This window comes from Notamacropus eugenii, chromosome Y (assembly GCF_028372415.1).
Source record: "Notamacropus eugenii isolate mMacEug1 chromosome Y, mMacEug1.pri_v2, whole genome shotgun sequence".
In the NCBI taxonomy this organism is placed as follows: domain Eukaryota; kingdom Metazoa; phylum Chordata; class Mammalia; order Diprotodontia; family Macropodidae; genus Notamacropus; species Notamacropus eugenii.
Genome location: NC_092880.1, coordinates 1668246 through 1735385, shown reverse-complemented (window position 1 = coordinate 1735385; position 67140 = coordinate 1668246). Strand labels below are relative to the sequence as shown.

The following is a 67140-nucleotide window of genomic DNA, read 5'->3' as shown; positions in this document are numbered from 1 at the left end:
CTAGCCTCTAATGGATAAATAAATGGTCACAGATTTTGAACATATAATTCTTAAAAGAAAAAAAATGGTAATCTTTGAAGAATTTAAGAATTTTAATAAAGATGCAAATTGAAACAAATTTGAGTCATCATCTCACATTTTCCAATAGGCCCCCCAAAATAAAAGCAATGAAATTACTAGTCAGACTTACTTCTTCATTGCTGGTGGAAAACTGAAAATAGAGAATTTTGAAGGGCAGTATGCTGTACTAGCTTAAAAACAATTGTACTTCTTGACCCATTCTTTTGTTGACAATATACAACTTGAAAGTATTTTTTTATAACTATCCAAAGATCTACAGTTTTGCAAAAAAAAAAAAAATGAAACTGGTAACAGTCTAAATGTTTAACAGATAGTGAATGAAACACCACATTGCAATTAGGATGACACAAATACGCAAACTATATAGGAATCTGGAAGGACTCTTATGAAGTCATGCAAAATAAAAAAATCAGAGGGAAGCAGAAAAGTGGGGATTTTTGCAACTGGTGTCCGTGATAAAGGCCTCATTTCTAAAATATATAGAGCACTGAGTCAAATGTTCAAGAATACAAGTCATTCCCCAGTTGATAAATGGTCAAAGGATATGGACAGTTTTCAGAGGAAGAAATTAAAGCTGTCTATAGTCATATGAAAAAATGTTCTAAATCACTATTGATTAGAGAGATGCAATCCAAAAACTCTGAGGTACCACATCACACCTGTCAGATTGGCTAACATGACAAAACAGGAAGATGACAAATGTTGGAGAAAATGTGGGACAGTTGGAACACTAACTCATTGGTGGAGCTGTGAGCTGATCCAACCACTCTGGAGAGCAATTTGGAACTATGCTCAAAGGGCTACAAAAATGTGCATACCCTTTGACCCATCAATATTGCTTCTAGGACTGTATCCCAAAGAGATCATAAAAATGGGAAAGGGTCCCACCTGTACAAAAATATTTATAGTAGCTCCCTTGGTGTTGGCCAAGAACTGGAAATCAAGGAGATGCCCATCAGTTGGGGAATGATTGACCAAGCTGTGAAATATGAATCTAATGGAATACTATTGTGCTATAAGAAATGATGAACAGGAAGACTTCAGAGAGGCCTAGAAGGACTTATATGAACTGATGCTGAGTGAAAGCAGAACCAGGAGATCACTGTACACAGTAACAACCACAGTGTGCAAGGAATTTTTCTGGTAGACTTAGCCCTTCACAGCAATGCAAGATCCTAAAAAATTTTCAATAGACTCTTGAGGCAAAAAGCCTTCCGCATCCAGAGAAAGAACTATGGAATTGGATTGCAGAATGAAGCAAACTCTTGTGTTATATTTTGTTTTGTTTTCATGGTTTCTCCCATTCATTTTAATTCTTCTATGCAACATGACGAAGGTGAAAATGTATTTAGCAAGAATGTATATGTAGAACCCATATCAAATTACATGCTGCTTCAGGGAGGGGAGATGGAAGAGGGAAGGGAGCAGAGAAGGAAAAGAAGAAAAATCTAAGATTTATGGAAGTGATTGGAGAAAACTGAACACATAAATCAATTTTTAAACAAATCAGAACCGATAGAATTTTGACCTTTGACTGTATAAAAAGAAAGCTGTCCAAGATAGGAAATGGCTGGAAAGTTATGCTATGTTGTCTGCTGAAATTCATGAAATTCATTTATTTAAAATGTAAATAGGTGCAAAACAAGTTTGATTGATGGAATGTAAATTTCTAGAGAGTAGAAGTTGTTCCATGTCTGTATCCTCTGAACCCAGCACAGAGCCTGGTAGGTACTCGATAAATAGCTTGTTGATGGCTTGGATTGGTTGTATGGATGTTTACCATGTTTATAATAAATTATTTTTTAGATTGCTTTACAGTCAAGTGTCCCAGTACATGTCTGAATTCATTGGTACCAGAGGAAAATGAGCCTGGTGGATTCAACTTGACTTCAGATATTTTGAACTAAAGCCCACCTGGTGTCCCAAGAGTCTAGCATCAATACGATGATCCCCCAGGAGGGGTTAGGGTGGGCTGCCTAAAGAGGGGCAAACTGACCCAGGCTGGAGGCAGCATAGGTTAAAACTTCCATGCCTGTTGGCAGTGGAGTAGGACTTTTTGCACTTTCAGCCTTGGAAAGAGACAAATCCAAGCTCAAAAATTTAAAACAATCCCACTCCCCACCCCAAATAACCTTCACAATGTTAAAGTTTTTTCCAAAATATCACAGCAAAAAAAGGGTTTAAATGGGGGTCAAAGGCACCCACATAAAACCTAATAAAGTGATCTTTAGAAATTGATCTTTGTGTGTACTTAAACAAATTATTTTGAATATTAGGATTGCCAGAGGATGTAGAAGCAGAAAAGTTTGCTTCTCTTCAAGCACACACACACAACCCCCTCCACCCCACTGCCAAGCCTCATAATACATGTTTCTATATAGACACATTTAGATAAAACACTTTATTATTTTTTTGAAAGCAAAAAAGCTTTTAATGAAATAACAAGTCAGGAAAAATGACAAAGTTTCCCCCATGGACACAAGGGTAAACTCACCTACAATTTACTACTCTACAAAGACGGGGATGATGCATACATAGGAAACACATATAACAACTCAAACATCAGTATGTAGATGCTGCAGAGTTATTGATGTCCTCTACTGATGTCAATAGAATTGGCTGATCGGAGGAACAGTTTTCTTGGCTACATTTTTACAATTTATTTAATATTTAATTTTTTCTGAATTACATATAAAAAGAATTTTTAACATTCTTTTTAAAAAAAATTTTTTGAGTTCCAAATTCTCTCCCTTCCTCTCCCTTCTCATTGAGAAGGCAAGCAATTTGATACAGATTGTGCTAGTGCAGTCATGCAACATGTATTTTCATATTAGTCATATTGTGAAAGAAAATAGGCCCCCCCCAAAAGCAAAAAAAAAAAAATATTCTTTGTGGAGTTCAGAAACCAATTCATTCTCTACAGATGGATAGCATATTTTTTTCATTCTTTTTTATTTAATTAGTTTATTTGTTTTCAGATTTCAACAATCACTTCCATAAGTTTTAAATTTTCTCCTCCTCCCTTCCCCCTCCCTCCCCAAGATGGCATGCAATCTTATATGGTTCTACACATACATTCTTATTCAACACATTTTCATATTAGTCATGTTGCATAGAAAAAATGAAACTAATGGGAAAAACTATGAGAAAAACCAAACCAAAACACAATATAACATGAGAAAATAGTCTGCTTCATTCTGAATTCCGATTCAATAGTCCTTTCTCTGGATGTGGATGGCATTTTACCTCAAGTCCTTAGGGAATGTTTTAGGTCCTTGCATTGCTGTGAAGGGCCAAGAAGCAGGAACATATGACCAGTGCATGGAAAGTACATTTTCAAACAAACAAATTTTCAAAAATGGAATGGGTTACCTCAGGGGAGTGGTAACTTCCCATGCACTGGTCATATGTTCCTGCTTCTTGGGCCTAGGTAAAAGTCTCTCTTCCCAGAAACAGAATTTCAGATATTTGAAGATTATTATGATCCCTCTTCTCATGGAATCCCTAGTTTCCCTGTTTTTATTGTTTTTCAGTCATGTCCAACTCTTCATGATCCAGAGGACCATACTGTCCGTGGATTTTTCTTGTCAAAGATACTGGAGTGTTTTGGCATTTCCTTCTCCAGCTCACATTACAGAAGAGGAAACTGAGGCAAACAGGGTTAAGTGATTTGCTCAGGGTCACAAAGCTCGGGGGCTGAGGCTGGATTTGAACTCATGTCTTCCTGAATCCTGACCCAGGGTTTGATTTATTGAGCCCCCTAGCTGCCTAATTCCCTCAGATAGTCATAAAATCTTAGCATTCAAAGGGATTGTGGAGGTCGTCCATTTTGGTATTCTCCCAACTTTTTTGATCAAGCACACCCAATCAGTAGAAAATTTTTTGCATGTACCCTAATATGTTTGTATAACAAATTATATAATATACCACTATCCTAATAATTGTGTGTATTATAAAGCTTCTTCAAAATAGATATTTTTATATGGATGAGATGGAGATTAATAGTTGATCTTAGGGCCAGGAAGTGGTACTGGAATTTATAGAGCAGATGGTCAGGACTGTGCTGTAGGAAAATCTCTTTGAAAGCTATGTGAATGATAGATTGGAGAGAGGGAAGACTGAAGCAGAGAGACTAATTGAGGGACTGTCACAATAGCTTCAGTGAGAAGTGATGGGGGCCTGAAGCTAAGATGGGTTGTGTTATGAGAGAAGGTAGAAGCATTTGAAAGAGGTGGAGGTAGAAGTAACAGGACTTGGAAGCTAGATATCAGGAGTAGAGAATGACTCTGAGGTTGTATACCTGGGTGGCTGAACTTATAGTCCCCCAAAACTCCTGCATTGTTTTACATAAACCATTATCTACCTGACATCCCATGAGATACCGCTAGTCTGTATTAATTCCATGAACTAAAGTATAAAAACTTGAATTTATACCAAGCAAAATTTCATCTTACAAGATTTGGGCCATTGTCTTAGCTTGTTGAGATCTTTTTGGATCTTGACTAATCATTCAAAATATTAGCCATTGCTTCATATTGCCTTCTTTGATATCTTCATACTTTGATGAGCATATCATCACTCAAGCAATGCCTTTATTCAAGTGAGTGGGCGCTGAACAGCTTAAGACCATGGATAGTTCCTTGGAGAGCTATGATAATCTCTCTCCCAGTTTATTTTTTTTATTTTTAATTTAGCTTTCTTTTTTCTTCTTTAATGTTTATTTATTTATTTTTACTTTGCAACATTCATATCCACAAAATTTTGAGGCCCAAATTTCCTCCCCATCTCTTCCCTCCTCCCACCCCAAAAGGCGGTGCATTCTGATTACCCCTTCCCTCAATATGCCCTCCCTTCTATCACACCCCTCCCTTCCCTTATCCTATCTTCTCTCTTTTCTTGTAGGGCAAGATAGATTTCTCTCCCCCGTTACCTGTATTTCTTATTTCCCAGTTGCATGCAGAAACAATTCTCAACATTCATTCCTAAAACTTGGAGTTCCAACTTCTCTCCCTTCCTCCCTCTCCACCCATTTCCACTGAGAAGACAAGCAATTCGATATAGGCTATCTATAGATAGTTTTGCAAAACACTTCCATAATAGTCATGTTGTGTAAGACTAACTGTATTTCCTTCCATCCTATCCTGTTCCTCATTTATTCTATTCTCTCTTTTGACCTTGTCCCTCCCCAAAAGAGTTTACTTCTAATTACTCCCTGCTCCCACTTGCTGTCCCTTCTATCATCCTCCCTCACACCACTTCTCCTCTTCTCCCCTACTTTCCTGTAGTGTAAGGCAGATTTTCATACCAAATTGAGTGTGCATGTTATTCCCTCCTTAAGCCAAACGTGATGAGAGTAAACTTCACTTTTTCCCTCTCACCTCCTTCCTTTTCTCTTCCATTAAAAAAAGCTTTTTCTTGTCTCTTTTATGAGAGATAATTTGCCCCATTCCATTTCTGCCTTTCTCCTCCCAATATATTCCTCTCACCCCTTAATTATATTTTTTTAGATATTATCCCCATCTATTCAACTCGCCCTGTGCTCTCTGTCTATATATGTGTGTATAATCCCTCCAACTACCCAAATACTAAGAAAAGTTTCAAGAGTTAAAAATATTATCTTTCCACGTAGGAAGGTAAACAGTTCATCTTTAGTAAGTCCCTTAGGATTTCTCTTTCCTGTTTCCCTTTTTGTGCTTCTCTTCATTCTTGTGTTTGAAAGTCAGATTTTCTTTTCATCTCTGGTCTTTTCATCAAAAATGCTTGAAAGTCCTCTATTTCATTGAATGACCATTTTTTCCCTGAAGTATTATACTCAGTTTTGCTGGATAGGTGATTCTTGGTTTTAATCCTAGTTCTTTTGACTTCAGGAATATCCTATGCCATGCCCTTTGATCCCTTAATATAGAAGCTGCTAGATCTTGTGTTATCCTGATTGTATTTCCACAATACTTGAATTGTTTCTTTCTAACTGCTTGCAATATTTTCTCCTTGACCTGGGAGCTCTGGAATTTGGCTACAATATTCCTAGGAGTTCCTCTTTTTGGATGTCTTTCAGGAGGTAATCAGTGAATTCTTTCAATATTTATTTTACCCTCTCATTCTAGAATATTAGGGCAGTTTTCCTTGATAATTTCATGAAAGATAATGTCTAGGCTCCTTTTTTGATCATGGCTTTCAGGTAGTCCCATAATTTTAAAATTGTCTCTGTAGGATTTATTTTCCAGGTCATTTATTTTTCAAATGAGATATTTCATATTATCTTCCATTTTTCATTTTTTGGTATTGTTTTGTAATTTTTTGGTTTCTCATAAAGTCATTCGCTTCCATCTGTTCCATTCTAGTTTTTAAAAATCTATTTTCTTCAATGAGCTTTTGAACCTCCTTTTCCACTTGGCTAATTCTGCTTTTTAAACCATTCTTCTCCTCATTGGTTTTTTGGACCTCTTTTGCCATTTGGGTTAGTTTATTTTTTAAAAGGTGTTATTTTCTTCAGCATTTTTTGGGTCTCCTTTAGCAAGCTGTTGACTTGCTTTTCATGATTTTCTTGCATCACTGTCATTTCTCTTTCTAGTTTTTCCTCCACCTCTCTTACTTGATTTTCAAAATCCTTTTTGAGCTCTTCCATGGCCTGAGATCATTGCATATTTATTTTGGAGGTTTTGGATGCAGAAGGCTTGACTTTTATGTCTTTCTCTGATGATATGCATTGTTCTTCCTCATCTGAAAGGATGGAAGAAAATACCTGTTCACCAAGAAAGTAGTCTTCTATAGTCTTATTTTTCCCCCCTTTATTGGGCATTTTCCTAGCCAGTTACTTGACTTCTGAGTCCTTTGTCAAGAGGAAGGTGTACTCTGGGGACCTGTAAGTTCTCAGTTCCTCCAAGGTGGCACAATTAAGGGAGAGGAGTTTACTCCTCTCCTGGCCTGTGCTGTGGTATGGGAGCAACCACAAGCACTCTTCTGTCCAGGATCTGCGAGTAGGAATCCCTGTCCAGAACCTCCACCGCCAGCGCTCCTCCTCACCCCAGGACCTCCACTCAGGGCTGAAACCCCGATCAACTGCTCAGTTCCCCCAGGGTCTTTAAGCCAAGGGCTCCAAAAATGGCTGCTGCTGGTGGGGCCAGGCCACATTCCCTTTTCCCCGAGATGAAAGAGTTTTCTCACTGACCTCTGAAGCTGTCTGTGGCGTTTGTGGGTTGAATAACATGGGAACCGCAGCTGCTGCTGCTGGGGATTCCACCCCTTGAGGCCTGCTCCAATCCTATTCCTGTTGGTGCCCTGCGGCCAAGGCTGGGCTGTGCCTGGTGCGATAGACCTTTCCTGTCTGCCTTCCAGGCTACCTTGGGCTGGAAATCTCTTTCGCTGTGTCATTTTGTGGCTTCTACTGCTCTAGAATTTGTTTAGAATAATTTTTTACAGACATTTTATGGGCAATGGCGGGGAGCTTCTACAGGTTTGTTCTTCTACTCCACCATCTTGGCTCTTCCTCCTCTCTCCCATTTTGACACCAACCCATACACTACTTTTTGGGTCCAGCCATTCATTTCGTTCTGAAAATCCACCTTTTCTCTTCTAGACCACATATCTCTTCACTTTATAATAGGTAGCATATATATATACATATATATATACCTATATAGGTAGCTTATATATACCTATGTAGGTAGCTTATATATACCTCTAGTATATATAAGGATATTGTCAAATATTTTTCTGGGTCTCTACTGTATTCTGATTTATTAGACTAGTAACCATGTTTTTTAAAAATTTTGTTAAATTTGTGTGTGTCCAAGCTTTAATTTCTCCCAAGCTGGCTTGACATGTATTGCATGGCAGTTACAGTGCACAACTGGGCCCCCCTAAGGGGACCAGTTCAGAATTGGCTCAATTTGGGATTTAGGGATACAGATTGTATGCCCTTTGAGTAACCCTGTTTTTCAAAAAAGCAATATTGGCTTAGCATAACTGATTTATCGGTGAAGCCACAGTGGCTCAGAGATCACTGCTTCTGTCACTAATATTTTAATAGTCCCAGCATCTCACAGATGAAAGTACTCACTCTTATCAATATAATGTGCAGCCTGCTCATTGTCCTTTTCCTTCCCCCATGGATACCCTACAAAAGATCCACCCCAACATGCCAAAGGTTCCCCTCCTAGGTTTTGTCACATTGTGTAAGGACCACTGTAGCACCTGGGCTGTTGATCTGCTCTCTTTGCATTCCAGGATCTCCCTCCCCTTTCTTTGCCCACCTCTTTCCTGGACATAGATTTCATGGGTATAGTTGTTGCCACCTATTTCACATAGGTCCATCAATGGATATGTACTACAGCCTACTTTCACCCATTATATTTCTCTCCAATGCTTTTTTGGATTACCTGCAATTTTTCCTTTTGTATATGGTGGTCCAAGATGTATATCCACAAAACATCTCCAGGAAAATACCACTTAAAAAAGATTGTTCCTTGTGTCAGGTTATCCGCTTGGGATCATTAAAAGCACTGCATTCATCTCCCAAATTTGATTTAACCTGCTCTTTTTCAATTTAATTCTGGGCATACAGTAGCTTATTATCTTGGGCTGTATATAATACAATGGTACCCTCAAGGGCTAAGGTAAATATTTCCAACTCATTGGCTTTTATACTTCATTGAATATAGATTTAGAGCTTGAAAATGCCTTTGAGGCCATCTACTCAAGCTTCTAAAGTTACAGAGAGAGCAAATAGCAGGGATGGGATTTGGTCCAAAGTCCTCTCACTCCAAATCCAGCGTCTTTCCAAAACACACTTCTGTTGTCCTTTTCTAATTCTTTTCCTTTTGGTATCTGTTTTACCTTCTAGATGCTAGGATGACTGTTATTACTTTTCTAATCTACTGTCTTCTTTTATTGTTGTTCAGTCATATTTGTCTCTTCATGACCCCATTTGAGGTTTTCTTGGCAAAGATACTAGAGTGGTTTGACATTTCCTTTTCCAGATGAGGAAACTGAGACAAAGAGGGTTAAATGACTTGCCCAGGGTCATATAGCTATAGTGTCTGAGACTGTATTTGAACATGGGAAGATGGGTCTTTTTGACTCCAGGTCCAGCACTCCATCCACCATCCCTACCTTCCTGTCCTTTATACGTAAGTCTAAATCGATGAGCTTGGAAGTGAGGCCTTGACTCAGCTTACATAAAGTGCATTGGCTTTGTGAAAGTCATGTTCCTTATAGCTGTGGGCTTCCCCCCCACTCCTAACTCTGTTCATGTCTATATTGTAGATAGTTAAGGTGACCAGAAATTAAAAACATTCAAATGAAAATTTAGTGATACATATGTTATATAATTACAAGGCCAATTTAATTTAATCACCATGGACTTTCTTCTGCAATGTGCTTTCAAGATACATGTAAAAACACAAAATAGCAAAACATTTAGTGAATTTAACCAGAGCATATAAGAATACTTTATAAACTGTGTACATTGACACTTAACATTATATTGTAAATACAGATATGAAGCTTTAAGAATTTTTGCTATGTGTATTTCCATTCTATTGCTTTAAATGAAAGGGAGGAAAATGGAGACATTAACAGGTGCCCCTCCATGCCAATTAACTAGCATAGAGTACCCTCAAATCAAGTGCTAACAGCAGTAGGAAAAGCTGGGGAAAATCAGCCCTGTTGGACAAAACTTGAATCTTCATGAGTTATCTCCTAGTGAACCATGATAACTCATTTGTCTTTACAGTGTAGTGATATAGAATACAGTTATGCAGAAAAAGCAAATTGCTTCTCTTAGGAGCTTAGATCATTTGGTTCCTTTCTACGTGGCCCCCTTTTTTTCTTTTTCTTTTTCTGTGCTTTTAAGCACTCACCAGTTTCAAGGCACAATCGTATAGACTCAACATGGTCTCCATGCCTTGTGAGCATTTTTCAATGTGACAAGAACAGTTAAAGAAATGAATTCACTTCTGTGTTGAGTTTCTCAGAGATGTTTGGCTCACCAGAAGTAGGTGGTATTTTTCTCATTTGTTACAGCGATCAAATTCCATTATGGTGGTAACCCTAGGGAACTTGATCCGAACACCCTGGCCACACCTCTAAAATGAGATTTCTTTGAAAATACACTGGTGTGCAATGAAAAGCCACAATCCATTAGGGGCCACACCCAAGTCTTATACAAACCTGGATTCAGAACAATACTTTTCTGGTACTTAATATTGTGTTGTGTTTTGAGTATTGCTTGAAATATTACAACAGAGATTTCCCTTATTGTAAAGCTATCCTTTACGATAAAGTCAGCTGCAATGGTACTTACGGTTAACATACTATTTTCCAAGCACCAATAATAACAACACAGCAGTAAGAACGTTTGGCTCAGTAAAGCCATTGCTTTTAGATTTATTTACTGACTTAAATATGAACACTCTACAACTGAGTTGCTTGTGAATGGAGATGGCATGGCTCCAGGATCCTACATAGCTTCGCAGTAGGGGCCTACAGTAGCATTGTGCTCCTAAAATCCTACCCCTATGGATCCATTTGGTACTGTAGGCCCTTTGTCAATTCATTGGTGAATCTACCACATTCCTCATAACACCGCTAATGGCATTAGTTCCTAGACAGCTTGCCCTTGGTATTTTTCTACAATCTGCACCCTTCATATGACCTCTCCATCTTCTGCCAGAATTCCTGACCTCTATAATTTTAGCACGCCAAACAGTCTGAGAAGCAGGTCCAAACTGGGAGGACAGACGAAGACTCTACTGTAAGCACTAAGGAAAGCTAAAGGAGAAAAGACTGGCTAGTCGTTTAAAAGAAAAGAAAAGAAAAACAAAAACCGATCCATTGTTCTGAGTTCGGTGAGACAGCATCTGACCTTACCCTGACGTAGTGACTAGTAATCTTGCCAAAACCTGTTTCTGTATTTTACCCTGGCCCTGTCAGCCAATGTAACTTTAGATTTTGACCAATAATTCTAGCATTGATTTCTCTAAACCCTAAAAACAATCTTTGTAGTCTCTGTACCACCAGCCTCTACCACTTGGGCCAAGGCCTTGCAGGCAACCTTAAATGTTAATTGATTGATTTTGATCTCATTCTTATGAATTCACTTAGGAATTTCCATTTTATTGGGCAAAGTGGGTTCCATTTTTTTCCTTAGAGGAACTACTTTGTATTCATTTTTATGTTACATAATGATATCTATAGACCCCATCTCAGAATAATATATTTTTAAAACTAATTGAAGTAAATGTTAAATTTCAGTTAGAGTTCAGTGAAAATATTTAATCCTTTCCCCACCCCCCATCTCAAGTTTATGACCTCCTGAAATCTAAACATGCAAGTGTGTCAACCCTAACTTAAGACGTTCTGTTCTAAAGGCTGAAGAATGAGAAGTCATTCAGAGGTCAGAGCTCCCAAGTGACAAGATGGAAATACACTTTGCTGGACCAGATGACAGATGGTCAAGACCTCATTTGGCAGGTTTGATAGACCAGGAGATGATTCTTGTCTCCTCCAAACCCTGCTTAGCTGTGATGAAGCCATCAGGTTCTGTTGGTGAAAGTTGAGGAAAGACCTAGAGTTTTCTGATCCACCTTAACAGGTAATTGAAATTCCATTTTGGAATTTCTGAGCAGCATCATTATTGGCATGATTCTGGCATGATTTTATGGGTATCTTAAATATTATTGAGGCTTTTCCAGATACTTTGAGTGATTCAGGAATATCCAGTTCTGTAGGAAAGAGATGCCCCCATCTTAGGGAAAAGTCCATGGAGACCAGGCAGCTGACAAGACAGAGTGGGCAAAGTTGAACTGGCCTGGCTTGTTCATTACACATCCTGGAATGGGGGTGGAGGGTGGGGAGCGAAGTTCTGATGGTTTACTTTACGTGAAGGATAGATACAAAAGTCAATAAAAATAAGGGGATAAAATGTGACGTCAGTCTATCAGAATGGCTTCTAAGATACATGTAAAGAGGAACCTCAGAACATGAAACCCGGGTGATCACATTATAATCTGATTTCACTTGGAATGGAAAATGAAAGTCCACCCTGAGTGCACTGAAGTTTTGCGTGTTCTCTGGTATGGTCACTTGCTTTAGGATTGTTTTATGTCCAGGGACTGTAGCCTAAGGAGAAAAAAGAAACGTCATTTGACTCAGTTCAGATGTCCCACCTTGTCAACATGTTCTACATCAAGAGATAAAAATATTATTTTTGTGTAGTTTCCACAAAGCTTTGCTTGGGCTCCTCCCTAGTCAAGGTCAGAATCCTTCCTGAGAACTCAATGAGCTTTCCAGGGATCCTGGATAGGAATTGATAATGTTTAATATAAAATTTTGGAATAATCTCTTTGTTCTCTCTGAAGCAAACTCAGAGAGTTTCTTCCTATGTCAGCAAAAGCCAGCCAAAGCTGACTCTGCATTCCTTGGAGACCTTTAACCTATGACATATCTTGAATAATGGGTCTTTCCTTTGTATCTTATTATCTATAGACACATACTATGTTATGGCATATTAATGGTAAAGAAAATATAGACATCTTAGGTCATAATTTCTATTGAACATTGTTTGCCCCTTCCTGTGTCAGTTATCTGTGGTGGGATTTCCTTCCTTGTCACCGAGACATATGTTTACCCAGCTTGGAATCTCAACATTTGATTGACATTGCTTTGTTAATTGTCTTGTCCTACTAAATTTATGATTTGTTCAACTAGGAGAGTTCCTTTCTCACGGCAAAATGTATATAAGCCAGAAGATTTCTGCACTGGGTAGCCAGAACATTTCTGGCTCCATAATGCATTATGTTACCGTTATCTTTAATGGGGAATTGATTAATTAATTAAATCATAAAATGTATGCATTCAGCCTGTTGCCTTTCTTTTTAAGTTTTTAGGTCAACAGTTATGGCGCCCAAACGTGGATTGGAACTGAGGAACAGGACGGGCATTGCCTCATCTCGCCAACGCCAGGACTCCGGCGCCAGTAGGAACTGTTTTTCCTAGAGTCCTGGGCCTTGACGGGTCGGGGTAAGTCCTTCCATTCCCAGCTTCCAAAGGACTCAAAAATTCCCTTTAAAGATAACCGCAGGACAGAGACCACTCTGCGTGAAAACGCCTCTGTATTAATTAGGTCTCCTCTGAAGATCGATCTTGGGTAATCAGCTAGCTATGGGTCAGTCAAAAACTAGAAGTAGAAATCTGGCTGACAAGACCCATGCCTCTTGTGTGTCAAGCCGTTACCAACCTGATGATCACAGGTATTACTAGCACTAGTGTTAATCAACTAAAAATAGCCCTAAATGACGTTGGCCACCACAGGGCTCTTTTGGACCGGTCAAAGTTACTTTATCTTACAGCCAAATTAAGAAAGGCCAACAAAACAACTAGCCAGCAGCGAGGACGTTTCATCCTGGGCTTGCTGACTTGGCTGAGCGAGAACAAAAGACAGGTAGCCTCTTCCCTCTAAGGCTGGGAGCTGCTTCAGCACCTAGCCGTATCCTGGCAAAAATCCTTTCTTCTTCAAGGGCTCCAGTCTGTCCTTCCCTTCACTCCCTCCATCCTATTCCTCACCCCTTTCCTTCCTCCCCCTCCCCTTGAAGGCCCCTGATCTGGGGAAACTGACGGCACCTAGATGCAATCTTTCCCCCTCTCTTTCCCCTACCTTAGACCTGAGAAAGGCAGCCTCTGTTCAAGCCTCTGTTGCCTCCCTCCTCCCCATTCCCCCTCCCCGCTTTCCCGTAAGGGCTCTGGTCCTGAAGAGGACAGTTACAATCCACCTAAGAGCTAGAGGCCTGAACCTATTCCCATGGGGCCTGTTTAAGACAGTCAGAAACTTTGGGGCACCAAGGCTCCCCACCCCTCCAACAACTGCAGGGGTGCTCTGAGCAAAGGCTGCAGGATTCCCCTTGGATTCTTGCAACATCCTTTCCTCAGAATGATAATAGCCAATTCATGATGGGGATTTTTAGCAAGCTTCTAATTGCCTTCTCTCTCTGGGTTGTTTTTTGTGAGCTACGTTTGTATTTGTCCTGTTGTCAGTTTGTCTGTTGGTGTATGTCCCTGTCCATATCATGTGTGCTGTGAATGAGTGTGTTATCTTGTAAGATTTAAACGCAAGCAGCCAGACTTCAAGGGCTGCAGCTAGGGTAATAAATTAACAAACAAAACTTTAACACTTTTCCTTGTTGTTCTGGTCTGGCCAACCTGGAATTACAATGGAAAGTTAGATCATCTTAGGTAAAAGCATTTTAGCAGATTTGTATGTTGTGAAATTAATCAGAAATATTTCGGGAACTGATCATTTGAAATTACTCCTAAGATTGTGAGTAGCCCACCTTTCTAGGTCCTAGACATTCCGCCCACCCTGTCCCAGCACCTGCATATCGCCTTAGGGGCTCAGTAAATTCTGCTGCTGTGGGGGGGATTGGTAAACGTGGACGAATCAGGCCTGTAGCGAGCATTCTCTAAACTCTGCCTGCGAAACTCGCCACTGGGACATCAGTTTCTCTGCTCTTGGTAAGCTTCACTTCTTTGTTCTAGTTGCAAAAAGTATTTTATCTCTGTTTGACCCATTTTTCTGATTTGTAAAAATAATTGTGCTTGTTGTTATGGGATCAAAATGATAAAATGATTGTAAAATGCTTAACATAATGACTGGTATATGTTACATTATTATCTCTCCAAGGTAATTGTTATCTTCAAAGTGGTTTTAATTGCTAAAAGTAATAAGATCAATAATTTCTGGAAATGCAAATGATACCATCTGCAGTTATTGTTGTGTTAAAACTGTATTTCTAGGATTGTATTTCTGAATTTCTCTTAGATTGTGAAAATTGAGTGACCACTGTAATCTAGAAATAGTGTTAGAACAATTTTTAATATGAATTTTGTTGAAACTAAAAGATGTTGGGAAAATTGTGTAACATCAGTTATGTTACTTTATCACTCCTGCTAACTTTGTCTTTTAATGTTTTGTAACTGTCATTTAAAAAACCAGGTATTTTCACCCTTGTCTGTTAAAAAAAAAAAAGTTAAAGCTAAAGAATTTGGCTATCTTCTATGAAGTTGTAGGATTGTTAACTAAGCTATTTGGGATTATTGTTTTAATGCTGAAACCTAAAATTGTTAAATGATTCCTATGTATGGAAAGGAGGGAATGGAGTGAAAGCTTTATTTAAATTCCTTCTGTTCATTCAGAACAGTCCTCCCATTCCTGTGGGTAAGATCATCAGTCTTAGTAAAGGAATTTGGTTGGTTAATGCAAATTCTAAACAATGAATATTACTTGCTCAGAAGTTGTAATAGATAGAGAGAATTTTTAATAATTGGCTTTTACATCAGTAAAGTTTTAAATCTGAGAAGGAAAGATATTAAATGGAATCCCTTATGTGTGTGTGTTTTCTGGTAAATCTTTATTGTTTATTGTAACTCCAAGAGAGTGGAAATAACTGTTATCTGATTCTAAGTTGTGATTGGTGAGACTTGCTGTTTAAGGTAAAAGGCATTTGGGACCGTAACTATTTTTGGTTTTGAGTTTGAATTTGGGTATAGTTGTCTGCATTAAATCAGTGTCTGAGACAAATGCCACAAGCTACTCAGAGGGAATGTGATCCTGTACTGTTAACAGGTGAAGTTTGTATCTGGAAAGGAAACACCAAGGGGACAGTTCTAGACTCAATCTAGGATGGGATCCCCCTGGCTCAGTTTTCCTATTGTGTTCCTTTAAAAAGGAATGTTTTTCACCTGACTATTCCTGAGCCTGGCTATGAAACAGATACTGCATGATTGGAGAATTTCACTCCTATCTGAATTCAAACAGAGTAAGGGATGTTTTATCCTGCCATATTTTATATGTCACATGTCCCTGCTTTTTCCTTCTATAGCAATTTCTATGGTCAATAACAAGTGACCAGCAAAACATGTGAGCCTTTTGTGTAATCTTAATGGGAAATCTAATATTATTTTTATCTGAAATTAGAATATATCCAGAAGTTTATGTAAACTACTTAAGACTCATCTTAAGATGTTCTCATTGTTTAAAAGGATTTTAAAAGCAACAGCATTTTTCTGTGAGTCGGTCTCGTATCTAAGAATACTGTAATAATTAAGAATTCAGTTTGTTATAATACTTTGGAAATTCATATTACTTAAGAACATTTTTGTAACAACTCAGCTTTAATGAATTCCAGTTTTAAAGGTTTATTTTTGCTTAAGAACAAAAAGAAAGAGATATCAAGCATTTTAAGAGTTTCCAACTAGTTTTCTTCATAAGAGTTTAGTGAACATCAGAGTAAATTTTAAACTGTTTTCAAAGAAGGGAAATACTTTTAGAAGAAAATGTTTTGGAAAATCATGTGTGATTCTTAGAAGGCCTACTAAAGTTTCAAAATAATATACTGTTAAATTAAGCTGTTTTGATCTGAATATGTAGTCATTCTATGGCCTAAGTCAGAGTTAAAGTTTGCTTTTGAATTTATTATGTAAAAGATTTAATTCCTGAAGTATCTCATTCTTCCAGAGTGAGTATAATTAGGGAAGAATAACAACTTGTGAAACAAAGACATAATTCCATCAAACTATAAATTTAGTCATTAACCTCTTTGTTTTGTTTAAGCTGGAATGAGATTCCAGTACAGTTATGCTAGCAAAAAGTAATAACTTGTGAGCTATCTTGTCTTATGGTTAAAATGTAAAAGCAAGTGGGAGAATAGGATTGAGAGATTTGGAAAGATAAATTAAGTTCTGATTGAAACTATGAAAGGTAGATAAGATTTGGGAATAAATATTGGTTATCCAAACCCCTCTTGGTCCTAGATAGTTGTTCTGGATACTTTTGTGTCAGTTTCAGATGGTTTAAAGAGTGAGGAAGTATTTTATCTGAGGGATACCTGCCAATATTGATTTGCTATATAAGACTGGGACTGCAATTTACTATTGTTTGAAGCTCTGATTACAGGAATACTTGTCTAAGTTATCATAAAGCCAATTGACATGTGCTGCAGGCTAATGGTGGATGCTTGGAAAGGTTTTGAAGACGACCTTGGACACGGCCTAGGTAGGATCTTCCTAACTTTATTTCCCAAATGTTCTATTTCCTTTATGATAAAGGAAATTCCCCACCTGATTACCTCTAAGCCCTGCTTTCAGCACCTGGTAACCTCATGATTGCATGTCAGATAATGGCTTATTCCTGGAATCAACCAGAACTAAGGAGATCCTTTCCTTCTGTTAACATTGTCCCTCTTTTTCTTTTATAGCAAATCTTTATAATCAAGAAGTTCTGAAAGTACAGTACTAAGTCTATCAAATAATAAATGGAAATTGGAGCATCTCTGAATTATTATAATGGGGTGCAGGAATGAATAGCTTACAACTTTAACCTATATTCCTGGCCAAATAAATAAATATAATATAGAGATAATATCAAGGAAATGATTAGACCAAGTAATAAGAGCAAATTTTGAGGAAAAGCAACAGGATCAGACTGATTCCTCTAAGAATTATATACAGGAGTATATGATTGGCTTCTAAAATTTATCCTGCTTTTGATAATAAGATCTCAAATCTGGATTTTTGCACAAGATTGTATAAGATAGTGGTAAAATTATTTCTTGTCTGTTAAAGTACCTGTCCAATCATTTAAAAGGCAGATGAGTTCATTTTATGGTTGAACCCTCACATTTTAAAAGATTCTTATTCCAGGTGGAAGATTTAGGTAGAAACAGAAACAGCAAATAAGATAAACTGAAATTTTCTGAAACTTCAAAAATGGAGAACAAATTTTAAGTAATTGTACTAATTTATATTGTCAGAAGTATCTGGGAACTTCTAGATTTGAACCAGAAAGGCACAATTCTCTTTTTGAATTGTCCCAAGAATAAAACCTATTGTCAAAGAAAAGATATCTAGGTATCAGATAACTACATGATATCTACAGATAACTACAGATATCTACAGTAACTACATCTGGGATTCAAATTTAAATGAAAATTAAGAATGGATTACTGGGATACAAGGAACTTAATGTTAATTAACTTTGAAATAATAATTGCATTGATTTGTATGGTTCATGTTTAATTTTCTTGTTTATATTGGTGACATGTAAATCTCCCTTTCAAAACTAGTCTATTGTGAGCCATCTAAGTTTTAATCTGTACCTGACTTAATGTAAAAATGCAATTTGTGAACTGTAAAAAAAAACTTCATTGTGTTATTTGAACCTAGCCCTGCATGGCTGGGAAACTGAACTAAGTGTCTTTAGCCAAGTTAACTATGTTGTATTGTTTCATTTCAATTATCAAATCATGTTTTCTGGGAGACCTTGTCAAGTTTTCTGTATAGACTCTTGGATCCATCTGTCACCTCCGTTGCTCCTGCTCCTGAGTGGATCATGCCCTCCAATTTTGAAGAGGCCTGAAGAAGATGCCATCAGACATAGACAACTGTCCCAAGAGCCTGGACCAGACTTGCATGAAGAGTAAAACTCTCACACTACTGGTTATTTAGAGGTCTTTTCATATCTTTGTTGGTCTACAGGCGAAGCCTTCGGCTTGCCTTTGACCAAAAGGAGGGAATGATAATGTTTAATATAAAATTTTGGAATAATCCCTTTGTTCTCTCTGAAGCAAACTCAGAGAGTTTCTTCCTATGTCAGCAAAAGCCAGCCAAAGCTGACTCTGCATTCCTTGGAGACCTTTAACCTATGACATATCTTGAATAATGGGTCTTTCCTTTGTATCTTATTATCTATAGACACATACTATGTTATGGCATATTAATGGTAAAGAAAATATAGACATCTTAGGTCATAATTTCTATTGAACATTGTTTGCCCCTTCCTGTGTCAGTTATCTGTGGTGGGATTTCCTTCCTTGTCACCGAGACATATGTTTACCCAGCTTGGAATCTCACCATTTGATTGACATTGCTTTGTTAATTGTCTTGTCCTACTAAATTTATGATTTGTTCAACTAGGAGAGTTCCTTTCTCACGGCAAAATGTATATAAGCCAGAAGATTTCTGCACTGGGTAGCCAGAACATTTCTGGCTCCATAATGCATTATGTTACCGTTATCTTTAATGGGGAATTGATTAATTAATTAAATCATAAAATGTATGTGAGTGGGATAGACTTGGTGAAGACTCCTCAGATTGTGGTTTTCTCCCAAGGATGAGGTGGGGCCTGGAGGCTCGGGGCTGCAGTGCTTTTGGAATAGAATATTTCCATATAAGGTATAAAACTGTGTGGTGTACTGGGGTCTCAATGATTGGACAAAACGTGCGTAATTCCTCGATGTCTCCATTTCAAAGGGATTGGTTAAATTTCGTGTCTAGAATGTAAGACCATATCCTCAGCTAATGAGGATAATGGTCAGTGGGGGGAGGAGGGACTTGCGTTAGGGTTTATAAATCACTGTCCTTATTTTTGTCTTCGGCTTTCCTACTCCTACAGGTGAGCCCCGCTTCTCGAAAATCGAATAAATCACTTTTCTGTCATCACTTTGAGAGGCCTCTGAGTAATTGATTTATGTAGGGACCTGAGCCATCCCAAACAGTTTGGGGGCTCGTCCGGGATCTGTGACCTTTCTGAGAGACGGCTGACAGCTCAGTCCAAGGACTTGGGCGCCCGTGGGGAGATTTCCAAGCTCATCGATTTAGACTTACGTATAAAGGACAGGAAGGTAGGGATGGTGGATGGAGTGCTGGACCTGGAGTCAAAAAGACCCATCTTCCCATGTTCAAATACAGTCTCAGACACTATAGCTATATGACCCTGGGCAAGTCATTTAACCCTCTTTGTCTCAGTTTCCTCATCTGGAAAAGGAAATGTCAAACCACTCTAGTATCTTTGCCAAGAAAACCTCAAATGGGGTCATGAAGAGACAAATATGACTGAACAACAATAAAAGAAGACAGTAGATTAGAAAAGTAATAACAGTCATCCTAGCATCTAGAAGGTAAAACAGATACCAAAAGGAAAAGAATTAGAAAAGGACAACAGAAGTGTGTTTTGGAAAGACGCTGGATTTGGAGTGAGAGGACTTTGGACCAAATCCCATCCCTGCTATTTGCTCTCTCTGTAACTTTAGAAGCTTGAGTAGATGGCCTCAAAGGCATTTTCAAGCTCTAAATCTATATTCAATGAAGTATAAAAGCCAATGAGTTGGAAATATTTACCTTAGCCCTTGAGGGTACCATTGTATTATATACAGCCCAAGATAATAAGCTACTGTATGCCCAGAATTAAATTGAAAAAGAGCAGGTTAAATCAAATTTGGGAGATGAATGCAGTGCTTTTAATGATCCCAAGCAGATAACCTGACACAAGGAACAATCTTTTTTAAGTGGTATTTTCCTGGAGATGTTTTGTGGATATACATCTTGGACCACCATATATAAAAGGAAAAATTGCAGGTAATCCAAAAAAGCATTGGAGAGAAATATAATGGGTGAAAGTAGGCTGTAGTACATATCCATTGATGGACCTATGTGAAATAGGTGGCAACAACTATACCCATGAAATCTATGTCCAGGAAAGAGGTGGGCAAAGAAAGGGGAGGGAGATCCTGGAATGCAAAGAGAGCAGATCAACAGCCCAGGTGCTACAGTGGTCCTTACACAATGTGAAAAAACCTAGAAGGGGAACCTTTGGCGTGTTGGGGTGGATCTTTTGTAGGGTATCCATGGGGGAAGGAAAAGGACAATGAGCAGGCTGCACATTATATTGATACGAGTGAGTACTTTCATCTGTGAGATGCTGGGACTATTAAAATATTAGTGACAGAAGCAGTGATCTCTGAGCCACTGTGGCTTCACCGATAAATCAGTTATGCTAAGCCAATATTGCTTTTTTGAAAAACAGGGTTACTCAAAGGGCATACAATCTGTATCCCTAAATCCCAAATTGAGCCAATTCTGAACTGGTCCCTTAGGGGGGCCCAGTTGTGCACTGTAACTGCCATGCAATACATGTCAAGCCAGCTTGGGAGAAATTAAAGCTTGAACACACACAAATTTAACAAAATTTTTCAAAAACATGGTTACTAGTCTAATAAATCAGAATACAGTAGAGACCCAGAAAAATATTTGACAATATCCTTATATATACTAGAGGTATATATAAGCTACCTATATAGGTATATATATATATGTATATATATATATGCTACCTATTATAAAGTGAAGAGATATGTGGTCTAGAAGAGAAAAGGTGGATTTTCAGAACGAAATGAATGGCTGGACCCAAAAAGTAGTGTATGGGTTGGTGTCAAAATGGGAGAGAGGAGGAAGAGCCAAGATGGTGGAGTAGAAGAACAAACCTGTAGAAGCTCCCCCCCATTGCCCATAAAATATCTGTAAAAAATTATTCTAAACAAATTCTAGAGCAGCAGAAGCCACAAAATGACACAGCGAAAGAGATTTCCAGCCTAAGGTAGCCTGGAAGGCAGACAGGAAAGGTCTATCGCACCAGGCACAGCCCAGCCTTGGCCGCAGGGCACCAACAGGAATAGGATTGGAGCAGGCCTCAAGGGGTGGAATCCCCAGCAGCAGCAGCTGCGGTTCCCATGTTATTCAACCCACAAACGCCACAGACAGCTTCAGAGGTCAGTGAGAAAACTCTTTCATCTCGGGGAAAAGGGAATGTGGCCTGGCCCCACCAGCAGCAGCCATTTTTGGAGCCCTTGGCTTAAAGACCCTGGGGGAACTGAGCAGTTGATCTGGGTTTCAGCCCTGAGTGGTGGTCCTGGGGTGAGGAGGAGCGCTGGCGGTGGAGGTTCTGGACAGGGATTCCTACTCGCAGATCCTGGACAGAAGAGTGCTTGTGGTTGCTCCCATACCACAGCACAGGCCAGGAGAGGAGTAACCTCCTCTCCCTTAATTGTGCCACCGTGGAGGAACTGAGAACTTACAGGTCCCCAGAGTATACCTTCCTCTTGACAAAGGACTCAGAAGTCAAGTAACTGGCTAGGAAAATGCCCAATAAAGGGGGAACAAAATAAGACTATAGAAGACTACTTTCTTGGTGAACAGGTATTTTCTTCCATCCTTTCAGATGAGGAAGAACAATGCATATCATCAGAGAAAGACATAAAAGTCAAGCCTTCTGCATCCAAAACCTCCAAAATAAATATGCAATGATCTCAGGCCATGGAAGAGCTCAAAAAGGATTTTGAAAATCAAGTAAGAGAGGTGGAGGAAAAACTAGGAAGAGAAATGACAGTGATGCAAGAAAATCATGAAAAGCAAGTCAACAGCTTGCTAAAGGAGACCCAAAAAATGCTGAAGAAAATAACACCTTTTAAAAAATAAACTAACCCAAATGGCAAAAGAGATCCAAAAAACCAATGAGGAGAAGAATGGTTTAAAAAGCAGAATTAGCCAAGTGTAAAAGGAGGTTCAAAAGCTCATTGAAGAAAATAGTTTTTTTAAAAACTAGAATGGAACAGATGGAAGCGAATGACTTTATGAGAAACCAAAAAATTGCAAAACAAAACCAAAAAATGAAAAATGGAAGATAATGTGAAATATCTCATTGGAAAAATAAATGACCTGGAAAATAAATCCTAGAGAGACAATTTTAAAATTATGGGACTACCTGAAAGCCATGATCAAAAAAGCAGCCTAGACATTATCTTTCATGGAAATTATCAAGGAAAACTGCCCTAATATTCTAGAATGAGAGGGTAAAATAAATATTGAAAGAATTCATTGATTACCTCCTGAAAGACATCCAAAAAGAGAAGCTCCTAGGAATATTGTAGCCAAATTCCAGAGTTCCCAGGTCAAGGAGAAAATATTGCAAGCAGTTAGAAAGAAACAATTCAAGTATTGTGGAAATACAATCAGGATAACACAAGATCTAGCAGCTTCTATATTAAGGGATCAAAGGGCATGGCATAGGATATTCCAGAAGTCAAAAGAACTAGGATTAAAACCAAGAATCACCTATCCAGCAAAACTGAGTATAATACTTCAGGGGAAAAAATGGTCATTCAATGAAATAGAGGACTTTCAAGCATTTTTAATGAAAAGACCAGAGATGAAAAGAAAATCTCACTTTCAAACACAAGAATGAAGAGAAGCACGAAAAGGTAAACAGGAAAGAGAAATCCTAAGGGACTTACTAAAGATGAACTGTTTACCTTCCTACATGGAAAGATAATATTTTTAACTCTTGAAACTTTTCTTAGTATTTGGGTAGTTGGAGGGATTATACACATATATATATATATAGACAGAGAGCACAGGGCGATTTGAATAGATGGGGATAATATCTAAAAAAATAAAATTAAGGGGTGAGAGGAATATATTGGGAGGAGAAAGGCAGAAATGGAATGGGGCAAATTATCTCTCATAAAAGAGACAAGAAAAAGCTTTTTTTAATGGAAGAGAAAAGGAGGGAGGTGAGAGGGAAAAAGTGAAGTTTACTCTCATCACGTTTGGCTTAAGGAGGGAATAACATGCACACTCAATTTGGTATGAAAATCTGCCTTACACTACAGGAAAGTAGGGGAGAAGAGGAGAAGTGGTGTGAGGGAGGATGATAGAAGGGACAGCAAGTGGGAGCAGGGAGTAATTAGAAGTAAACTCTTTTGGGGAGGGACAAGGTCAAAAGAGAGAATAGAATAAATGAGGAACAAGATAGGATGGAAGGAAATATAGTTAGTCTTACACAACATGACTATTATGGAAGTGTTTTGCAAAACTATCTATAGATAGCCTATATCGAATTGCTTGTCTTCTCAGTGGAAATGGGTGGAGAGGGAGGAAGGGAGAGAAGTTGGAACTCCAGGTTTTAGGAATGAATGTTGAGAATTGTTTTTGCATGGAACTGGGAAATAAGAAATACAGGTAATGGGGTATAGAAATCTATCTTGCCCTACAAGAAAAGAGAGAAGATAGGGTAAGGGAAGGGAGGGGTGTGATAGAAGGGAAGGCATATTGAGGCAAGGGGTAATCAGAATGCACCGCCTTTTGGGGTGGGAGGAGGGAAGAGATGGGGAGGAAATTTGGGCCTCAAAATTTTGTGGATATGAATGTTGCAAAGTAAAAATAAATAAATAAACATTAAAGAAGAAAAAAGAAAGCTAAATTAAAAATAAAAAAAATAAACTGGGAGAGAGATTATCATAGCTCTCCAAGGAACTATCCATGGTCTTAAGCTGTTCAGCGCCCACTCACTTGAATAAAGGCATTGCTTGAGTGATGATATGCTCATCAAAGCATGAAGATATCAAAGAAGGCAATATGAAGCAATGGCTAATATTTTGAATGATTAGTCAAGATCCAAAAAGATCTCAACAAGCTAAGACAATGGCCCAAATCTTGTAAGATGAAATTTTGCTTGGTATAAATTCAAGTTTTTATACTTTAGTTCATGGAATTAATACAGACTAGCGGTATCTCATGGGATGTCAGGTAGATAATGGTTTATATAAAACAATCCAGGAGTTTTGGGGGACTATAAGTTCAGCCACCCAGGTATACAACCTCAGAGTCATTCTCTACTCCTGATATCTAGCTTCCAAGTCCTGTTACTTCTACCTCCACCTCTTTCAAATGCTTCTACCTTCTCTCATAACACAACCCATCTTAGCTTCAGGCCCCCATCACTTCTCACTGAAGCTATTGTGACAGTCCCTCAATTAGTCTCTCTGCTTCAGTCTTCCCTCTCTCCAATCTATCATCCACATAGCTTTCAAAGAGATTTTCCTACAGCACAGTCCTGACCATCTGCTCTATAAATTCCAGCACCACCTCCTGGCCCTAAGATCAACTATTAATCTCCATCTCATCCATATAAAAATATCTATTTTGAAGAAGCTTTATAATACACACAATTATTAGGATAGTGGTATATTATATAATTTGTTATACAAACATATTAGGGTACATGCAAAAAATTTTCTACTGATTGGGTGTGCTTGATCAAAAAAGTTGGGAGAATACCAAAATGGACGACCTCCACAATCCCTTTGAATGCTAAGATTTTATGACTATCTGAGGGAATTAGGCAGCTAGGGGGCTCAATAAATCAAACCCTGGGTCAGGATTCAGGAAGACATGAGTTCAAATCCAGCCTCAGCCCCCGAGCTTTGTGACCCTGAGCAAATCACTTAACCCTGTTTGCCTCAGTTTCCTCTTCTGTAATGTGAGCTGGAGAAGGAAATGCCAAAACACTCCAGTATCTTTGACAAGAAAAATCCACGGACAGTATGGTCCTCTGGATCATGAAGAGTTGGACATGACTGAAAAACAATAAAAACAGGGAAACTAGGGATTCCATGAGAAGAGGGATCATAATAATCTTCAAATATCTGAAATTCTGTTTCTGGGAAGAGAGACTTTTAACTAGGCCCAAGAAGCAGGAACATATGACCAGTGCATGGGAAGTTACCACTCCCCTGAGGTAACCCATTCCATTTTTGAAAATTTGTTTGTTTGAAAATGTACTTTCCATGCACTGGTCATATGTTCCTGCTTCTTGGCCCTTCACAGCAATGCAAGGACCTAAAACATTCCCTAAGGACTTGAGGTAAAATGCCATCCACATCCAGAGAAAGGACTATTGAATCGGAATTCAGAATGAAGCAGACTATTTTCTCGTGTTATATTGTGTTTTGGTTTGGTTTTTCTCATAGTTTTTCCCATTAGTTTTATTTTTTCTGTGCAACATGACTAATATGAAAATGTGTTGAATAAGAATGTATGTGTAGAACCATATAAGATTGCATGCCATCTTGGGGAGGGAGGGGGAAGGGAGGAGGAGAAAATTTAAAACTTATGGAAGTGATTGTTGAAATCTGAAAACAAATAAACTAATTAAATAAAAAAGAATGAAAAAAATATGCTATCCATCTGTAGAGAAAGAATTGGATTCTGAACTCCACAAAGAATATTTTTTTTTTTTGCTTTTGGGGGGGGCCTATTTTCTTTCACAATATGACTAATATGAAAATACATGTTGCATGCCTGCACTAGTACAATCTGTATCAAATTGCTTGCCTTCTCAATGAGAAGGGAGAGGAAGGGAGAGAATTTGGAACTCAAAAAAATTTTTTTAAAAAGAATGTTAAAAATTCTTTTTATATGTAATTCAGAAAAAATTAAATATTAAATAAATTGTAAAAATGTAGCCAAGAAAACTGTTCCTCTGATCAGTCAATTCTATTGACATCAGTAGAGGACATCAATAACTCTGCAGCATCTACATACTGATGTTTGAGTTGTTATATGTGTTTCCTATGTATGCATCATCCCCGTCTTTGTAGAGTAGTAAATTGTAGGTGAGTTTACCCTTGTGTCCATGGGGGAAACTTTGTCATTTTTCCTGACTTGTTATTTCATTAAAAGCTTTTTTGCTTTCAAAAAAATAATAAAGTGTTTTATCTAAATGTGTATATATAGAAACATGTACTATGAGGCTCGGCAGTGGGGTGGAGGGGGGTTGTGTGTGTGTGCTTGAAGAGAAGCAAACTTTTCTGCTTCTACATCCTCTGGCAATCCTAATATTCAAAATAATTTGTTTAAGTACACACAAAGATCAATTTCTAAAGATCACTTTATTAGGTTTTATGTGGGTGCCTTTGACCCCCATTTAAACCCTTTTTTTGCTGTGATATTCTAGAAAAAACTTTAACATTGTGAAGGTTATTTGGGGTGGGGAGTGGGATTGTTTTAAATTTTTGAGCTTGGATTTGTCTCTTTCCAAGGCTGAAAGTGCAAAAAGTCCTACTCCACTGCCAACAGGCATGGAAGTTTTAACCTATGCTGCCTCCAGCCTGGGTCAGTTTGCCCCTCTTTAGGCAGCCCACCCTAACCCCTCCTGGGGGATCATCGTATTGATGCTAGACTCTTGGGACACCAGGTGGGCTTTAGTTCAAAATATCTGAAGTCAAGTTGAATCCACCAGGCTCATTTTCCTCTGGTACCAATGAATTCAGACATGTACTGGGACACTTGACTGTAAAGCAATCTAAAAAATAACTTATTATAATCATGGTAAACATCCATACAACCAATCCAAGCCATCAACAAGCTATTTATCGAGTACCTACCAGGCTCTGTGCTGGGTTCAGAGGATACAGACATGGAACAACTTCTACTCTCAAGAAATTTACATTCCATCAATCAAACTTGTTTTGCACCTATTTACATTTTAAATAAATGAATTTCATGAATTTCAGCAGACAACATAGCATAACTTTCCAGCCATTTCCTATCTTGGACAGCTTTCTTTTTATGCAGTCAAAGGTCAAAATTCTATCGGTTCTGATTTTTTTAAAAATTGATTTATGTGTTCAGTTTTCTCCAATCACTTCCATAAATCTTAGATTTTTCTTCTTTTCCTTCTCTGCTCCCTTCCCTCTTCCATCTCCCCTCCCTGAAGCAGCATGTAATTTGATATGGGTTCTACATATACATTCTTGCTAAATACATTTTCACCTTCATCACGTTGCATAGAAGAATTAAAATGAATGGGAGAAACCATGAAAACAAAAGAAAACAAAACAAAATATAACACAAGAGTTTGCTTCATTCTGCAATCCAATTCCATAGTTCTTTCTCTGGATGCGGAAGGCTTTTTGCCTCAAGAGTCTATTGGAAATTTTTTAGGATCTTGCATTGCTGTGAAGGGCTAAGTCTACCAGAAAAATTCCTTGCACACTGTGGTTGTTACTGTGTACAGTGATCTCCTGGTTCTGCTTTCACTCAGCATCAGTTCATATAAGTCCTTCTAGGCCTCTCTGAAGTCTTCCTGTTCATCATTTCTTATAGCACAATAGTATTCCATTAGATTCATATTTCACAGCTTGGTCAATCATTCCCCAACTGATGGGCATCTCCTTGATTTCCAGTTCTTGGCCAACACCAAGGGAGCTACTATAAATATTTTTGTACAGGTGGGACCCTTTCCCATTTTTATGATCTCTTTGGGATACAGTCCTAGAAGCAATATTGATGGGTCAAAGGGTATGCACATTTTTGTAGCCCTTTGAGCATAGTTCCAAATTGCTCTCCAGAGTGGTTGGATCAGCTCACAGCTCCACCAATGAGTTAGTGTTCCAACTGTCCCACATTTTCTCCAACATTTGTCATCTTCCTGTTTTGTCATGTTAGCCAATCTGACAGGTGTGATGTGGTACCTCAGAGTTTTTGGATTGCATCTCTCTAATCAATAGTGATTTAGAACATTTTTTCATATGACTATAGACAGCTTTAATTTCTTCCTCTGAAAACTGTCCATATCCTTTGACCATTTATCAACTGGGGAATGACTTGTATTCTTGAACATTTGACTCAGTGCTCTATATATTTTAGAAATGAGGCCTTTATCACGGACACCAGTTGCAAAAATCCCCACTTTTCTGCTTCCCTCTGATTTTTTTATTTTGCATGACTTCATAAGAGTCCTTCCAGATTCCTATATAGTTTGCGTATTTGTGTCATCCTAATTGCAATGTGGTGTTTCATTCACTATCTGTTAAACATTTAGACTGTTACCAGTTTCATTTTTTTTTTTTTTGCAAAACTGTAGATCTTTGGATAGTTATAAAAAAATACTTTCAAGTTGTATATTGTCAACAAAAGAATGGGTCAAGAAGTACAATTGTTTTTAAGCTAGTACAGCATACTGCCCTTCAAAATTCTCTATTTTCAGTTTTCCACCAGCAATGAAGAAGTAAGTCTGACTAGTAATTTCATTGCTTTTATTTTGGGGGGCCTATTGGAAAATGTGAGATGATGACTCAAATTTGTTTCAATTTGCATCTTTATTAAAATTCTTAAATTCTTCAAAGATTACCATTTTTTTTCTTTTAAGAATTATATGTTCAAAATCTGTGACCATTTATTTATCCATTAGAGGCTAGGAATTGCTTTTGAAAATTTTTACCAGTTCCTGATATAGTTAAGATGAAAGTTTTATCACAAATTTTACATACTTTCCCCAGTGGTACTTTCATGTTTTTCTTGTTAAAAAAATGCTCAAAATAATCCAACATTTATGATGTTGCTAATATTTCCTGTTTATTTCTTTTTTACATGTTTTATATTATCCAGTTGGAGATCATCAAGGTAGATATCTAGGAGATATAGGTCTAAATTCATTTCCCACCCATCATGAAAACAGCCTTCCCAAATAATCTGTGAAATAATGGATTTTTTTCCCCTTATCCTAAAGTGTATTGGGTGGGGCACCTGGAATCTCTATTCTGTTCTATTTATTTATTTTTGGACTTTATTTATAGTGCTGTTGAAAGACTACTTCTACAAGTTTTTTTTTTAATTATTGTAAGATAATTTTAATTATCATTCTGAGAAAAGTGCACAGTGCTATTGAGTTAGCATGCTTCAAATATCTGAGGTCAGAAATTATACTGTTACTCTGTCCTTTATTTAGTCTTTACTATATAGAGAGTATTGGAATGGAGATAAAAGAGAAGACAATCTAGGCCCCAAGAATCTAGTTGGAGAAATACAAATATATACAGAAGATTTCTGAAGTAATTTTCAACCTAGTTTGGAAGTAGGTATATAGATGAATTTAATGTTAGAGCTAGGTGGCTCAGTGCATACTCAGCTGTGTGTAGACATAACTGTGTGACCCTGGGCAAGTCACTTAATCTGTTGGCCTTAATCCACGGGAGAAGAAAATGGCAAAGCACTCCAGTATCTTTGCCAAGAAAACACCATGGACAATTTTGGTGTGCTACAGTCCACAAGTTACAAAGAGTCAGACAAGACTGAAAGGAGTGAACAGTGTGGATGATTTGACAAAGAGAAAGGAAATTCCACAAAGACAGGTGCAAAGGTAAGAATAATCTAGGCATATGCATGGTGTGGAATCACAGACTCTCAAACAAGATTTAGTTCAATCCTTACTCAAATTTTGACAGGCTTCTCAGCTTGGCTAGGGCAGTGAATCTAAGTCAAGATGGACCTTATAAGTTTCAGGGGCCGGTAGAATACTCCAATGGATAAGTCCAAGACACCACTGAAAATATGTTCTTCCTGTAAGCAAAGATCTTAAATTTCTTTTGCAATCACAAAAAATCAGAGTTGGAAGGCATCCCCGAAATCATACAGTCCAATCCACAGTTAAAGATGAAGCATTAAAAATAGCTTTTTAAGGAAAGCAGTGTTCATTTTTCCAAATTTCAAAAGAATATAAATATAGAAGAAAATGACAAATGTTGGAGAGGTTAACAAGTTCATTAATGTACTATTGGTAGAACTTTTTCCAGATCAGTCATAATGGAAAGTATTTTGGAACTAAGTCCCAAAAGTTACTAAACTGCATCCTCTTTGATCCAGCAATATGACCACTAAGTCCATATACCAAAGAGATAAAAGAAATAAGGACCCAAATGTTCAAAAATACAACAATCCTTTTTGTGTTAAGAACTAAGGAAATATTCACCAACTGAGGAGTGGCTGAACAAATTATGGTATATGAGTGCATAATGGAATTGCAATTGTGCTATAAGAAATATTAAAAGGATAATAAAAGAAATGATTTCAGAGAAACCTAGGAAGACTTCTATGAAATAATGCAAAGTTAAGTGACTAGAACCAGGAGAAAAAATTATATATTCACAACATTGTAAAGACAAGTCTGAAAGACTTAAAGCGCTCCTATCAACGTAATGACTAAACCCACTTCCAGAGGACTTTATGATGAAACTGCTACCTAACTCCTGGCAGAAAGGTGATGGACTTAGGGTGCAGACTGAGACCTATTTATTGGACTTGACCAATGCAAGATCAGTTCTGCTTGACTATGCATAAAAGGTTTGCTTTTCTTTTTTTTCTCAAGGGGGAAAGTGGGAGGAAAGATAACTTTAATGGAAAAATTTTTTTTCTAATTTTCTTAAAGCATACTGTATTTAGCTTCAAGTCAATTACAATCCCATTTTAGCCCAATTCATATCATGCTATGTCTAGAGAGAGAAGCTGGTAAATATTTAATAAATGACTCTAAAAAACAAAAAAACTGTGCCTAAACTGTGTATGTGCATATGTTTGTATTCATCCATACATATCATACCATGTACATGCATACACACGTGTGTATACACACACGTCTTTTTGACCATTTTATATTGCAGTCATGGAATTACAAAGCTCAAGCATCATCTCCAGCCATGAAGAACTCACTACAACTCCAGGTAGTCAAGTCTGACTTTTAGACTACTCTAGTTGTCAAGACATTTTCCTTTCTGTTAAACAGAAATCTGCCATCCTTTAAGGCATCCCTAGTCCTGCCTTAGTTCTGCCCTCTGTGGTTTAACCACTATCTACTGGCATGCAGAGATAACTGAATCTTAATCAAGTAATACCTATAGTAACAAGTTTTTTTTTTTTAAATGTGAATTTCACTTCCATCTTTTCCAACAGTCTCCTGTACCAAAATTTCAAATTCAAAAATTTATGCAGGCATTTAAAAAAAACCATAGTAGTACCATTTGATGCTTACAGCTTAGCTTTTGTATCAATAAGAACTTCTCATGTTTAAAAATTACCCTGAAAAGAATCTGGAGATATTATCACTGAATACTCCTTTGTACGAGCAATCTAAAGCTGTCAGGGAAAGCTGAGAGGCATGATGCATCAAACAAAATATAGCAAACTCCCACGTCTTCAGCATCCAACCCCACCCCCACTAATTCTAGTAAGTCCTAGGAGTTTAGAATTACTTCACAGTACCAACACTGGTGACAGACATTTATAATAATGCTCCTAGGCCATTCCATAAAGTCTGGAAATACATCTTCTAAATCAAAGATTAAATGAAGCGTAAGCTCCAACTTTCCAGCTTTATTTCACAGTTCTCTCCTTAATCCATTCAATGCTCGGTTCTACATCAGACTACATCCCCACCCCAATACCCACCCACCCATGCTCTCACAATTTTATACCTCTTAGAATCCTCAATGCACTTCAGATACCCTTATCACGTCCAATCTCTCATGCTAATTTGCACTAAAACTTATAGTGTACCTGTCTCATCCACTGGACTAGACTGTAGAGTCCGTTAAAGAGAGAAACTTTTATTTTTCAACATATCTTCTCACTGTCTAAAAAAGTGCTGTGCAAATCAAAATATTTAGCAAATGAATACCGAATTGAATGCTCCCCTGGCCAAGATCCTTTAAATACAGTTCCCACTCCTATCCAGTCCTTGCCTGCTTCGCCACCCTGATCCCAGCAGCCCGACTGCTGCCCAACATCACTTAGAGTAGCTGCCTGTCTGGCACAGGACTCAATTCAGATGTTACCTTCTGCAAGTGGTTCTAGTTTTCCTAGATGAGGGCACAACACCATGATTTTCTTCTTTCTGCTTTCTATGTACATTTCTTATTTGCATGTTTTCTCCCATTAAACTGCTGGCTCCTTGAGGGCAAAGATTGTTGTTTTTGCCTTTCTGTGTATCCCCAGCACTTAGAAGTGTTCTAGGCATTTCTAATAAATGCTTGTTGACCTGTAATTGACTTTCTTCTGGTTTCAAAACATGAGTTGATACTTCCTGCTTGGAACAACTCCTTTATTTACTCTCTTGATCCCATCCTGGGGCAGCTAGGTGGTGCAATGGATAGAGTACCAACGCAGGAGTCAGGAGGATCGGAGTTCAAATCTCACCTCAGACACTTGACACTCACTAGCTCTGTGACCTTGGGCAAGTCACTTAACCCCAATTGCCTCATCCTGGGTCATCTCCAATCATCCTGATGAATATCTAGTCACTAGATTCAGATGGCTCTGGAGGGGCAGTGAAGCTGGTGATGTGCACAGCCCTCCCTCACGCAAAACAAAGTCAAGTGCAAGTCATGTCATCATTTCTCTGATGACATGGTCTTCTTCAGTAACAAAGGACGAACACATACACACACAACTGCCACTTTTAGCACCACAGCAAGTGATCACCAACAGTGAGCCCAGCATGGGGCAGCACCACTGAGTGGTACAAGCTGCAACACTTTGATTCCAGTCCAAGTTGGACTCAACAGCATTGTCACACACACCAGGCTGGGCAGCCACGGGGGTTGAGTAGGCCCAGTCTGAGCAAGAGTTGGAGCAGACATTCTAGGGAAATGATCCAGATGTACAGCTATCTGGTTCACTACCAGTCTTCAATACAAGCAGAAATGGACTCCAGTTTATTTTATTTCCTTATCTTAACTTGCACAAACACGTTAGTCACCTAAATTGGTGCAATAAAATTTCAAATTTAAATTAGCTTTCCAGTCAGCAAATAATCTGCAGTTCGAAGAATTCACAAACTAAGCAACAATAGTTATGAAGGTAAATCTGCTTCCAAAAAAACCAAATCATAATCTATTTGCTTTGGAGGTGCCCCTATGCAAAATCTTAAAAATGGATCACCTTGATTTGCATGGAAGAGCAGAAATTCATGTTAATATCAGTTTTATGTAATTGTGACTGATGTCCCCAACTTTTAAAACATTAAATTCAAGCATGTACCAATGGTTTAACTACATCTAGTAAATATTTTGACAGCCTAAAAAAACCAAAAGATTCTTTAAGAACATGCTTTCATTTGTGTAATTCCTGAATTTTTTTTAAAAACTGGACCTGGTTGTTGAAACCAAGACACCTACCTGGGGCCATATGTCCAGATTAAGATAACATAATGAGTTACATCTGAATTATGTTCAACTTGGTAGAAACAGATTTTCCCAATTCTAATCCTAATTTGAAGGGTGAAAAAGGTCTGGGGTAAGCTATCATTCATCCAAAGGGGCATTGCTACATTGTACTTGAGGCCCTTAAAAAGACCTGCCTGGTATGGTCCTGGTGGCAAAGGAGTATAGAAAGAATTATGATGGCCCCAACGATACCATTTTTAGGGCTGTATCCCAAAGGGATCATACAAATGGAAAAAGGACCCACATGTACAAAAACATTTACAGCAACTTCTTGTGGTGGCAAAGAATTGGAAATTGAGGGGATTGTCATCAATTGGGGAACAGCTGAACAAGTTGTGGTATATGAAAGTAATGGAATACTATTGTGCTATAAAATAATGAGCACAGGAACTTCAGGAAAACCTGGACTTAAATGAACTGATGCTAAGTGAAGGGAGCAGAACCAGGAGAATATGCTACGTACAGTTACAGTCATATTGTATTTTGACTAACTTTGATAGACTTGGCTAGTCTCAGCAATGCAAGGTTCTAAGACAACTCCAAAAGGCTCATGATGGTAAAGGCTATCCACATCCAGAGATGGAATTAGAGTCTGAATGCATAGTATTTGTTCTGTTTTGTTTCTTCTTTCTTGTGGCTCATTCCATTCATTCTAATTCTTCTTTACCACATGACTAATGTGAAAATGTTTAATATGAATGTATATATAACTTATATCAGATTGCATGCCATCTTGGGGGAGAGGGGAAAATTTAAAACTCAAAAGCTTGTGGAACTGAATGTTGTAAACTACAAATAAATTTTAAAAATTTATAAAAGAACTATGATGGGCTCTAAAAAACATAAAGCCACCCTTTCTTTTGTATTTGTCTGTGCAATATAAAAAGATCTCTAAATAACAAATGAAAACTATCAGGTTTTTCCTAGGAGATTTTCCCTAAGATTCTTGGAAGTAAGGACAGATAAAACTTCAAAGAATCAGAAACCTGAACTTATTTGCAACTCAAAAACAATCATTTTCATGAATCATCATCACATTTCACCAACAGTATGCAACTTAAATAATATTTATTAAATTTACTATTTACACAATTTTTTCAAAAAATTTCACACTCCCAAACTAGATAAGGAAATTACTTAACAAAAAGAAAGTCAATCTTCAAAATAACTAGTGATTCTTAACAGATGCAAACAGTAAAGGATCTATAGATTCAATATAACCCAGTATGAGTGTTTATGACTTACTCTCAAATGATCTGACTTGGCACATAAGTTTTGGGAACCAACTAAAGCACAAAGAGGTTAAATGATTCATCCGGGGTCAAACGAGCTGTAAGTGTCCCATGCAGTATCTGACCCGCACTCTATCCACTATACCTGGCTGCCTCTATAAATAATACAAATGAAAACTAATAAAAATGCAAAAATGGAAAAAATAGTAATTAAAATGTTTTTTCCCAAAGGAAGAGAATAAAAAAATTCTTCCAAAAAGTAAATTGCATGAGATTTAACTAATATGGATTAGAAGTCATCCCAGAAAAAAATGTACAAAAATAAAATTTTAAATAAAGTTCACAAGTCGTGTGAACATTCTTTAAGAGTTTCATACACAAGGTTCATACATGGTTCCATTTTTAGTACATCACATTTAGAGAAAATAAGTTAACACAATCATCTGAATTGGCTGCCTACACACTGGACAAGGCTTATTTCTCTTTTTCAGCTTCTTAGCACATGTAAAACATGCCATAAGATGTCCTGTCCTTCCATGAACAATGCATCCATTTTTAGGTCGGCTCTGACAGATGACACAGGGCTCTACTGTACTAGGGGGAAGAATGGATTCCACACTTGCTTCTTTGTCTTGCACTTCTTCCCTCTCAAATTCTCCAGCATCTTCCTGACTACTACAGATGATACTTTTAGATGTCGATGGCTGAGAATAATCCTCACTTTCTTGGGAGTCTGACATCTGTACTATTTTTTCATCACTTTCCTCAACACATGAATCTTGAGAGTCATTCATTTTATTTTTCTTACAATCTGGAACATCAAAGCCCTCTTCCTCCCCTTGCGTGGGGCGTTCTAGTCTGCCTTTATCTGACACGTCACCTTTCCCCTCAGAAAGCCAATTCTCTCGCAAAGCCCAGCATCTATGGCAACGTGGTGGAAGTGGAGGGTTCATTTTATCACAGGAAGTACACTTCCAATAGTCCTGCAATGAAAAAAGAAGTAGAACTAGTTTCAATAGTTCTTAAATAACCAGAAATAACAATGCTAGTCATGCCAATTTATTCAGCTTGTTTGTTAAAAATCAGGTTTTGCAATAAAAGGATTTGGTAGCTTATTTTGTAAAACATTTCAAATTCTACCCCATCTTTAACTCTTAGCAACTTCTCCTGAAACCTGAAATTGTGGGTAAGTGGTCTTTTCACCTTTTGGAGATTCTGACGTGAGGCATTCTATTTCTCTTAGTTGTAGACCTTTTTTTAATAGGAATCCATCCTTATCCGTATCTGTCAGGAACCATCTGCTACCATGTCTATTTTGATTGGGTAGTATTCAGAAGAATCTGTTTTAACTATTGCCCCCCCCTCCCCCTTTTTGTAAAATAGAGAGTAATGCAATTTATAGGAAACTAGCCAACTTACATTTGTAGCCAGTTCCCACCTTACAAATGATTTTTGTTATTTTACAAATCAGGTTTTTTTGAAAGTGAAAATGAATGTCTTCATAGAAATATTGCTAGAAACAGAAGTTAGGTTCCCAGGCCAAACTCAGAAAAGTCTACTTTATAATACAGCCTAATTAATAATACTAGATATTGAGAACACTGAACAATGGAGAGGTGGAAAAGGCTGAGAGGATGGCTGGAATTATGAATGAAAATCATCTAATGGATCCCCCTCTAGTTCTCTTGCCCTGTGGAGAAGGTTAACCCTAGATGAAACCTGTCTTTGACATCTTCATTACCATTGTACTTTCTCTCATTTCTCCCTCTATGTATCCTAATGTGATTCCCCCTTAGCATTTCCTTATATTATCCTCAACTCATATGTGCCCGCCAATGTTCTTCATGTCCCCAAATTACCTATAATCCTTTCACTCTAAACAAAATTCTTATTTCAAATATCAAGCTGTGTTAGGAAGAAAACCTAAATTAAAAGAAATTAATTCTGAGCCTCAGCAAACCTCCCAGGAGTGATAGCTCCATTTTTTTTCAAAAGGCTTGCAAATTCAAACGAATCCCTGGTAGTCATTTCAGGGACAAAGTGAAATGAAAATATTTAGTAAGCATACGTTTGGAAGAGAAAATATTTTGGAATGGGTACAGAGGTTACTAAACAGTCTGTTATCTTTAAGTTTGTCAACTGCTTAGCTCTAGAGAGCTAAACTAGAGAAAGAAGCCATAGTAATTCAGCAGTCTCTCTTCTTAACACTAAGCCTAACTTTTACTTGTTTCTTATGCCTCGAAGATCTATGATTTCACTCATGTGAGCATATTCTCACTGTATTGACGTACATATGCTGCACCTTAGCACAGGGTTTCCGACTTATCACTTCTGGTGATAAACTTCTCTGATCTTCAGAGATCTTGGGTTGATCTTGAGAGAACAGACTAATAGTGCTTCACTTGGCCTAGACTTCTCACCTTGGTAGGAATTTACTAAATTTGCTAAAAAGTCTGAGTCTCACTGGAATAACTTGAAAATTCAGGATTACCTGAATTATATAACAAGACATTAAGCTAGGATTTTAGTGAAGGTCCCTCACTACCATCTTATGAGAAACAATACAGAAAACAAGTTTCAGTAAAAGGCTTTGTCTGCAGGTTTGGTGTTTGTTGAGATGGGGTCAAAGAGAGAAGCAAGAGAGAAACAAAAAGCAACCTTCCCTCCTGACTCTTTTGTTTCTGCTAATAATACCAAACTCTCAAAGGAGTGGAACCACCTCTGACTCCCCCCATTTCCTTCTACCCCCAAATTCAGTCATTATAGTCTCCTCATACTTCCTCTGAAACACAACATCCAAAAATTCTTCCCATTCTTATTGCCATTCACGATCTTTATTATCTAGAGTAATGAAATGATTTAAACGAGCTTTCCACCAATCCATCCTGCACATTAGAGCCAGTGTTTCCCATGTCATTTCCCTATTCCAAAGCATCCAATGGTTTTCACTACCTACAACATAAAAGTCCAGACTCCTCAGCCCACCATTCCAAGGCCTCCACAACAGACAATATTTAATAAGTGAAGTATTAACAGTGAACACAGCATTGTGCAAGATCCTGAGGAAGGTATGAAGTTTAGAGAAAACATAGCCCTCACAGAGCTATTCTAGAAGAGGCATAAGACATACATACTACTAGAATGCAAAAAAGTACATAAAACACTTGTGTATTAAGGAAAGATTTCATAACCAAGTGCTATGTAAAATTTGAGGGGAGAAAGTCATTGAGGGGAAATTAGAAAAATCTTTATGAATGATGAGCATTCTAAACTGAATTGGAAAGGATAGGTAGAAAGTCAAAAGTGAGGAGGAAGGGAAGGGAAGAGAATAAGCATTTATACAGCACCTACAATACGCCAGGGGCTGTGCTAAGCACTTTACAAATATTATCTCACTTGATCTTCACAACAACTCTGCAAGGTAGGTGCTATTTGTTATCCCTATTTTAGAGTAGGGGAAGACTGAGGCAAGCAAAGATTAGGTGATTTACCCAGGGACACAAACCTAATAAGTGTTTGAGAATGGATTTGAACTCAGTTCCTCCTGACTCTAGTAAACCCTCTATTCACTGAGTCACTTAGCTAGATAGACATGCTAGGTAGAGAAAATGGCTTGAACAAAGGCAATGAGGTACAAGACACATTCAAGAGATACCAAATAATCCAGTTTAGCTGGAGCATTGAGTCCATGAAGGGAAACAGTATGAGGTACAGGTAGAAAAGTAGGGTGATCAGTATTCAGCACTTTTTATGATGGTAAAGCAGAGTGTCCAGCAAATGGACAATGACTAAATTGCAGTACATGAATGTAATAGTATAGTGTTACACAATAAGAAATAGTAACTATGAGAATAACTTAGGAACAACTGCATAAAATGATACAAACAGATAAGTAGAACCATACATACAACTACAACAATGTAAATTAAAAGAAAAAAAAAAACCTGAACCCTGAGTCACTAACAAACCAATAAGGCTCAGTCTGAAGAGAAGCTGGAGATAAGGGCAGAATGATGCAAACAATGTCAAATGCAGTTATAACTGATGGGTGAAAGCAAAATTCTTGACCAGTCAGGCTTAAGGACCAGAGCAGAGGCATCAAACACAGAGTTCACTGATGCACCACAACGCTTCCAAGCACTCCCTGGAACCAGAATAAAATGTGCCTGGGAAATGTTACAAAATAAATAAATACAATAAAACAGAGGTAACATAAGTCAATAAGTAGCCCACAGGGATCTTGATGTAGAAATCGGTGGCCCCTATATTTAGTCTGACACCAATGGACTTTAAAGCACATCATCTCACAAAACCAAGCATGCCCAGTGTCTACAATGCTATCTTATAATATTAAAATGGAAGTCATAAAAGAATGTTAGGAAATAGTTTTCACTAAGTTCTTTTAAAATCATAACGGTATATGTTACTGTTTCTGTTAGGATGAGATAAAACTATTGCTAGATCTACTATGTGACTATGTACTTCAAAATTTTTATATACAGTATGTTATATGAAACAGCTTACTCAACTTGACCTCAACTATATCAATATTATGAAGTCATTTTAATTTTCTAGTTTTTGTCTTCCAACATTACAATGAAATTTAAAGTTTTCTTTTCAAGTCACACAGTATTATGGTGTTCTTACAGTTCTCAAATACCTTTGATCTCAATGATTTGGACATTCCCTCTAACAGAAATGCACATCACAACTCATCCAGGCCTTGCACCACATCCTTCCCTAAGTTCACCATGGGGGGACAATCTTCCTTAGAAGTTGTTTGGCACAAGGATACTGAGTGCTGTGTCATCCCCCTGCCATCCTCTGTCCTCAAAATGTAGCACCCAGGCCACCTTTTTTAACCTTTTTTCTTATTCTACATACAAAGAGAGTATTTGAAGTCAGGTAAACACAGATATCCCTATGGTGTATACCTGATTTTATAATCTTTTCTCTTCTTTAGCATATGAAAATACACTTTACTACTAATCTATTCTTAGAAGGAAAGAATAACTAGCAATATTAACCAAATAAGAAGCTAAAACAACAGTTTTAACAAAATCTTTCTCAACATCAGTTAATTAATGAACAGGAAATCCTAAGTGTGTGGCATAAATGTGAGCATTTAACAAAAAAATATTAATCACATTCCAATAAACAACATATATGTAGCAACAGATGACTGCCTTAAGTCATTAATGTATATTGTAATGTTAAAAATAAAGTAAATTCCACAAATTTTTTTACTTCTTACAAAGTGGATATACTTTTCTAACCCTACTCTAAATTCACATCTCACTGTCATTTGCTTTTGTGTCGCAGGAAATCAGAATTTTATACTTACAGCTAAGGATATTTCAGGATCTTCATCAAACGAGTCAGTGTCACTATCCTCTGCCTGATATAAGGTTACCTGGGATATCTAAAACAAGGCCCAACAACTCCATTAATACCAATCTATTACTTCATTTTATCTAAACAAGTTCCCTAGATTTACTAGAAGTGGAGTTTCGAAAATGAAGAGCTGACCCACAAGCAAACAGAAGCACAGCACTGGAGCTGAGCAGAGCCCAGACAGGCTCCGCAACTTGCCAAGGGCAAGTAACTTCACCTTTCTAAACTTCTATCTACAAAATGAGAATGATACTGCTTGTGTTAGCTACCTCTCAGAATTACAAGGTAAACAGACTTTTCTTTCATGCGTGAAGGGTGATGAAGACAAAGATAAAGAAATTTCTGGAATTTTAAATGAACCAATACATTCAAAAATTGGGATTAACATTTCAATTTGCTGTACAGAATGCACTAAAAACAAGGAAAACACTTCACTTATTTCTTAAGCAGGTATGTTAAAAAAAAAAAAACCCACCTCATCATCTTCATCTGTGAGTTCTTGTCCTTCTTCATTGTGGCTATAATCTTCTGAATCAATAGACTCAACTTCAAACTCAACACTGAATTGGTCTGAAACTGAATCATCTGAATTTTCACTTAATACACCAGTATCAATATCCTAAACAAAAGAAAAGGAATTTTAACTCAAGCAAAAAAAACGATCCAGTTTCCTAACTGCTCTCCCTTACTTGTCCAATCCCGCCCCCACCTTAAAATCCAATCAGCACATCAAACTAATTCTTCCAAAAACACTTTGTCATTTCCTTACACAAAATTGGACAAAACCTAGACTCCTTATCCTGACATTCCAGGCCTTCAAAAACGCTAATATTTAAAGCTCTTCTTCCACTTGATAACCTCAAAATGAACCATCCTCTCCAGGCAGACTGTCCCTACCTCCAAGCCTTTGCTTTAACCTTTCCTCCTATTTGAAATGTTTCCTTCTTCTCCTCCCCAACCACATCCCACTCCTCCACAGTCCTTGAGGGTCAGCTCAAGTTCCATATTCCTGGAAAACCTACCCAATCACACATCTGAAAATTATTTGTCTCCTCTGAATTACTGAATTACAGATGTACTATCTAATTTTCCCAAAAGATTATGTATTTGAGGACAAAGACTGTCCTCTATACTTTCTTAAGGCCTCCCCCACAGAACTAGCACATGACTTGTGCACACTTGGGTCTTTAATCTGTTGACTTAGAAACATAAACTTTATACAGCTTAATAAACAGGATTACAGGTTGAATTTGGAAAGGTAAAAGAATGGTCCAATTCACATAATTCTAGCACTTACCAGAGGGCTTGCCCAGAAAATACAAATAACTGGCTATGTAAAATAGTCTAAATTTGAGACTATTTATAAAAAATCCTGCTAAAGGTTCTCAATTTTGAGACAACTGCCTTTCCCAGCTATCTCTGAACATTTCAGAAATCAGGAGAAACTAATGTTCATCAGTATTATGTGCCTTATACAAGGTACAGCTTAAAGATGAGTTTTTGGACTCTGAGCCAAAGAGCTATTAAATTTGTTAACCAAGGCAGGTGTGACAAAGACCCTTACTGTGGAATGAGATCTAGTCACATAGCTGAGTGTAAAGAATTGGAAGTCAGAAAAACTGAGTTTGAATCTTAGGTCAGTCATTAACAACCGAGTGACTGTAGGCCAATCACTTAACTGCTTAGGTTTCAGTCTCCTCATCTGGATTATGAGGTCTACTAAAATATTTCTAAGGTCCCTTCTTGCTTCTCAATTCTATCAACTATGAAAAATGCAAGTAACATCTTCTTGAAGAAATCAATGGAAACTATATGACACTCATTAACCACCACAGCTTCCACGGATTTTGAATCTTTGCACAGAAAATGCAAGGATCACACTTAAAGAAAATACTTTAATGAGATGATCAGCCAGTCCCTAGCGGATGCTGCCATATCCCAGAGAAGGCAGAGGTGGAATGGGTAATTGTTTTCAGTATACCACTTCTTTAATCAATCATCCAGATGTGACCGGAGACACGCTAGAAGCTTGATTATAATTACATGGCCATATGCTATTAGAAGTCCACATTCTTCATTTGTAACACAGTCTGATTATGGCACCAGCAGCTATACAATTCAATAATATAGCACTGGCACTTATGAAAATAGTACCAAGTTTGTACAGCTCCAGTCCTAAGTGCAGCAGGTGAGGACAGCCAGTTCAGTAGCCAGCATGACTGATGTCACATTTCCCTAGCTTGGGGGAGAATTCCAACCAATGAATTTACCAACCCTCCCTCAAAGAAAGCCTTTCCTTCTTTTCTCTTCTCCCCTCCCCTGCCCTTTTGAATCACTATGATTTGTCTGTTATACAGATGAGTTAGAATTCACTTCTAATTTTTCCCTGACAAAAATGATTCCAGCCAGGTTACAAATTTTGAGTGTGTAGCCATATAAAGAGAGTTTGAGGAAATAATCTTTTTAAACTTCTTGCATATTGAGAGAATTTTAGCCCTTAGTTAAGAGAATAAAATATTTTAGGCAATTTAATCCTAGCCCCTTTTCTACACTACAAATTTTGGAAGTAGAAATGAAGGTTTAAATGCATAACAAGGAAAGAATGCTGCTATGCTCTAATCTGATTATTTTACTGGAGGGCAAAGGTGAAGATGGGCAGCAAAACATTTGCTATTATTTCCTAAGTTCTTTAAGAAAAGGCAGGAATTAAGAAATTTTAAAGAAGTGCCTCTCAGGAGACTGGCCTGCATATTGGACTTACAGCTGATCGCATGTGAAAGGAAAAAAGGAGTAGCCAAACTCAAGGTAGGATGAGTTTGCTGATTCTCCCCAGCTAACATCCACCTTAATAGATCAGCCTAATTAGATACCTACCTTACCAAGGAATGGAAGAAAAACATTTAAATAATACATAAATGTGTTAAGCTAGAAACTGGATTACTGTACTTCAATTATTGCCAGAATCGTAAGGTGATTCTTAGATGTCAATTTAAAACCATATATTATTTTCTACGCTATCTGAAATGCTGTATCTCAGCTACAAGGTGGGTGCTACATATGTCAATCATACTAAAAGGAATCAACAGTTTCCAAATGTCTCATATATACAAAAATATTGACAACAGTGCTTTTAGTTAGTAACAAAGAACCAGAAGGAAAGAACATCCTTATATCTTTTTATTCAGAGATTTTAAAAAGATAACAATGGTTCACTGAAGAACTCTGTGTATACCTTTTTAATCTCTGCAGTTTTATAACTGAGCTGAGTATTATTTCTCAAATATTCTTTTGAAACTCAGCTTTTAGAATTTATAAAGCATTTTAAAAGGGAAAGATTCAAAACGACATGCATTCAATTCACTATCTATTTGCAAGCTGGTAGGCATTTCCTATTCCTAATGAAGTATGCTGCCTATGTGACTTTCTTTGGCATAAGACATAAAGGGCAGACTCTCAATCTGGCAAGAAAAAAATTATGCTTTATGTCTAACGCCCAACAAATTGACATCAGTGGGAGAAACTGAAAACATCCACTTTGACATTCTAACTATTAAGTATGAATAGAATACATAAAAGAGGTCACAACTACATGGATGAGCAGCTTATCAATAAAAAAGCTGGCTGTGTTTGGTTTCATTGTATACTCAAATTATTTCAAAAGATTCTCAAAATCAACATAAGCAAATATACCACCATGAAGATAACTAGCTCATGTCGCAATATCTACTACAGAGAGTAGTAGAGAAATTCTACTGAAGAACTTGACAACGTTCTTCAAGATAAATCAATATAGACTTTGAAATTCAACAACTTCAATACACAAGTGAACACGGGTAGAAAGTGAAAACTACACTGGCAAATATGGCTTATGATCAAAAAACTTAAAAGCCAAAGTGAAAGTAGACTCCTAAAAATTCTCATACAAATCTTAAGTACAGTCGTTTAGAAGAGCCGGAAAGGCACTAAACAGGGCAAGAAACATTAAAAATTTAAATTTGCCATTTTTCAACAGACAGGAAACAAATCACATCAAATCAGCTGTCTGTGGAATCAGCTGACCAGATAGAGCAGAGGCTGAAGTAAGCATCCAAAAAGGATAAAGGTATAGACACTGCATACAATTACAGTAGCTCCTACAAATCCAGAACATATAAAGTAGACTTAAGAAATTGGATATCACCATTTCTAGCCCAATCTCTCATCTCAATTCTGGTCTGTCCTTAATTATATTTTATTAGCATTTAGGTAAAAGGGATAAAATTGCCCTTATTTCATTTTAATCCTATTCCAACCTTAACACACAACAATCGCACTCAACAAACAGGCTCTCTTTAAGTTCTATTAGTTTTCTAAAAATTCCAGTTCCCTCTTCCTCCCCTTTGAGATCAGTATTAAGAGTGCTTACCCTTTCTCCTCTCTTCCTATTCTTTGTTGTTTGTTCTCCATTTTCTTCACCTTTGATGCTTATACTCAATTTCTCTTCTTCCCTCCTCCCTTCTCCCTCACCCCTAAAACGATCTCCCTAGAGTGATTACATTGAGTTAAACTGTAAAACTCACTTTGGTTTTCATACCTTGACGATGATCTGCCTTCTTGTTGCAAAGCTGCCTTAAGACTGGCTCTCTCCTCCACAAATCCTTGAAATCCCCGTAGACTCAAAATGACCACCTTTTTTGTCTTCAAAAAGATTCTATTAGAAACTTAGCACAAATGGAAAACTAAACTGGATTTGGGATGAAATTTTATAGCTTTAATTTTTTAGAACTAAACTATTTCAGATTCTGCCCTTTTTCTTGTTTTGCTAGAAATGTTATATAATTCAAACTGATGTTTTCTGGTATGAGATGCTTTTCTCAGTGACTTGCAAAATCATCTCTTTATCAGGGCAGTCGTGAAGTCTAACAATGATGTATCTAGGCAAGATTACCTTAGGATTAACTGTTCCATTAACTTATAATCTGTCCCTCATTTTCAATATATTCTCAGATTTCCCTATATAGTTTCCCAGAATGTCATCTTGTTTTCTTCAGCTTCCAGAAACTGAGAATTCTGATATTCTTTTGCCTTGTTCTGGCTTCCAGATACAATTTATCCAACTGTTCTAAATCTTTGTACAGTTGTGAAATTTTTTGAGCATGTTTCCCTTTCTTGGTTTCTTCAATTTTGTCCTCCAGGGAAATAATTCTATTTTAAACATGTTACCTTTTTCTTCAGATACTTCTAAGCTGTTGTTTCAGAAATCTCAGGAAAGTTCTCATTCAGTTTCTTTTCATTTTATTTCAGCTCCTCCATGGCATTTTTCTTAAATTCATTTCTTCCTTAAATTCCTTTACTACATCCACTGTTCCAATATCCACTGTGTCCTAAAAAGATTAATGCTTCTGTTTTGTATTTTATACATTCTATTTGTCTGATGTTTATGTCTCTACTCTTATATTCATTTTGATTGTATCAGAACCTTTTCTCATGTTTATTAAGCCTTGAATTTTTTCCCCCAAAATTTTTCTCTTGAAAAATGATAGTGTTTTTCACTCTTTCAGGCATTTATTGACACAATTTTTGGCTCATTTGGGATACTGAGAAGGTTCTCCATGGATCTTTTACTCCTCCATCTTCACAGAAGTTCATTAATCACATTTCTTAAAATTTCAACTCCTGTACAACAGTCATCACAACAAAAAAGTGGGGAAAAAAAGCCCATAAAGTATTTCAACCAGCAAATACTACCTCATTGGCAGGTATATACTACCTCAAATGGCAGCCAAGGGCAATACAAGTTGAATACAAACTCAACTGTAAAACTACAGAAAAATGTTGGAAAACTACAAGCAGTATTATCTCAAAACAATGAAAAGTTGTTAAGAAAACAATCCAACAAAGATGTTGTGAGATCCAGATTAAGCCAGTTCATCCTGAATGAATTTGCAGATAAAACCAGATGGAATCAAACACAAGTAAAATAGCAGAATTGTGAGGATTTTTTATGGTAGTATATCATTCCCATGAAAAAGAGAGAAATCATCATATTCAATTCAGGCTTTGTGAAGAAGTGACAACTGTACTTAAACCACAAGTTGGGAGCCATTAGAAATGGCCAATTAGACACAGAAAAAATCCATGCTACAGGAAACAATTCCTGAAGCACTCAAGGATCAATTAGCAGATAATCAAAAGAGGTGAAGATTCCTAAAGACTGAAAAAGTTACGGATTTTGCTCTTACCCTGCTCCCAAAAAAAAAAAAGCAAAAATGGGTAGGGGAGAAAGGAAAGGAGGGAATTGAGAAAACAGCAGCAACTAGCACCCCATTTATTCAAATGGTCACAACAGTCCATGCTCACATCAACAGTAACCTCAACAAAAACCATTTAAGCGTTATTTTCTTAGACAATTTTCTACAAAAGACCACAACTTTACAGTCAACTCTATTGACTCAAAGATACAGAGAACACAATACACCACTATTTATTTTTCACTGATTTTCTTCTTTGAAGAATGGGTCTCCTCAACCAGTCCAAGATGGAGAACATACAGCAGCCACTAAACAAGCCTGATCCAAAACCGACTGTTATGGAAGCTTCACTCTGCTCCGTCTACGACCTGCGCCACTTTGCTCCTCCTTAGGCAGCCTGGTGGTCTTCCACTCCCAAAGGTTGACCACATTGGTGCTGCACTTAGCACACACCATTAGCTTCAGCCACACTGCAGCTCAGCACTCCCGAAATCAAGGGGATCCATCAACCTACCCCAGTAGCAAGGATTATAGATGTGCATCATCATGCCTGGCTATTATTCAGTGATTTAAAAGAATATGACTCAAAAAACAAAACAAAACAATGGAGACTTGAAGTCTCCTCAGATGTGCATCTGGGAGGCACATATCAAAATCACGTAAGACTCACAGCAAACAAGACATCATGAAAAATATACTTTACATAAAGTCTGAATGAAGGATTCCTTATCAATTACAAGCCTATCCAAATGCTTCTAATCAGATGACTGTACTTTTTGCATCATCCCCTGTAACACTACACAAAACTTCAAATAAACTCACAGCAATGTGAGGCTGGTCTAAAAATCCACAATTGGAAAAAAATAGTGGATTAAAATATTGCCTAGATAACGCCCGACGGCCAATCAAATAAGTTTGCCAATGTTTGTAGGATAGGCGTACCAGATGGAGAATGAGCTTGGGCATGAATTGGGTAGGGATGAGACTGGGATGGGTTACATTTGGAAATCAACAGCATGTATTCATTAGTTCTAAATTACCTGATGATGCAAAAGCCTGTTTTAACACCAATCAATCACAGATACCAAATGGTTCTCAATCATAAAACAATGATCATGCATAAGAAGGGAAGTTATCAATGGGAAAATTCATCGTATTCAATAGTTCATAAAAACGAGATGTCTGTAAGATGCTTTGCAAAACTTAAAACACCATGTAAATGCTAGCTGCTATTATCATCATAATCACAAATTATCTAAAGAGCTGTTACCCAATAGTTAAGCAGTCAATATCAAGTTTTCAAAAGAATTACAAACTGTGAACAAGCATACAAAAACATGTTCCAAATCACTATTAATAACAGAAATGCAAAGAAAACAATTCGGCAGTTTCATCTCATACTCAGCAAATCATCATAACAAAAGATGAAAAGAGTCAATGCTGGAGGATCTATGAGGAAGACAGCACTGCTGATGGACCTGCAAACTGGTCCAACCATTCTGGAAAACAATGTGGAATAAAATGTAGGAGAAAAATTCTCCTAAATTGTTCATAATCTCTGATTCAGAGATCCCAATGCTTAAGAGTATAGTCCTGGGGGGTGGAGAGGGAGACAAACAGCTCTCACATACACAAAAACAATCATAGCAACACTTTTTGTGGTTTCAAAAACTGGACCCATTTAGCTGAGGAAACAGTTGAACAAACTGTGGTGCATGAACATATAATATATTATTGTAGCATAAAAAACAATAAATATGAGAAATTTAGAGAAAAAACACTAGATAATGAAGAAATGCAGAGTATGAAATAAGTAGAAACAGGAGAATAATAAATTGCTGTGGTCCAGTTGTGTCCTATTCTTCTTCCTGACTCCATTTGGGGTTTTCTTGGCAAAGATACTGAAGTGGTTTGCCATTTTCTTCTCTAGCTCATTTTACAGTTCAGGAAGAAACTGAGGCAAGTAGGGTTAAAATGACTTGCCCAGGGTCACACACCTAGTAAGTGTCTGGGGTCAGATTTGAACTCAGGAAGACGAATCTTCCTAACTCCAGGCCTGGCACCCTACCCACTGTGCCACCTAGCTGCCCAAAAAGCAATATATATAAAAATGATAAAAAACGTAAATTGAAACTACACTAAAATAAAGCCAAACACAAAAAATTTAATGATCAGTATGGGCTCCTCCCCTTCCCAAGGAGAAAATAAATATATTTCTCTTCTTTCTCTGAGAAGATAAGGAACTGTGGGTTTGGAATGATGTAGACTACTGTCAAAAAGTTGCTGACAGTAGTTTTATTTACCCATTTTTCTTTGTTACAAGGCAGGGCTCATTGTATATATGTTGGGAGGGAAGAGGAGCTATAAACTGAAATGGTGGCAATGTAAAAACATAAAAAATCCATAAAAGTCATTATTCAAAACAATTCAGCTGTACTTCAAGGCAAGGTTTATTTGGTTTATCCCTTTACTAGTGAAAATGGATTCTTCCCTCAGTTGCCATCCCCCTTCTCCAAACAGCCCCCATGTCTCTTTCCCCCAATAATGTTTTCACAATACCTAGATTAAATCCCTATTTGCCCTAAAAATCAGCCCGCCCCTTCTCTCAGTTCTGACCCAGGAAGGCTGCCCTACTCCTCCTGTCTTTATTCTCTCCAACCCCTAAATCTAGGAGTAAAAAGGACCTTTGACAGGCTCAGCATACACCAATAATCTACAACCCTTTCCTTTTTCTCACAAGGCCTGCCCCTTGAAGCGAGGGTAGAATTTTGGGATCCAGGTCGGAATGGGTAAATTTTGAGCCCAGCTTCTAATAGTTCAATGAAGGTAGCCTGAGTTTGAATGGAGCAATGAGGGTTCCAAATTCCAACAGACTGATCAAGGCTCTGAGTTCCAATAGACCAGCTGAAGAACAGAAAAATAAGTCATAAAAACTTCCTACTATCAGTGAAAGGAAAAGTATCCAAGGAGAGGTAGCATGGAACTTCTTAACCTTTTTGTATCATGCCCTCCAAACCCTGGCAGTCTAGTGAAACCCATGGACCCCTTCTCAAAAGAATGTTTTTAAGTAATTAAGGAAAATGCTAAATTTCATTTGGAAATTAGTGAAAATAAATATGTAATTCTTCCCCCATCTAAGCTCATGGACAACCTGAAATTTATCCATGAATACCAGCTTAAGAATCAGTAGTAGACAGAGTTGGTCTCAGAACTCAGTGTCCCAAGCAATTCCATATGATTTTAAGTTATAGAACAGTTGCTAATCTGTATTAATAGAGGAAGCCTCCTCACCTGGGACTTTACATCAATAAGATCACAGGGTAAGACTACAAAAAAGAAAAAAAAGACCCAAGTGTCCTGGCACAAGGAGATGATAATTACACTATACTATGACAGACATGTCAGACTATATTGGAACTACTATATATAGCTCGGGGTATGACATTTTTTGAAGAAATGGTGAAAAGTTAATATTCAACCAGGAGTAGAACTGTAACAGGAGGAGTACTCTAAATCATTGTATTTTTCATTAAAGGAAATAGGAATGTTTAGCCTAGAAAAGATAACATTTTATAGGGGATATGATAATCTTCAAACACATGAAGCATTGTTATGTGAATGCAAGATCATAATTGTTTTGCTTGACCCCCTAAGACAAATTGATAAAAAATTACAGAGAGGTCATTTCAGTACAAACTAAGGGAAAAAAAATCTCCTAAAAATGAGAATATTTAAAAGTAAAATGGGCCAACGTAAAAACTAATGGATTTTCTGTCAGAGGAAATCTTCACTTAGGCTAAATGATCAATGATTAGGCATACTGGAAATAGGATTCATGATTTGGAAAGGAGTTAGATTAGAGGATCTCTAAATTATTTTTTAACTCTCAGCCTATGGTCCCCTGATAAATAGTATAAAAGACTGTGTCAAGGATATTTATTATAGTTACATAGTGAGACAGCCAGGAAAAGTTAAAATAACACAGCTAATTTCAAAGATAAAAGACACTGGCCTTCAGCTAGATGGATAAATCGGATAAAGTGGAAACCAAAGCCATGATTTATATCTCCCACCATGCTCAACACACAGTAGGTACTTAATGAAATGTGATAGATTTCAATAAAAACCAAGACTGATACTGTCCTACCATACATAATGTCACATCCGTATTTCCTTCCTTCCAGTTAAATCTGCCCTTTTTTACTTCCAAACCTACCACGTCACCTATGTGGTAGGTGTTGAAAATAATGGACAATGACATACTTGCTGGTGGCTGAAACGTATAGGCATTGCCTTAAATTATGATTAAGCTTTCCAAGAAAATACGCAAATTCTAGTAACTGAAAAAACTAGGAAATATACCAGTTATGGTGCTCAGACTCATAGGAAGAGCTACAAATATCTAGGTTAATGAAATTTGGGGGGTTCTGCCCTGGCTTTTTTAACTTTTACAATCACTAAAGTAGAATTGCTACAAGTTTCTAAAACCATATAAGCTTGATTCTCTTAAGTATCTTTCATCACATTTAATATTAATTTTATCATCAAATCTCTAACTCTCCATCCCCAAGACTGCATCTAAGTGGATGTTATTACACAGTCGCTCCCCTTAAAGGGAAAATCTTATCACAAATTCAGAAGCCCATACTCCTGTCCTTTGAAAAAGAGCTTCTTTCAAACCCCCTTTACCTACATTTCTGCTGACAAGATAGCTAATCTATTTTAACAAGTAATGATTACCGGACTTGAAGGGATTTCTGTTGAGTCACTGCAACCGCTTCGTTCACAGCATATCTCACTTATGACACACAGGGCACAGCTTTCATCAAATGTAAGGGAAATACTATCTGACTTATGTCGTTTTCTGTGTCTTTCACCAGGCAACTCTTCCGAATTTTCTTCTTTTGGTGAAAAAAAGAAAAAACTGTTAATTTATACAATTATAATAATTCTAGAAAGTGTTCTGTGTACCTTTACATTGACAATTTTTTCACCAAAAAGTTAAAATTATAGGCATATGGACTAAAAGGTAACAGTAACATACAAACACGTCTGAAAAGAAACATCTACCAAAACACCTCCAAATGAGTCTTATAAAAGGTCATCACACATATCATTTTTGCAGACTTGTATCTCCACAAGTAATGATTTATAAAATTCACTAAAGAGATTTTCTTCTTTCAACTCCTCTGTATGTTGATAAATATTGTATTCTAGAATATGAACTTTTATCACTGGCATCTCAAAAAATAAAAAAAAATTATTGCTAAGGTGGCTTTAATCATTTCAACTTCTTCAGAATCCTATTTCTTCAGCAGGATATATCAATATAAGTGAGAGCTACTTTTAAACAAAAGATTACCTCCATGATTTAAAACAGGCCAAGATAGTTGCCAATGACTGCAATGACTTGTGCGCACAAGACAAACCATTGAGATGTAAAAATGTTAAAGTTACTAACATTTATTTATACCTTAAAAAAGCAAAATTAAGCTTTATTAACATTTAATAAACAACTTAGTACCAATATCCTCACTCCGATGGGTCACATATCACGATATGTGTGGTGTTCTAAGGGAACAGTGAGAGATATACCACACAGAAGGGTTGAGATTAGTGCCCTCATTCACTGATTTGCTTTCCCCATTATTACAACAAATTGCAGTTTGTTTTCCTGGCTGAGTGGATTTACAGTATTATCTAGGTTTATCTACGCTAACCTTTGCAAAATAGACAAGTGATTTAAAAAGATTTCTGCAAAGAAACTATGGATTGAGGATAACATTAATAATGCGCGAGCACAAATGAACATGAATATGGCAGGGATGTCATTTCTCTTACTCCTTCATCAGCCAAATTACAAAATAAAAATGACAGTACAATGAACTGTAATTAAATAAGACAGAAAATCAATCAAAATCCTTTGAAATTATTCGTAATCTTTAAAAGATGGACCTCAATCCATTATCATTCATGTTTTACCTTGAATTATCAAGATTTTCAAAGATAATAAAGCACATATTCAACTGCTCTCACTCTAAGTATTGCAATTTTATGTACCATTAATAAAAAAAGTTTAACTATTGTCCTTTACCTGTCTTACTTTAACTTCTATTTTTGTGTTTTTATAACGTATGTAACATATCAGTGCAATAGTTTCATGTAGCAATTTATATGACAGTGTACTACGCTGAGGGTATATACTCAAATGTTTTTACAGAAGTACAATAACAGAAGTACAAAATCAGTAAAGCATAAGTGTTGTATAAGCATATTTGTGATTCAACACATTTCTAATTTTCTCCTTTTACATTTTCTACTCAAAGATATCTTCATTTTTCATTTTCTCAAATGAAAAGTTACCTGTCACTGGGAAAAACTATACTTAAGATGTACTGCAGTAAAAATAAAACATTTTAATGAGAAAAAAATGAGAAAGAATTTAAAGAAAATAATTAGCCAGCCTTAAATAAATGAGCCCATATCATATATCAACAGAGAATGAAAAGAAAGAACAGAGATCCATCCACTTAACAAAGGAAAAAAAATCCTTCAAGCAACCACCATCAATACAAAAGTTAATTTCAAGGGAGAAATGAAACAAAATTTTGAATCTAAGTTAAATATCACCATGTACCTGCTTCACTATGTGTTCTCCTTCTGGATGAGGTAGTTGGTCTAGTATTCAGATTTGGTGATGGTTTCTCTTCCTGCCATTCCTGAATAGACTCCTAAGTATTCAACACAGATGCAAAATAAATACTAAGCTTAAGAATACCAGTCAGCTAGAAGTCAAACAATTTCCGGGGCAAATGAATTACTGTAGTAGAAAATGAAAGGTTAAAGCTGACCTTTTGATCACTTCCGATTTCAAGCTGACAGCTGGCTTCATTTGTTGATGTATCTGGACTAGCAAATTCTTAGGAAAAAATATATAAATTAGGTGTTTAGAAAAGACATTGAATTGGGAAATGCAAAACATGAACCTCTTACAAAGTTGAAATTCTTGTCAAATATGCTCCTAAGAGCTGGCACAAATATATTTCTTTAAAATAGCATTTTTTCCCCGGAAAATTTAGAAATGAAAAATTCGATTAAGATTTTGAGTTAAATTTCAGAGGTTGTATGACCATGGAAAAGTTATTTAACCTCTCTAAACTTGTTTCTTCTACTAAATGGGGATAATAGGATGTAAAGTACCTACCTCACAATGTTGAAAGATTAAATGAGATAATATGAGACACATTTTAAGGGTCAGTCATTATTATTATTAACACACACATGAAGTGAAACAGCCCACTATGTTCGCATAAATTTACATGTTTTTCTTTGAGAAAACAAGAATATTTAAGAACTCAGAAAATAATATCTGAAGACAACAATCTCTATAGCTCCCTACAAAGGCTTTAAAAATTATTAGAGAAATAAAAACAAGAGAAAAATCATTCCAAATACTAAGTTTTTTAATGCATTAACATATTAAATGTATTTTGGTTTGACAGATGAAAAGTTCTAAAATTTATATTACACAGTGTAATAATTATTTTTGAATTCCTGTATTAGGAGACAGTACCACAAATCTCTATTCTGAGTAACTTTCTTTCAGATAATTGAAACGTGAGGACAGATGGATGGCTACTTTATCTACATACAGGCAATACTGGACCTCTCAGCCATGACAGTAATCAGAGGATATGGGGAGAAAGCTCAGGCTGCAAAGAAGAAAAGTTTGGGAAGATGGAAAGCAGTAGAAGCTCTGGTAAAAGGAGATAGGGGCTGCTGGAGATCCAGGTTGCTTCACAGAAAGAACTTGGAGGTAACAGTCAGGTTCTGACTTACAATAAACCAAAGAGAAGATATAACTGTAAACATTTAGGAAATCACTGATTAAGACTCATATAAATTCAAAATGAATTTAGTAGCTCAAATTTTAATTTTAAAGTAAATTTTCTGATATTTTAGAAACAAGATTAGGCCCAAGCATATGTAACCATCAAGTTTGTTTTGAGTGACAATTTTACTGAAGTTTTTCAAAGCTATTTAAGTAAAAAGACTGTGTTATAAGGAAGGAATGAGGTTAACAGATAAAGTAGTATGGTACAGTGAGAAGAGGGCCAGGTTTCAAGTCAGAGGACTTTGGTACAAATACTGATTGTGCTATTGTGACCCTAAGTAACTTATTGCATTTCCTTGGGCCTGAGTTTCCTGTAAAATGAAAGGCATCTACCATGCCTTTGTGGTCCCTTCTGGTTCTAAGCATACAATCCCATGATCACAGCTTCAGTGAGCTTTTGGTGATAGCTTGTATCCTAGTAGAAGAAAGTAGTCTTCTTACTTCCTCTATTTCTAAGCCCTATGGAACTGCATAAATAATCTAGGTCTAGACCTAAAAACTAGTCTGCTTTTAAGAATCTGAAACTGAAAGGAACTCCCTATTTTTTTTTTAAACTTGAATTCTTTTTTATTAGATTTGCATGAAAGTAGGCAAATACAGTGTGACTAGCCTTTTAGATTGCACTCCCATCTTCAGCCAGCATTTCATTCCCATTTATTTAAGATATTGTAAAGAAATCTGAAGGCAACTGTCAGATTTCATATTCTTAATCTTGTGTTCATACCCTGAACATAAATAGGAGAATTTGGAGTCAGAACTTAGAAAGGAATATGAGTTTAGTTTGGAGCATATTGAGTTTGAGATGTCAAAAGAACATTTAAATGGAAACATTAATATACAATTTTGTCCTTCAGGTAAAATTGTTACTATTACCTCCTCTCTACTCTATAAGGAGGTTGGATACACTGTAGATTAAAGACAGACACTGAGAAGGCTGGAGATAAACTATTCAGTGGTCTCTTACAGCATAATAACTATTTTCACAAGATCCTCTTAGACAAAAGGTATCTTTACTACTCTAACTGGGACTGGCATATAACCAGAGTGACCCTGACAGCATTTCTCCAAATGAAAAAGCTGATGAACCTGCTTCTTGAGAGCCATGATGATTTGTCAGGGAAATACCTCATAGAGATCTTCGAGTATATGTAGAGATTCCTGTCTCCTAGTTTTTTGATTGGCTGTGTACCTAGGAACTCCCTATTTTACACACAAGAGACTCACACAAATTTCACTGGCCAAAAAACATCCTTGCCCTACAAATTAAGATTGATTTCAAGGTAATTTCCACTCCTTATACAAGACTTAAGGAGTTATGTCTAAATTCTGTTTGTTTCACGGAACAGGAAATTCCCTCATCTAGAGATGCCATATGCCCAAGGTTTTATTTAACTTCCATAACTTTTTCTGCCAAATATGACAGCACTCGAGGGTAGCACTTCTAACCTACATGTCCTTCTGAGATGAAAAATGAAATTGATAGTTATAAAGCCACCAATAGCTATTTGGAGAGTTCACTGTAGCTTCTATATTATAGCTACAAAGAATCTGGGAGCAAGGACAACACACAGGCAAATATGTATGCAAAAATCGAACCCAGGAAAACTCTAGTTCCAGGCCAGCCCTAATGAAGTGGGCAGATTCAGTCACAAGTAATCCCTGAGCAACTTATGAGTTTCAAAGGCATAGGCAGCATGGCACAACAGAAAGTACACTGAAACTGGAGTCAGGAAGACCTAAATTTAAATCCTGTTTCTGCCACTAAGTAGAATGTGGTCATGGGCAATCATTAACCCGTCAGACTTCATGGCCAAAGACAGACCCAGGCACATGCAGAGCTACTGTGAGGTTTAAATGAGATAACAATATTTAAAGTGCTTTTTAATCTCAAGCATTATATAAAGATCTCAATTATTATTATCATCTTTGTATTCTCAGAGCCTCTCCCAATGCCCTTTTTGTTTCACACAGTGTGCTTAATATTTGTTCATTTTAATTGAACATAGAATATGTCTTCTCTTGCAGCTGTGTCTTCGGATGACCTGGGAAGAAGCTTTGGTTTCTTCTAGATAGGAATTTCAGGTAGAGGCTGGGGAGCAGGTATAAGGCAGAAATTCAGGTTTAGTGATTCCTAATTTCTAGTCAGTGCTAAAACCAACCTGATTTCCCGGGAAAATCTTGAATTAACAAGGCTATGCTGAAATAGAACCACACACTGGGGACAGAGAAGCAAGTTATCATTTACTCAGACACAATGATCTATGTGGTACTCTGTTAGTATACCAAAAAGATACATACTTATTCAATGGTCTCATCCAGGACCACTGATTATTATACTATTAACCAGGACATAAAATCCACTTTTCAGTGTTCTAAGTTCTAGCTATATTGATTACCTCTACAAACCAAGGACTTCTAAATTACTCAACTTTCAAAATAAATCAATAATTTCCAACTTAAAGAAGGTCATGGTTAATTTTAAATTTATACATAACTGATTTAGAAGCTATAAAATACTACATAAAAAAAGTTTCTTTGTACTGTTGCATGAAATTATTCCATCAAATTATTAAAACTACTACTCCACATAATTAATTCTGCATTTAATGAAAACTAGTTATGAAATGCTAGAATGTAAACAATTCAAAAAATACTTTGGAATTCTTTCAAAATCAACTTACCTTGTTGATTGACTACTATCAAGTTTCTAGAAATCATTGCATACAATCTCCTGGTGGGGGTGGGAGAGAGATAAAAAAATATGTCTGTGATGAAAAATCTGCATAGTGGTTGAATTCAAATTAATATAATCCAAGATTTAAATAGTTTCAAACGGAATCAACATATTAGGGCCGACAGAGCACGCAAGTGACAGAGTTCAATGCTCTCTTAATAAAGAACTGACCTCTCTTAATTAGTACTAAAGTAAGCCAACAAAGAAGACAATTTTATGAGTCCTAAGGATTTAGAGAACTATATCCTTCTTAGTACTATTTCTTCTCGATTTGTCAAAACAAGGAAAAAAACATAATCTTTCTCACAGAGAAGAATCCAACCTACAAAGGAATTGTATTCATTTCTATTTTATCATTCACATTAGGCTAATCACTTGATGTTCTTGTTTTATTAGTTTAACATCTACAGAGGAACCAAGGATCACTTTAGTAACTAGGCACATGTAAAGAACAGTTGGTGACTACCATGCATGTCATTATTACATATTTTCTAGTTCCCAAAAGAGAAGGAAAATTAGCATTACCAGCTAGTTGCCTGCTAAAATGTTTCTATTTACTTCCATTTTCCTAATCAGTAATTTTCTTGAATGTTCAATCTCCTTCTATATATGAAACTTCTGGTCAGAAATCACTTAAAAATTGAACTGTACACAACAGCAGCTACAGCATCAAACATTACCTAACATGAATATATCAGAAATCATGTACAAACAAGGTAATGAATTTCAACTCTACAAGAAAACACTGGCTCTAAGTTACATTTAGATGTCAAAACAAAAGTTTCACAGCAGCATGTCAAAACGGGAAATAGGCATTTTCAAAAGCTATTTACAGACTTAGTGATCAGTAACCTGTTATGGTACAGACGGGATAATGCATTTGGAGAAAACAAAAATGCAGAGCTGAAGAATTAAATTTCAAGAGTTTTCATAAGAATACAAGTTTCTAAGACTATCTCATGACGTTTAGCATGACATATAATTATAGAAAATCTTTCACTAAACAAAGATGATCCTACAGGTTAAAAAAAGAAACAAACCTGAAGTCATAACGGGATTTCTAAACGAAGTCAACAGAAACAGCTTACCTATGCTCTTTCACAGAAAAGCTTGGTACCCCAAACAGATCTCCAAGAAGGTCATCTGAACAATAGACAATGTGCTGTTGCTTTTTATCATATAATTGTTTTGACATAATATACTGGCCAAGGTAGAATAAAACCTGAAACAGAAATGAAATCTATGACTAGAGAGAAATCAATGCCACAATCTGAAATATGTATATAGCAAACAGGCTATAAAGTATTAGTATCAACCTCTGTACCATATCTACCAGGAAGTTCTCAGGAATAGGTTTGATGCCACCTAACACAGAATTTGAGAAGTGGGAGCAATAGGGCAGCTCTCTAGTCCAAGTTAGAGACAAAAGGAATCCCAACTGTAACATACCCAACAAGCAGTCATTCAGTCTCTGCCTGAAGACCTCCTGGGAGTGGGAGTCTGCCACCTCTCATTCCACCCTGGGAGATCAGTTAGAAACTTTTTCTTAAAGCTTAAGTTTGCCTCTTTGCAATTCCCCCCGCCCCGCCCGCTGGTCCCTGGTTCTGCCCTGTGTGGTCCAATGAAACTAAGGACTGTGCCTCCTCCACGTGACAGTGCTTGAACTTCACTGTCACATCCCTCAGGTGGCTTCTTCTGGATAAACACATCCAGTTCTTTCCACCAAACCTCAGCAGTCATGGACTCAAAACTCTTCTTCCTGACTGCCCTCCTCCTGAATACTCTCAAGCTTATCACCATCCTTCTTCAAAAATTACTAAGAATCCAATTCACTAAGTAAGGTCTGACAAGGTTAAGAGTGGTGAGATTTTAATCTTTCTATAAAAACGTGTTTTTCAGAGAACTGTTCCAGAATGATGTGTAGTTAAAGCTGATAGATCTTCTGGATTCATGTCTGTGATACCGCCATCAAAAGTAACTAAATTACAAGAGCTTTCTAAACTACGATGACTTAGCATCTTTCTCCTGTGGTAGTCAGTTTCTGTTCCTTTGCAATCACAAAGCTCGAGAGCCTACGAACACACTACCACGAGACAAATCATCTGCTCACTAACAACAACAGAGAACAACCCCAGGAGATCCCAGAGAGAGGGCAAGTTAAACTCTACCCACATCCAAGGGGGCCTTAAGAGTACAAAAACTGATATTCTCATGAGTCATCAAAACATTCATGTTCTGAGAATTGAATTTTGTTCTGACAAAGATGGCTAAACTAAAAACTTGACCACGGACTTCTAACGTCCCTATCTTCTCACTCCAGTTACCACAGGACAGACATGTCTAAAGAATTCACTGCTTTCCTGGATTCCCACAATTACTTAAATTCCTAAGTATGAGCTCTCCCTCTCCACCTGCAAGGCTATAGCTGTGAATAAACACCCTATGATCCACAGTCTCACTAGCCCAGCTACATTTCTTCCCTCCATGTTTTTTACTTACAGCTGCTGATGCCCCCTCCTCTTATGTAATCTCCTCTCTGTCCTTCTGTTCCTGCTCTTTTACGGTTCTCCTGCCAGTCTAAATAATCTTCCTCAATTTTCTTTGCAGGATCATCACCCACTAACATGATAAAGTCCCCGAAATTCTGTCCTGAGTGCTCCTCTCTTCTCCCTTTGACCTCTTTCAGTCATCTCATAATCTCCCATGGATTCAGTTATCTCTGTGCAGATGACTACAAAATCAACATCATCAGAAATAGTCTCTTGGATTCCATACAACATTTCCAACTGAATGATGTACAAACATACAGAAGAGAAACTCATCTTTTCTCTCCAATCTGTCCTTCATCCAAATTTCTCTTTCCGTTGAGAGCTCCATCCTCCTTACAGTCAGCCAGATTCACAATCTTAGATATCTTTGATTCTCATCACTTTCCACATCCAATCAGTTGTCAAGTTTTGTCAATTCTACCTCCATAAAGTCTCTTATGTCATTCCCTTCTTTCAGACACACATAGTCAGCACCTTATTTCAGACCCTTATCACCTATTACCTGGACTATTCCAGTAACTTCCTAAATGGTTTCCTTTATTCCAATTTCTCCCCTTTCCAAACCACCCTCCAGGTAACTGCCAAAATAATCTTCCAGCAAAAGTCTAGCCATATCATTCCTGTGCTAAATGCTCCAGGTAGATGAACTCCTCAAACCTGGGAATCAAAACCCTTTCCAGTTCCTACTTCCCCATCTCTCTTCCAGTTAAACTGGTCTAATTCTGGTTCTCTAAACTTAGCTAAAGCCCAGAAGCCTTAGACTCCTTCCAGGTACATCCTAAGTGCCACCTCTTTCTGAAAGCCTTTCCACTTTTCCTAATTACTTTTGCAAGTAGTTAATTAAATAGGGTATTTCCAATCTCTCAAAAGAAAGCTCTTTCTTCAACATCAAGGATTATTTTCACTGTCTCTGAAACCTCAAAACTTTGCATGTTTAAGAAATGTGCAATGAATTGAAAACTAAAATTCCCTTGGAGGCAGAATATGAAATGGGAAAAAAAAAGTAAAACTCACATTATTGGTCCCGAACAATACCATTTGACTTGAAGCTTAAAAAGAAGCACGCAGGCTGGAAGTACACACTGCTGAACGATTCCCCTAGTTGGGGAGGTAAAAATGGTAAAAATATTCTAAGTTTCTACCCTCTTCTTTCCTCTTCCTAGAGAACAAAAGCTAAGAAGCAACGCTTCACTTCAAAACTGGCCTTGAAGGAAAAGAAGCACCCTAACCCATGCTCAACCAACTGATATGATCATCCTTTCTCTTTGTCAGAGAATAGTGAAACCTATAATAGGCATAGAGTAAAAGGAAAGGCCTCTCTTCTACCCATCAACATCCCAAAAGACATCCTTTTGGACTAAAAAGATCTTTTTTTTTTAAATTAAATTACTCTGGGAAGGAGAATAGTGTAATGATCACATTAGTGCCAAATTACGATGAGAATAAAAATGCTGACTTAGGAAAAGGGAAAGAATTCTAGAGCAGAGGAGGATTTGGGAAGAAGTAAGGCCACAACTTTGCATATGATACCACTGTAGGCAGAGTTGAAATGCTTCCAATATAATGCTTTCTATTTTATTTATAAAGGATAAATCATGAGTTAAAACATAGTTCACATTATACAAAGTGCCTATAGGTAAGCTAGCTCAATAGTACTCCAAGTACATACATTATCTTCTCTGTGACCTCCCTGTCTCTTCCACTTGAAACCTGATGCTAGTATTTTCCACTGAGTAGTAGCATCAGTATATTAAAGTAGTGTTACGCACCTACAAAAAGAGTCAAATTCCTTCTACTATCTCATCTCCCTAGCAGCTGAACAAATTCCTCCACAATGTAACTATTTCACCATGACTGTAAGTTATATTATGCTGAACAAAAAAAATTTAATTGTATTTCATCTCAAAATACAATGTACTTCTTTCATAATTTCTGAATATACCTTACCTCCTTCAATGTGAATGTTTCTTTCTGTGCACCAGCAAACTTCAACAACTTCAAGAGCAATGGTTTTGGTCTAACCTATAAAGTACAAACATCATCTATAACACTTGGAAAATCTTTCTACAACCAAGAGTTTCTTAGTATGTAACCACGTAAAATAATCAAATACATGAAATCATAAAGTGTGGTGTGGCAGTGCTAGATTTGGAATCATAGGGCTCAGGTTCAAAACCTCTTTCTGGGTCTCAGCTTCTTCATCTGTAAAATGAGGGAGTAGGGACTAGATGGCCTCTAAGGTCCCTATCAGTCCTTAATCTACCATCTACCCAAGACTATAGATTACCTACATTTAAGTTTGATCAAGCCACATCGTGGACTGTCATGGAAGTCTAAAATAGGCAGGAATGAAAGAATCACAGCATCCAGAATCCTAAGATCTTACAAAACAATCCTCTTAATTTTACAGATGAGGAAAAGGAGGTCCAGAGAAGTAAAGCAATCAGTCCTCATAGTTATGAGCCTGTACGAGTTGGAGCTAGAACCTAGCTCTTCTCCTCCAGATCAATGCTCTTTCCATTATGCTACAATGCTTCCTTAGGGCCTGGGCACTTGATTTCATAGAGGACCAAACCTGGGAAATACAGGACTTAAGCTCAAGTCCCTGCTTTACAAGTTGCTATCAGCTTAGACCTTGGGCATGTCACAACTTCCGTGACTCAGTTTCTTCCTCTGCAAAATGAAAACGTTAGACTAGATGACCTATAAGGTCCTTTCCAGCTACAGAGATATCAGTCTATGTAAACTATTCCATAAGGGTGTGACTTAAACTCCTGCCACTGCCAAGTCAAAAACTTAGCCAAAAAAACAGCCTTGTGGATTTAGTTTAACCTAATGTAATAACCCCCAAAACATAACTTTCACGTGGTTCTTCAAGGCCTGAAATTACTTTTTCAGGACTCCCTATCTCAAACATTCAGCATATCAATGTCTACTAGATTGTGAATTATGAGGGCCGAGACCTTCTCTTTTCTATTTTGTATCCCCTACAGCACCTAAGACTCTTGCAAACAGAACGTACTCCACGTCTGTTGAAGAAATATACTTCATACTTCACCAGAAAGTAGTTCTAATTTAAAAAAAAAAAAAAGTTGTTCTAATTCTTACCAACCCTTTGGTTCACGATTAAACAAAGGTACACTCTTCTAAACAGAGAGCTTCTGGGGTTTTTCCACTCAAATACTAACAATTACACTGCTCAATTTATGCAGCTACGATGAGGTAACAGCTTGAGATCCAACCCGAAAAACCTGTACTTATGGAAATAGCTATTCCATGTTCAACTAAAAGGCAAATGTTCATTCCGAAAAAATCAACTTTAAAATAAAATATAAAAACAGAGTAAGTACAAACTTTCGTAAAAAGATATCTGTAATACCTTTTTTTTTTTTACCAGAAACAAAGCACGTAATAATAATGATAGAATCATAAACCTCTGAAATTTCCTATCAACTCTTTTTATGCCAGGCGGCCAGTTAGCATTTTAGCTCGTGTCTACTACGTGCAAGAGGCCCTGTACCCTAGGTTCAAGGACCGACTTCTCAGGTAAGGAGGAGACAAAGACTTCTCTTATTCAAAATGTAAACTTAGAAAGAAAAAGTGCTCCCAAAGGTCCTTAATTTCCCTCTAAAGACTCCATAAACCACATCTTGACCAGTCATCCTAACCTGAAAACTTCAAGACTTCTCAGGACAGCTCAGAACAGGACAGAAAGAGAAAGAATAAGACTTAAAGCCTAACTTTCAGCGCCTTCGCTAGATTTAGGGGGGGGGAACCTCACTCTGCTAATGCTCCCGTTAGGAACAAGCCTACACGGTCGGATTGGAACTTCTCTTTTCGGCCTGAGGGGGACAATCGGATCGGGGTCCACTTTACAAGAGGAAAACCCTAGGAAAGCGGGGCTTCGTCACTTGTAGCTGAAACCCCCACGGATGACGGGGCGCAGGGAGGCAGAGCGCTGGGGACAAGCAGACTAACCAGGGTCTCTTGTTCCGAAGCTGGCATGTGTGAGGTGCTTAAGGCACCGTCTGCATCGGAAGACATTCTGGTATTGCACACTTGCCTAAAATCGGGAAAAGAAGCACAGACGACACAAGCGTGAGAAAACCGACGCCATGGCACCCGAGGCCCCAAAGTGGACGAGGCGTGAGAAGAAGCGAGAGACCCGATCAGAGAAGCCCGCGCCCCTCACCTGGGTCAGCACGGGAAGAGCTCGCCGAGGTCCGCCGGAGGACAGCTCCTGAAACCCAGAGGCCGGCAGGTGGCGGCTTCCATACCCGCGGCCCGCGGCCAAGTCGGGCCTTAGCTCCCCAGCACGGCCGCCGCCTGACGGGGCCGAACATGACCACCCCGAAGAGGAAAAGCTCGGTCAAGCCGCGGGCTGGCCCCGACCTCGCCCGACGACTTGCCGAAGAACCGGCCCCGGTTCGCCTGCTCTGCCCCCCACCCCCACGGGGGCCCGCCGGCCCCGACTTCCGGCTACCTTTGTCCCCGGATGCGAAGACCCCCTCCTCAACACCGTCCGCTTCTTCCTTTCCCTTTCCCGCCGGTGGCCGCCGACCCGCCCCTTCGTTCGCCCCCCTCCCTCCTGGTCCGAGGGAGACGTGGCGGAGCCCCAGAAAAGAGGGTCCGCCGGGAGGGCGCCCCTCGACCCCCAGGCCAGGCGAGGCCCCCCGCGGCTCCGGCCTCACCTCCGGCTCCAGAGCTGAGGGGCGCTTCTGGCCGTGCTGGCCACGGCCCGCGCCCCCGGCGGAACGGGGCCCTACCGCCCTGGAAGGGCGGTTTCGGACTCCAGACCCCGCTTCGCGGACCCTGGCCGGGCTCTGGGGGGAGGGGAGAAGGCCCTCGGCGCGCTAAGGCCCCCGAGGGAAGCCCAGAGCGGGCCCGCGCCGAAAACCGCATGGGGTCTTCGGGTGCGCAGCCGGGCCTCGGGAGCGAGCACGCACCCCTCCCCCTCCAAGGGCCCGCGCCGGAAGCCGCAGGGATATCTGCGCGTGCGCACACCTCCCTCAACCCCAAGCTACCTTCTCGAGCGCGGCGGTCCATCCGGGCCTCTGCGCGCGCCGCCGAGCGTTCTACGCGCCTGCGCAGCGGCTGCCGTTCGAAGCCGATCCAATCTCCCTCGAGCTTTCTTTTCGCCCTTCATGTGTTTTTATTGACGCTGCTTCACCTCGTCAGTAGGGCGCCAGGGCAACGAACAGCTCCGGCTTGTGAAGAATTAAAAACAACATGACCCTCAGTAAGAACGATTTTTTAAACAGCGGAGAGCAAACTCCAGAGTTCCCCAAAGTGTTCCCAGTTTCCTGACCGAAGCTTTATTTAGTCATAAAGTGAGGAGCGGCCCTCAAAATGGGCTTCTTCAGTCAGCTTTTTACCAAAAAAAAATACTAGCACGCTATTTTAAAAGGTACAGAAATCAAAACCTTTTCGGGCTTCTACAGTTTAACGAGCTCCTGGAGATGGCAAAATTAAGGTTGGCCGGGCCTCCTATCGCGACTGTCACGATACCTGGGGCGCCTCTCACGATGCCTGTCGCGACTCAACACCTAGGCGTAACCCTTCCGCCTCAGCGTCCGTCCGCATTTACTGGCGTGGTTCTCAGACCTGTGTGAGCTCGGTCCCAGAGACTGTGGTGGAGGACTTGGGGGGCCCCCTGCGCCCCTGGGATCCCCAATTGATCCCGTCTCCATCGTGCTTGTACCTAGCTCTTGGAGCGTAGTTGTTCCCCCATGGGAGGGTGAGCTTCTTGAGGACAGGAGCTTTTATTTTCCTTTCTTTGTGTCTGCGGTGCTTAGCCTAGACGCCGGTATACAAGAGGTGCTTAATAAATGTGTGATGGCTGACCCGACCAAACAGCCACTCTCACTGAGAGAGACTTCTCCCTGCCCTCCCCAACAAGAGCCTGGTGGAGTGAACATGGAAAAAACCAACCCGTAACAAAACAGCACCAAGGGAAAAGGCTGGGTGAGACACCTTCCCGAATTCCCTGAGCCCGAAGTAATCCCTCCCTTCTCTAAGCTACCGTAGGGAAGACTTTGTCCTTCTGTTAGGGCGTATTCTGCGTTATGGCATAATTCTGAACATGCACACTCCGTGAGGCAAGGTTCGTGTCTTACTTCTTTTTGTGTGTCCTCAGAAGTTGGTACAAAACAGGCACTCCAGAAATGTTGATTGAATAGACTTTGGTCAGACATTTTAGCACCGTAGCCATAGGGGAAGAAAGGAATAATATTCTCTTTTCTTCTGGAAGAATGCCCTCCAAAATCCACTAGGGAGTTAGGGAGGAGTCCCTTCTATTGGCATTGTGAATATTCAGTATAAATTGTAGACTTTAATAAGGGCCAAAGTTGGAATTAAGAAGAGTCTGGACCTAATAGTCTCCTTTGTTTAGAGGAAAACACAGATACCTGGGCTTGTAACTTCAGCTTTTGTCAAACTCTGTTAAGGCCTGTTTAGGACAGGATACCTGTTATCTGGGTGATGGGACCTTTTCCTTATCTTAAATCACAGAGATATGCTACAGAATGAAGATGCCCATAGCTTGGGATCATAAAACCCAACTGCCGCCACTTTTGTTTACAATGTGTCCATCTAAGAGAATTCCTTTCTCATGGCAAAATGTACTGAAGACAGTCGATTTCTGTACTAAGTCAGCCAGTTCTCATCCTGGCTCCATAGCGCTATGTAACCGTTTTCTTTATGGGGAATTGATCGATGAATTAATTAAATCCTAAAATGTGTGCATTTAGCCTGTTGCCTTTTCTCTAACCAAGTTTTCAGGTCAACAGCATCCATTATCTCTCCCACCCTGACCCTTCATTGGTCAGGGAGTTGCAACAGTAACTTTGCCATACAGTTCTTTCAGTCAATTACAGTTCATGGACAGACATTTGTCAAGGACCTGTGTTCCAGGCACCCTTGGGAGGCTTTGGGGATACAAGTGCCAAGTACAAAAAACCATCTCTATTCAAAAAGAGCTTCCATTTTAATGGAGAAGACAGCAAGTACATATATAAGCATATACAGAATAATCAGAAGCGAATACGTTCAAAGAAATAGAAAGCGGTTCAGTATGGGTGATTTGGAAAGAAGGGTACAGCCAGCTGCAGCAAGAGCACCGTCTGCTTATCTGGGCTTTGGTCACTGTCCAGCAGAGTTATTTCATCCATTTGTATCGTCCAATCCTGATCTGTAATGACAATCTCATTAACTATAATCTTGTTTGTCTGAGAGAAAGGTACAATTTATTTTTGCAGTTTACTGCCAGTTTGGGTATTAGAACTCTATCAATTTTCTTCTTGCTAAAAAAGACAGTCACATTTCTAGCTGATCTATCAACTCCTGTTGTTCCCCAGCATTCCACA

At 38.0% G+C, this 67140-nt stretch overlaps 1 protein-coding gene across 10 annotated transcripts; it reads right to left on the bottom strand.

The window, feature by feature from the left end:
* Positions 1 to 34794: 34794 nt before the first annotated feature.
* LOC140516601 (E3 ubiquitin-protein ligase Mdm2-like) lies at positions 34795 to 64674 on the bottom strand. Of its 10 annotated transcripts, XM_072627584.1 has the most exons (11): positions 63969 to 64101; positions 63755 to 63839; positions 61724 to 61798; positions 58316 to 58449; positions 57175 to 57224; positions 53451 to 53518; positions 53237 to 53330; positions 51340 to 51500; positions 40845 to 40988; positions 40320 to 40397; positions 34795 to 35958 (listed from the first exon to the last, which is right to left on the bottom strand). In XM_072627584.1, exons 2-11 carry the CDS (start codon positions 63818 to 63820, stop codon positions 35392 to 35394), a joined length of 1437 nt encoding a protein of 478 aa, XP_072483685.1. In that variant the 5' UTR covers positions 63821 to 63839; positions 63969 to 64101; the 3' UTR covers positions 34795 to 35391. The 10 variants fall into 10 exon arrangements, with proteins under 10 accessions (XP_072483685.1, XP_072483687.1, XP_072483686.1 ...); XM_072627586.1 differs by lacking the exon at positions 40320 to 40397; XM_072627585.1 differs by lacking the exon at positions 61724 to 61798.
* Positions 64675 to 67140: the final 2466 nt, after the last annotated feature.

What these genes read in the sequence shown, in the direction of transcription:
- LOC140516601 (XM_072627584.1), bottom strand. Translation starts at nt 63,820, where the DNA reads ATGTCTTCCGATGCAGACGGTGCCTTAAGCACCTCACACATGCCAGCT. An exon ending in GAGAACACATAGTGAAGCAG is followed by an intron (nt 51,501 to 53,236) that starts GTACATGGTGAT and finishes TTTCACCAAAAG; the next exon opens with AAGAAAATTCGGAAGAGTTG. An exon ending in TCACAGATGAAGATGATGAG is followed by an intron (nt 40,398 to 40,844) that starts GTGGGTTTTTTT and finishes GCCTTGTTTTAG; the next exon opens with ATATCCCAGGTAACCTTATA.